General features: G+C 34.3%; 11 protein-coding genes across 15 annotated transcripts; 3 read left to right on the top strand and 8 right to left on the bottom strand.

The window, feature by feature from the left end:
• The first annotated feature begins 898 nt into the window (after positions 1-898).
• On the top strand, positions 899-2,149 carry LOC106371321 (small ubiquitin-related modifier 1). Its single transcript, XM_013811374.3, has 3 exons — positions 899-1,103; positions 1,687-1,836; positions 1,927-2,149. Exons 1-3 carry the CDS (start codon positions 1,026-1,028, stop codon positions 2,011-2,013), a joined length of 315 nt encoding a protein of 104 aa, XP_013666828.1. The 5' UTR covers positions 899-1,025; the 3' UTR covers positions 2,014-2,149.
• A 551-nt stretch (positions 2,150-2,700) lies between these two features.
• Positions 2,701-3,725, bottom strand: LOC106370251 (50S ribosomal protein L30). The gene is made up of 2 exons (XM_013810294.3): positions 3,566-3,725; positions 2,701-3,298 (listed from the first exon to the last, which is right to left on the bottom strand). Exon 2 carries the CDS (start codon positions 3,289-3,291, stop codon positions 2,962-2,964), a length of 330 nt encoding a protein of 109 aa, XP_013665748.1. The 5' UTR covers positions 3,292-3,298; positions 3,566-3,725; the 3' UTR covers positions 2,701-2,961.
• Positions 3,726-4,508: 783 nt separating this feature from the next.
• LOC106370252 lies at positions 4,509-5,711 on the bottom strand. Its single transcript, XM_013810295.3, has 2 exons — positions 5,126-5,711; positions 4,509-5,015 (listed from the first exon to the last, which is right to left on the bottom strand). The coding sequence occupies exons 1-2, from the start codon at positions 5,204-5,206 to the stop codon at positions 4,749-4,751; spliced, it is 348 nt and encodes a 115-aa protein (XP_013665749.1). The 5' UTR covers positions 5,207-5,711; the 3' UTR covers positions 4,509-4,748.
• Positions 5,712-5,925: 214 nt separating this feature from the next.
• Positions 5,926-8,869, top strand: LOC106371322 (adenylyltransferase and sulfurtransferase MOCS3). Its single transcript, XM_013811375.2, has 11 exons — positions 5,926-6,288; positions 6,734-6,826; positions 6,919-6,974; positions 7,108-7,172; positions 7,265-7,339; positions 7,410-7,488; positions 7,564-7,602; positions 7,696-7,804; positions 7,900-8,018; positions 8,097-8,213; positions 8,301-8,869. The coding sequence occupies exons 1-11, from the start codon at positions 6,030-6,032 to the stop codon at positions 8,688-8,690; spliced, it is 1,401 nt and encodes a 466-aa protein (XP_013666829.1). The 5' UTR covers positions 5,926-6,029; the 3' UTR covers positions 8,691-8,869.
• A 44-nt stretch (positions 8,870-8,913) lies between these two features.
• On the bottom strand, positions 8,914-10,140 carry LOC106371323. 3 transcript variants are annotated; one of them, XM_022693266.2, is made up of 2 exons: positions 9,728-10,140; positions 8,914-9,339 (listed from the first exon to the last, which is right to left on the bottom strand). In XM_022693266.2, the coding sequence occupies exon 2, from the start codon at positions 9,321-9,323 to the stop codon at positions 9,093-9,095; it is 231 nt and encodes a 76-aa protein (XP_022548987.1). In that variant the 5' UTR covers positions 9,324-9,339; positions 9,728-10,140; the 3' UTR covers positions 8,914-9,092. The 3 variants fall into 3 exon arrangements, with proteins under 3 accessions (XP_022548987.1, XP_013666830.1, XP_013666831.1); XM_013811376.3 differs by having other exon boundaries at positions 9,780-10,140; XM_013811377.3 differs by having other exon boundaries at positions 9,823-10,138.
• A 2,042-nt stretch (positions 10,141-12,182) lies between these two features.
• On the bottom strand, positions 12,183-15,947 carry LOC106370253 (stigma-specific STIG1-like protein 2). The gene has a single exon (XM_048742847.1). It carries the CDS (start codon positions 15,021-15,023, stop codon positions 14,538-14,540), a length of 486 nt encoding a protein of 161 aa, XP_048598804.1. The 5' UTR covers positions 15,024-15,947; the 3' UTR covers positions 12,183-14,537.
• Positions 15,948-29,310: 13,363 nt separating this feature from the next.
• Positions 29,311-31,376, top strand: LOC106369559 (mitogen-activated protein kinase kinase kinase 18-like). The gene has a single exon (XM_013809698.3). It carries the CDS (start codon positions 29,423-29,425, stop codon positions 30,746-30,748), a length of 1,326 nt encoding a protein of 441 aa, XP_013665152.1. The 5' UTR covers positions 29,311-29,422; the 3' UTR covers positions 30,749-31,376.
• A 3,846-nt stretch (positions 31,377-35,222) lies between these two features.
• LOC111201421 (dihydrolipoyllysine-residue succinyltransferase component of 2-oxoglutarate dehydrogenase complex 1, mitochondrial) lies at positions 35,223-38,799 on the bottom strand. Of its 3 annotated transcripts, none has more exons than XM_048742844.1 (15): positions 38,650-38,799; positions 38,339-38,414; positions 38,166-38,240; positions 37,973-38,030; positions 37,878-37,896; positions 37,731-37,798; positions 37,382-37,456; positions 37,203-37,258; positions 37,034-37,078; positions 36,692-36,952; positions 36,489-36,583; positions 36,283-36,373; positions 36,087-36,197; positions 35,785-35,979; positions 35,223-35,696 (listed from the first exon to the last, which is right to left on the bottom strand). In XM_048742844.1, the coding sequence occupies exons 2-15, from the start codon at positions 38,396-38,398 to the stop codon at positions 35,505-35,507; spliced, it is 1,401 nt and encodes a 466-aa protein (XP_048598801.1). In that variant the 5' UTR covers positions 38,399-38,414; positions 38,650-38,799; the 3' UTR covers positions 35,223-35,504. The 3 variants fall into 3 exon arrangements, with proteins under 3 accessions (XP_048598801.1, XP_048598802.1, XP_048598803.1); XM_048742845.1 differs by having other exon boundaries at positions 37,731-37,783; XM_048742846.1 differs by lacking the exon at positions 38,650-38,799 and adding an exon at positions 38,542-38,556 and having other exon boundaries at positions 37,731-37,783.
• A 207-nt stretch (positions 38,800-39,006) lies between these two features.
• LOC111201422 lies at positions 39,007-43,805 on the bottom strand. The gene is made up of 14 exons (XM_022693264.2): positions 43,525-43,805; positions 43,186-43,226; positions 42,715-42,915; positions 42,517-42,614; positions 42,094-42,287; positions 41,816-41,997; positions 41,281-41,625; positions 41,102-41,166; positions 40,814-40,862; positions 40,568-40,703; positions 40,352-40,436; positions 40,182-40,251; positions 39,682-39,822; positions 39,007-39,464 (listed from the first exon to the last, which is right to left on the bottom strand). The coding sequence occupies exons 1-14, from the start codon at positions 43,625-43,627 to the stop codon at positions 39,177-39,179; spliced, it is 1,998 nt and encodes a 665-aa protein (XP_022548985.1). The 5' UTR covers positions 43,628-43,805; the 3' UTR covers positions 39,007-39,176.
• Positions 43,806-47,889: 4,084 nt separating this feature from the next.
• Positions 47,890-54,670, bottom strand: LOC111201301 (GDSL esterase/lipase At5g55050-like). Its single transcript, XM_013810298.3, has 5 exons — positions 53,149-54,670; positions 49,653-49,798; positions 49,307-49,540; positions 48,943-49,198; positions 47,890-48,781 (listed from the first exon to the last, which is right to left on the bottom strand). The coding sequence occupies exons 1-5, from the start codon at positions 53,420-53,422 to the stop codon at positions 48,558-48,560; spliced, it is 1,134 nt and encodes a 377-aa protein (XP_013665752.1). The 5' UTR covers positions 53,423-54,670; the 3' UTR covers positions 47,890-48,557.
• A 1,150-nt stretch (positions 54,671-55,820) lies between these two features.
• Positions 55,821-58,272, bottom strand: LOC106371329 (GDSL esterase/lipase At5g55050-like). The gene is made up of 5 exons (XM_013811385.3): positions 57,922-58,272; positions 57,013-57,158; positions 56,659-56,892; positions 56,298-56,553; positions 55,821-56,110 (listed from the first exon to the last, which is right to left on the bottom strand). Exons 1-5 carry the CDS (start codon positions 58,193-58,195, stop codon positions 55,887-55,889), a joined length of 1,134 nt encoding a protein of 377 aa, XP_013666839.1. The 5' UTR covers positions 58,196-58,272; the 3' UTR covers positions 55,821-55,886.
• Positions 58,273-68,247: the final 9,975 nt, after the last annotated feature.

Raw genomic sequence — 68,247 nt, 5'->3', positions numbered from 1 at the left:
TCACTTTTCAAATAATAGTATAGATATTATGTAATACTTTTATTTTGTAATACTTTGTGACTAACTCTGCTGAAACATCTTCTTAAGTATCCAACTGCGGTATTCTTGATTGTCACAACATATTTATGTTGGTTATGACTGAAAAGTCATTTTAGTGTAACTTATTACTCCAGTTTTAATATTATTCTGAATTTAGCTGATTGTTTACCAATCTGGAAATTAACTTTTTCATTTTTACTCCATTTATTACTATTCAAATAGTGAAATACACACTCTCAATTTTACTCTCGGTTATGTTAGTTAGAGTTAACATCATTTATTACTATTTTTTTTCTCTCTTCCGTGTTTTCCACCAATTATTGTCTCAGCATCTCTGCAAATATGTCTAATGTCATTGTCAGAATTGCCACAACATTATATCAATTATGTCTGATCCTGTCATATACTGATACTATCCTAGAGATTATATCAGTTTTACGTTTTCACCTGTCACAATTCTCAAACATCTGTATGGCATCATACTCTAATTTTAAAACTAAGTCTTCATAGCACTAACACAAACCTTTAAAAAATGTAGTAGTCTTTTTTTTTTAGTTATAGTGATAGTTGTATTTTCGAATTAATTAGATTACGGTGATATTTTCAAAACTTTCCAAAATAACATACTATGATAGGTCTCTACAAAATTATATCCTTCAACGCAAGTGGTTTCACGCTCTGATCAGAAGAGTAACAAACCCAGATGAAAGCCCGTATACTCAAAAGTGAGCCCATTAAGAATGCTAGATTCCAAACGACAGCGTTTCGGTTTGGATTCGACGTTCTCTCAGCCGTCAGATGATGTGCGACCAATGATCATCAACCGTTCGATAAAGCCAACAAGAATCCGATGCGACCAAGAAGTAAAGTGGTTTAAAGTCTTTTATTTATTCTCTCTCAGTCTCTCAATTCTGCAATAGCGGCGAATCTCTCTCAGGACTTGATCGTGGTTTCTAGCTTTTCGGGAGAATCTGATTAAAAGTAAGATGTCTGCTACTCAGGAAGAAGACAAGAAGCCCGGAGAACAAGGAGGAGTTCACATCAATCTCAAAGTCAAGGGCCAGGTAGCGTCGATTGTGTCTTGTCTGTTTTCTGTTCTAGGGTTTTAGGTTTTGTCTCGAAATTCAGTGTAGTGGATGTAGATTCGGGCTTTGTGAATATTTTATAGGCATATGTCTAAAGGAATCTCTTTTTGTATGAGTTTAATGTTTGCAGAGGCAGATGTTTATTTGAAAGTTGTGAATAATGTTTTGTCATAGATTGTAGCAATCAAGAACTTGTTTGGTACTGTACATACCGATCGTTTATGGAGATGGTACTTATCTGTTTATAATTTATCAGTCTGTGTCTGTTGTAGGGTTGTGCTTTATGCAAATTATGTATTTTGAAGTCTTATGAAAGCTTTTCGTCCTTAGGCATTTGAGAATAGAGCATATTATGAGTATTCGATTCATAAAGTTTTTCGCTTTTTATGCAAATTGGCCTGTTGTGATCACTCTTTTTCCTTTTTATTTGAGTTTCACTTGTTTGGCATTTTCTGAACTTGTTGCTTGCTTGGTAGTCTTAAGATAAACGTTAATGGTGATGATTTGGAGTAAAGAATCATTAATCTTTTCTTTTGTTTGGTTATTGAATGGTGATACATAGGATGGAAATGAAGTCTTCTTTAAGATCAAGAGGAGCACTCAGCTGAAGAAGCTGATGAACGCTTACTGCGACCGTCAATCTGTGGATCTCAACGCGATTGCTTTCTTGTTTGATGGGCGTCGTCTCCGTGCTGAACAGACTCCAGACGAGGTCTGATTACACACACACTATCTAGCTTCTTTTTTTTCGTTTTGCGAATTGTTTTCATTTCCTAAACCATGAATCTTACTCTTTTATCAGCTTGATATGGAAGATGGAGATGAGATCGACGCAATGCTCCATCAGACCGGTGGTGTTGCAAATGGCATGTATCTGTTCTGCTTCTAATGATGTTTTATGGCTTTTCGCTAAGACGGTGTGACATAAATATATTAATGGACAGTTTTTTCGATAAGACGTTGTGATATCAAATATATTATTATTGGATGGATCCTACAGTACTAATGGAACGGGCTTTGCTTTATGGATTTTCTATTGATTCAAGAACTAGTAGCTTAAACAACTAAAAGCTACTCTCGCCGAGTCTCGTAGTTGAATAATGTTTATCCCCATGTTTGATTGAGGTCTAAGTTTCCCATGGCTTTATAAAGAATTTCCTTTTCGAGTTTTTCAATTCAATTAAGAGACGAACGAGTGGAGTATGGTGAGAAGCTTGAGAGGAAATTGTTTGTTCCTGAACTTACTTCCCCAATGGATCTCTAAGATCCGGGCCGCTGAATCAGAGCGTTTCTGAATAGGAGAGTAAGCAAACCAAGAAGCTTTACCGGTTAAGATTTTATGTTTTGTATGTTTCGGGTAACACCTCAAGATGTTCTTCAAAGACGAAAGGACTCGCGCATCTTAGGTTTTATAGTTTTCGTATTGCATAGTAAAGATTTTATGATTTTGTTAAAAGTTTTGATTCTTTGATTACATCTCACCCTGACAAAACAGAATCCTTTTTGTTTTGTAACCAAAATAAAGCTATGAGATTATTGTCAACGTGCTCACAATTCTTACTAACCAATCTGAGGGTAAAAGAGAAACAAGTTTGCCCATTCCAAACACTGAAACACACAAAAAGTAACCAAACAGATGGATTTGACAAAATGAGATCAAACATAGACAAGTATCCAGCGTATAAGAGGCACCAAACCCATTGACACCCACATTTCTTATTGCGTCTAGACTACTTATGGCTTCCTTCTTACCGGGACCTTAAATAAAAGGCCACTACAGATGCAAATGGAACTTAAAAAGGTGACGGTTGGAGAGCTTTACCATCCTCTGAAATTCTCAAGACATGTTGGATGAGCCTGTTGCAGGGATTGAATGACTGACAACAAGCGGAGGGCGGAGAGCTTTGTGGTTGGCTTCAGCTTCTTTGCGAGCTTTGAACATCTCCTCTGTTTCAACAACAACCATCCTTTTAACCTGTTGAATCATTCCTCTAATGGAAGAAGTGTTAGAGTGCAAAACAGTGCGATGGCATCTGCGGAGTCCCATAGCCTCGAGGGTACGCCTGTGAAGCTTCCTGGTTCCAGGGAGACCTCTCACTAAGGTTATGTACAAGCTCTCGCTCCATTGAATGGGCACCTGTGCTTTGAATGCTCTAAACCCACTCATCGTCTCTCTGTTAACCAATGAGAAAATCATCACAACACACAAAAAGAATGAGTCAAAACTTCTCCACAATCTTAGCCAAATCAAACAGTCAGCTTCAATTTCAAAAAGCAAAGACTAAATCAAATTTGGAGTCTTGAAGGATGCTCAGTATGAATCTATCAGAATTAAGAATTCAGAGACGGGATTCTCGATGTGAATCTCATAAAATGAGATATGAACGAGGCAATCAAAGACTTGTGGTACGAGTCGGGGTAGGAGAGGGAGATATATATACCTTATGTGAGAGTTCCGGTGAAAGAGATCGGTGAGGAGGATTATTAACTCAAGACGGCGAACAGAGGTCGGAGATGTTTGAGCTTCGTGTTTGGCAAAGGGTTTTAGGCTAACTAACGTCTACAATAGATTCCAACTTTGGGCTTCTCATTTAGGCCCATTAATTAGTAATCTCTCTATATTATAACTGACTCCCCCTACCAATTCAATTAAACAGAATCCTCCTTAGTTTTTATATAGATCTTTCGATTTTTTTATTTATCAATCTTGAAAGAGAAAAAGACTAGGATAGCACCAAACCAAGTTTTTGTTTCCAAAGTAGCACTCAAGGCTCAAAGTCACAAAAATAGGTTTCATTAAAGAGGTAAATATACACTTATACCCCTTGGGTTAATTAATCCAAACCTTAGGGTTTAGAGTTAAGGGGGTGGGGTTTTGGAATTAGGGTTTAAAATTTTATAAAAAATAAATACTAAAATAAAAATAAAAAATTTTAAAAACAGTTTCAAAAAGTATTTTTAAATTATAAAAAGAAAATTTGAAAAAAAAATAAAAAAAAATTTCGAAAAAAAATTTCAAAAAAAAATTATAAAAATTTCGAATCTGAAAAATATAATCTGAAACTATAAAAAAAATTTCTTTTTTTCATTTTTCTTTTTTTTTTTATTTTTATTTTATTTATTTTTATTTATTTTTGTTTGTTTATTTAATTTTAAACCAAGGGTATTAGGGATATTTTACCTTTAATGAATGTTATTTTTGTGACTTTCTCCTTCTAGTGTTATTTTTGTGACATAAACTTCAAAAGGTGCTATTATTGACAATTGCCCATCTTGAAATATTCGATGAAACAGTCAAATTCCATTTGCTTTTTTTTTTTTTATTTGGAAGTGACTTTTATTTTTACTAAAAAAAATAACATAATTTTCTTAAAAGGAAAACTGTAAACCTCAGTTTATTTAAAACAGGGTGATCAGAACATACATTTTGAACTGCAAAATAAAAACTATTTTAGAAACAAAACTAGAAGATAAATTAATGAACTTAACAAGCAATGCTAACTGACAAAAAAACACACACAACATTGCTTCTATACATGACTCCACAGATATATACAAAAAAAAACACATGACTATTTTTATTACATACAAACATCGATTATCATCTCCATCATATCATCTTCATCATGTTCCCTTAGACGTGTTGATAGGCAAATCATCATCATCATCATCACTTCCCTTCTTGAGATGGTCTCTACTCTCTTTCTTCTCTTGATACTCCTTTCTCACTTTCTCCATCTCGGCCTCAGAATTACTGGATACGTTGGTCGTCGCCTCTGCTCGGTCGTACGTCGTCTTCTCCACAGTCTGGCTAGCAACACCTTGTCTCGTGAACTCCTCCGCTGTAGAAGGAGCTCTTCCTTCTTCCCTCCCTCCACTCGCACTTCCTCTCTACATGTAGAGATATTTTTAAAAATCCTCCCCTCAGTTTTATATATATGTAGTTAATTATTTTATGAAAATAAATATAGCATTTATACATCGAGGATATATATTTATACCTTAAGGTAAAGAGAGTAAAGACATGCTGATGTTATATTAGGCCTGGAGATTAGTTTTGGATTCACATAAGTTCTCAACATTTTGATTTTCTTCGGAGAGGTCACTTTTAAACTGCAAAGTTAGATCAGATCAAACCATAGATGGAGTTTTATCTGATCAGTATGAGTTGGGTTCTCTCCCACTAAAAAAATTATGCATGATGGTGTCTCACCAACGGGGTTTATGGTTATGATGCCACGTGTGTGTCATACGTGTTAGTTTGATGGGCCGTAGTGGTCTAAATTTAAATGGGCTTCGGGATCGACCCCATACATGATCTGAGTAAATCATAAAACACACTGACTATGGTTTTTGCCTTGGATATAGACCAAAGCAGTCAATGTTTCATGTCACAGCGCGGACCACATACAACTGTACAAGAACGTCCAGACATGTGACCGTGGTTTGGTACATTGACCATCCCGATTGTTATGTGTGGAAACAAATTTTTCTTTTTATTGCAAGAAATTCCGGACCGAAACCTATAACTTTCTTAAGACATGACAAGAACCGTTTGTTTTATCCATTTTCGTAGCTGCTAGACGCCAACTTTGCACCTCTGTGTGAGAACAAAATTGATGTTAAAAATATAGACGAAGCAAAGTACAATCAACATGAACAAGAATCTGCATCTGCAATGAGCATTTACAAATTTGAGAAGGCATTCTTGTATTTTTCTAGAAGCCTAACGAAAAAGCCGTACCTAAATGTATTTTGTCCGTATAGAAACAAAAACACGCCGTTATGTGACACGTGGACGCAGATTCAAAGCATGAATAAAAAGAGTCAACGTATTATCCCGTTGACTGGCGTCGTCTTCTTTACTCCTGCTCTAGGGTTCCTCTGTCTACTACCGTTACCGGGATGGCGGCGAACGGTGGAGATTCGTCGGAAATCGTCCGTGAACTGAAAGAGCTAAAGCTACAGAAAGCGAAAATCGAGCACCGTATCTCTGCTCTCGAAGCAAAGCTCCAAGAGACGGCGGCGGTTGAACACTGCAACGCCGTGTCCAACGGTTGCTCTGTTCCAACGGAGGTTAAATACGGGCTTGAACATGGGATGTCTCCTGATCAGATTTACCGTTACAGTCGCCAACTGTTACTCCCTTCGTTTGGTGTTGAAGGTACTTTGCTCTCAAATGCAACTCTTATTACATTAAAAGTCTCTGTTTTGAACTGTAATCAGCTAGTGATGATTGGAGCTGAAAGATGAAAACTTTGTATTGGGTTTCTTTTGTTTCCCTTTGATTGATTAGATTCCACTTGTAATTTTAGATCTTTCAGAGATAAACTTACTGATGCTTGAATGATATAATATACTATGAAGCCTAGTTTTAAGTAAAAATTGAATAGTATTTGTTGCTTCTTTTGATAGCCTTTTGGGATTTGTAAGGAAGAAAGGTCGATATGATATATCTCATGTTGAATATAGTGTTAAGGTGGACTGATATGCTGTGTATGTATATCTGCATTTGGTCAATACCTAGTTTGCTTGTTTACTCTGCTAATGCCTTTCTCAAACCAATCTTTACTGACTAGTTTCTGTTCTATGTGTTTGTATGAATCTAGGGCAGTCAAATCTATTGAAGTCTTCGGTACTAGTCATTGGAGCCGGAGGGCTTGGTTCACCTGCGTTATTGTATCTCGCAGCTTGTGGTGTTGGTATGTTTTTAGTCTCGTACCTCCAATCTATCTAACTGACATTCTCCCTGAATTATGATTTGCTGATCATCTTTTCGATTGTATTCTTCTAGGTCGATTGGGTATCATCGATCATGATGTTGTAGAACTCAACAATATGCATAGGCAGGTAACGAGACTTGAGAAAATTCTCCTCTGGCAGCTCTTTCTTTTTCTTGGCACACTCTCTGGTCCGTGAAATGAACAAAAGATACTAACCTTATGCTGATTGTTATCTTTTTTTTTATTTGTTTATCCTCCAGGTTATACACACGGAAGCATTCATTGGTCACCCCAAAGTGAAATCTGCTGCTACTGCTTGTCGTTCGTAAGTTTAAACTCCCTGAGGATTAATATACTTTTGAGAACTATGCTCACCTCTACTATCTTGGTCTAATCACTGTGCTTTTTTACATCCAGAATAAACTCGACGATCAAGATTGATGAATATGTGGAAGCTCTTCGCACATCCAATGCTTTGGAAATCCTCAGCCAGTATCCTTAGATCTGTACACATGCCATAGAGTGTTGAATGGTTATCTGTTTCCTTAACTGTGTAAACTAGATATGATATTATAGTAGATGCAACCGACAATCCTCCAAGCCGTTACATGATCAGCGATTGTTGTGTTCTCTTAGGAAAGGTGAAGCCGTCTGATGATTTCTCCATTTTTATACATAGTCATAGTCACAAGTATTGATGTGTGACTTGTATACAGCCTCTGGTGTCAGGTGCTGCGCTTGGAATGGAGGGGCAGGTATCTTAAATATGACAAACTAAGTTGTTGTGTTGTGTTAGTCATTGTCTAGGTGTTAAGCTACAATTTTGATTTCCTTTTCTTGTATGCAAGCTTACGGTCTATAATCATAAAGGAGGCCCTTGTTACCGTTGTCTATTTCCAACTCCTCCACCGACAACAGCGTGCCAAAGATGTTCTGATAGTGGAGTTCTTGGAGTAGGTACATGAATGGCTGTTTTTATTTCTTGTTTTTCTAACGCAAAACAAGTCTCTACAGTTCCTTCATTCTTGAATTGTGTTTTTTGGTTCTCTCAGTTCCGGGTGCTATTGGTTGTCTACAAGCGTTAGAGACTATTAAACTTGCAAGCATGGTGGGCGAACCACTCTCTGAACGGATGCTTCTTTTTGACGCTTTATCTGCAAGGATCCGCATTGTAAAGTTTTAACACTTTGTATTTTCTTCTTCTTCATTAAACTCAATCAAAGGTTAAGAAACTAACCAAGTCTCACAGGTCAAGATCAGAGGCAGGTCAGCGCAGTGCACAGTTTGTGGAGACAATTCATCTTTCAATAAGCAGCAGTTCAAGGATTTTGACTACGAGGAGTTCACTCAGTTTCCTTTATCTGCGGTATTGTTCTCTCTTTCTTTCTTTCTTTCTTTTTCTCGCACCCATTTTCAACAACATTTCTTTTAACGTGCACTGGTTTGATCACAGGGCCCGTTGAACCTACTTCCTGCAGAATCAAGAATCAGTAGCAAAGAGTTCAAAGAAATCCTTCAAAAGAAGGAAAGACATGTTCTTCTAGATGTTCGACCTTCTCATCACTATAAGATTGTCTCTCTCCCGGATTCACTCAACATCCCCTTTGCAAACTTAGAGGCTCGGTTAAACGAGCTTACTTCAGCTCTGAAAGATAAGGAAGATGACCATGTTAACTCAGGGTCTTGTGCAAATCCGAGCCTCTACGTTGTTTGCAGGCGCGGGAATGACTCACAGAGAGCTGTTCAGTATCTTCGTGATTCTGGTTTTAGCTCAGCTAAGGATATAATTGGAGGACTTGAGGCTTGGGCAGCTGATGTCAACCCCAACTTCCCCAGTTACTAGATAAAATGTATCACTAGTTATGTCATGTTACCCTGTCTGAATTACATTGTCACTGTTTTGATCTCGTAGTTTGATTCTGTCGTAAGAAAAGTTCTTATTGATGTTACGTAACCTTATTAAACCCATGTTGAAACCCTGTTTGATTTACATGCTATAAGATACCTTGTTGTTTGGTTTGATTTGATCATATGAAACAAAGAATAATGTGAATAATTCAGTCTTCTCAAAGAACAATAATAATTTTTTTATTGATGAAACAGTGCGACTCAAGAACTGTGAAAATCAATCAGAAGAAACAAAAGCAAGGTTCATAGTGCCTTGAGCAAAAGTGCAAAGTCTTCAGCCTTGTTCAAATTTGGTTTTTGAGGAAAGGAAAGAGAGAAGAAGAGTTGGAGTAGGCAGTTACTTGTTCTGGTTGTCGATGTTATTGTCATGGGAAGGTTCTTCCTCTTGCTCGTTAAACCTACGCTTGAACTTGGCAATCTGGCCAATGCTTTGAGCCAACTGACGCTTAGCGCCAAAGTGATAGACTTTGCCAACATGGTGGATCCTTGTCATCATGACGTGCATCAATCTACCGCTCTGTGTCACATAAGAGATCCATTGCATCTGTGGATGTATTCCCTTCTTCATTGTCCAACCAACAACTCTACAATACCAAAAAAAAACACTATTTCTTCAGTTTCTGTTTCCAATCATATAAGCCCTTAAAGCATTAGTCACTAGCTATTCACCTCTATGATGACATCCCTAACTTATAGCTACAGAAGGCAAACCAAAAAAAAACATGAATTTGGATACAAATCTCCAGAGTAGTAAACGTCTGATTTCTGAAAGGCATTTTATCGAACACCTACAACGCATGTACTTAGTGGGTGAAATAGCTACACATTATCGACGGTTTTAAAACCCAGAATCAGTGCCCTTTTTGCAATTGAGATGGGTAGGTTTAGCTCAAGTGATAGGGGCAAAAAAGCCAGAAAAACATAAACTTGAGGAGAACATCTAAAGAATTGAAAAATGAAAATTTAACCCACCGAGGGTGAAGACGACTGAGAAAGAGACAGAGAGAGGTGAGGAAGCACTTACGTAAGTAAAGGTCTAAGCTTTGTGAGTGATGGAGTTGTTCTACCTGCGTCAAAGGAGGAAAGTGTACTATGCTCTTGCTTGCTTCTTTGCTTCACTACTCCAATATGTCCGACTAGGGCCTAAAACAAAAGCCTCAAAGACCCTCTTATTCACTTAGAGTGTTTAGCTCAAGTCGAACGGGCCAAATAATAATATTTTATCAACTCTTGGTAGCAATTCTAGAGTCAGTCAGTCCCTCCTGATCAATTCTCACAAAGAACTTGTGTTACGGTCGCCTGATTCTTCTTTTCATTAACAATAGCTGCTAGCCTGCTACCAGCATTCAGCAGATCATCTTCCCTGGACCTCTTGGTAACTACTTCTTACTCACCACTCTCATCTTTTTTTTTTTCTCTCTTAGTAACAACTGTTTGATGGAACATTCGGTTTTAATGTTTTCTAGAGATCCAATCATAAAAAAAACAGTTTGAGGACAATAAACATAATAATCTCAGGATATTTTTTGGCTCTTTGGAACCACATGTTAACTATGTTCGTTTGTCCATTTGTCATCGTCCACTCAAATGATTCATTTAAATGATCCAGTCAAATGATTCATCTGGATATTATTCGGACTGTTCATTTTTTAATTCAAATAATTCATCTAGATGGATCATCTAAATGAATTTATGTTGGTTTGTTCATCTCTATTTTCATCTATATGAGTTTAGTAAGCAAATGACTTATATACCATTGTTTTGTTTTAATCATATTTTATAGGTGTGGGCATTTAAGTTATTTTCTCGGTTCGGTTTGGATTCGGTTCGGTTTGGTTAGTTCGGTTCTAGTATTTTTTCAACTGAAATAAACCATAGTTAGTTTGGTTTGGTTTGGTTCGATTCGATTTGTGTTCGGTTCAGTTTTTATTTGGTTCGGTTCAGTTTGTTTTTTTGGATCAGTTTAATTAGGTTCTTCTTAGTTTAATTTTTTAAAGAGAAATTATTCTTTAAAACATAAATTATGTAAACATAAACTACGTAAACTAAATTTAAAAACTGAAACAAAAACTTTTAAAAAGTCACAAAAAATATAAGAATTAAAACAAATGAAAGTTAACTACAATAAAAAAACAACATCATTAGTAATGTCTCTTATCTTCATTATTAAAAAGACTGCAATGAATCTTCTTCCATGTGACGCTTTAGAGATTTTTTTTTTGTTTTAATAAAATTTGCTTTAGACTTAGATTTAACATTCACGTTTACATATATAAGAATATAAAAATAAATTTTCTATCTTTTTTTAATCAATTTAATTTATGATTACATATTAGGTTAGAAGACCATATGTTAATGAATGAAAAATGGAAAATATGTGGTTTGGTATTAGAATTTTAGTATATTGGTATTACTAATATTTTAAATTTAAATAATTACAAAAATACATCGGTTTTTCGGTTTGGTTAGGTTTAAAACCAAACCGAACCGAACCATTCGGTTTGGGAAAATATTCAACCGAATGGTTTGAAATAAACTTTGGTTCGGTTGAAATTGGTTTCCGTTTGGTTGGTTCGGTTTTTTTGCCCACTTCTAATATTTTATCTTTATTAAACTAGATTAATTTTTATTAATTAATCAAAATATAATTATTTTAAAATATGGATTTGGCGGGAAATAAATTTGGATTTAGAAAAAAATGTTATTTTGGTGAGAACATAAATTTTGTAGTTTTGCCAAAAATGTGGGTTTTGCATTTTTGGTGAGAAATACGTTTTTGCGGGGTTTGAGGGAAAATGTGTTGTTGCAGTTTTGGCAAAAAATACATTTTATGGTTATGGCGGGAAAATGCGTTTTTGAAAAAAATACATTTTGCAGTTTTGCAGAAAAATATTATTCGCGGTTTTGACAGAAAAAAGAGTTTTTGCGTTTTTGCGGAAAAATATATTTTTGGGAGAAAATACATTTAGCAGTTTTTGTGGGAAAAAGGTTTTCGCGGTTTTAGGTTGTAGATGATTGATTATTTACTAATTCTCACCAAAAACATAAAACAAATATCAAACTTGAAAAAGTAATTGTTAACCTTTTCTATTATTTTCTTAACTGTTTTTTTTTTCTGAAAAAGGTAAAACACTTTATATATTCATGTTGGATTTCTTAAAAATTGTTTAATCTAATAATCACCCTTTAACAATTTTAGATGCCATTTTAGATTTTATTAAATTATGAGAAAATGTTTATTAATTGATTCATTTCATGAATTTGATTAATAAGATTTTTAAACTGACTGATTTTTATCATGAATTGTTTTTGTTTTGAAAATTATAGTAATTTTAAAGTTAATTTTATTTATATATCGCTATTAAAATATTTTAATTTATAAGTTTTCTGGAAAATTATTTTATGTTACAAAATATATTAAGTTAGAAAATATTTTATAAAAATAAATTAAGCCGTAGAAAAATATTTTAAAATGAAAAATTAGTATATAGAAATATTTTTGGTAATTACTAAACAATATTTTGATCCCGGTAAGAAAAGATTCGGCTCCGCCACTGCATACAGAGGACACAAAAGATTAACCAAAGAAAAAACAGACTGAATCCAAACACATCTGCAGAGACCCCCGTCGAGCAAAGCGTCTTAACTTCTGAAAATTCAATGAAAAATACTTATTGAAAATGTCCACGGCCAAACCACCAGTAAACCATTTTCTCCTTGAATGGAAACACCTCAGAAACCCAAGCAACCAAAACTTCATATTGTGGCAAGAAAGGATCTAAGAAAACCCTAACCAAACATATTGTAATTGTAACATCCCGGACCCGGCCCAAAAGGGAACTCAAGTGCAGGAGGCCCAAGAAGAAGAAACCCTAGACATAACCCCTCCCATTGCTTATAAAAGGAGAAGTTCCCCTAGGGTTCAGCCACAAGAGAGACAGCAAGCGAAGCCCTGCCCGAGCAGAACCCCGCCGCCGCCTCCGCCTCAAGCGGCCGCCGCTCCGTCTCCGGCGAAGCCAGCCGCCAGCCGCCCGCGAAGCCCTAGCCGCCGCGACCGAGCCCCTAGCCGCCGCCTCCGTGATTCAGTTTCGTGCAAGCAACTGAGATCTGAACCCTAAAGGTAAAACTAAGATCTCTAGCTCTAAGTCATTGGGGAATGACAGATCCTAAACCATCTCTCTCTTGTGTGAATCCGATTCTCAAACCAGATCTCGAGAAGTGACTGTTTCCCCAAACCTAGATCCAGATCTACTTCTGCAAAAAGCCAAGGTGAGGACTTGCTGTGAACTTGCCTCATGTTGAGTAACCAATGGGACTTAGTCCTTTGTTAATCAGATCTAGATCTTGTGTGTATGCGTGATATGTTATGTGATTGATCTTGTTTAGACGATAGTATGTGTTGAAGTGATAAGAACGTAGGCATGTTAGGGTGGTCAAGAATATGATGATAAGATGATGAGACGTGTTGTGAATGATAAGTGAAAGATGTAAATATAAGTACGAATAAAGGATCATATAGAGAGTCTAAGGAAAGTAGGTGGGGTAAGTAGTCCACGCTAGGTATCCATAGGAGATGTGGCGAATCCACATGAATATGGAAGCACCCATAGGAGATGTGGCCAATCCACATGAATATGGGGTAGAAGCCTAGTGAGGGGCTACCCACTGAGGAAAAGATGAAAAGATGAAAAGATGAAAAGATGAAAAGGATGTGCATTGTAGGGTCTTTAGTTCATGTCGGGTAGCATGGGATTCTGTGTAATAGATCTTATTAGCTCATGACTTGTGATTGTTTGCTCTTCCTGAGCTGAGTTCGTGGGTTCCTAGAACCTGCCCTCACTGAGTATTGTGTACTCACCTCTCTTTTTACAGGTACGGCCGAGAGGGAGCGGGAGTAGATGTCCGTATGGTGCAAGTGTTTTCTCGAGTCTTTCATTTTGGGACTCTTTTCTTTCAACCATTTCTTCTTAAGTTTTATTCGACATTCAGTTTTTAGTTGAGTTCGGTTTTATGTAAGACAGTTTGAGTTTTAATAAGAGCTTTTGAACGAAAAGGTTTGGGTTAGAGTGTTTGATAAGGTTCATCGGGCCAAGGCCGTTACACATATACTCTCGAAAGCGACTGGGTCAAAAACGACCGTTGAATGCCTAGGTAGAGAGCTTTACGAAGAGACCAAGTCACGCCTAGATCAGACAGAGAATCAATGAGCAAAGTCTAACCGAACCTCTGAAACACCAAACACAGCAACTTCCATAAGAAGAAGACAAATTGCTAATGTCAGTATGTCACTCGAAGCCCGTCAAAGACTCAATAGGAGAAGCAATGGAGTCTTCTATATTTTCTTATGTCAATTTTTTTCTTTAGAACTATGTCATCTATCAGTTTGTACTAATCATATATACTTTTATGTACATCTGTAAATGTCGAGATGTGCTGAGAGGAAAGAGATTTTATTTTATGTATAAGTATAATAACATTATTGATGATTTACGAGTGTATATAATATAATACACACTCTTATATAAACTTACTAAAAACAGCAATAGGACTGGACACGAGATGTTCCATTTTATTCGAAGACATTAAAAGTAGAAAAAGTTCTCTTTTTATATACCCCTCAAAACATTATGGGAATCCAAAAATACACACAACACTTAATCAATTATGAAGTAAATAATTAATTGGAACGACCTTTTCTTTAATTAGCGTCCAAGTAAATAAATCATCCGTATATTTTACTTAAATTTGTTTTTTCTTCTTACGGTAATGAATGATTGATTCATCACGCGTAGTTACAGAGACCGTAGACGCAGAGCTCGCCAAGATTGCATCTATGGTTACACTCACCGCAATGGCGCTTATCGTAAGCCACGTAAACGCACTGACCGCGACAGCACGTTTGCCCGAATTTGCATTTGTTCTTACATGCACCGCAGTTTTTGTCGTCGGCTGATAGATCCATACACTTGTTGTTGCAACAAGCCATTGTAGAGTTTGCTCCGGTGCTGTAATAGCTGCTGCTGCAGATCTCTGGCTCCTTGTTGCAATGGTCAGCTGCATTAGGGTTTCGGGCTTTAGGTCCTTGGCCCTCGTTGACCTTTTGGGCCAAGAAGCGACTCGGTCTGATCTTTACCGCGCCTGGCTGTGTAAGATCCTTAACAGGGTCTTGGAGTGAAAGTGTTGCGGTCGTGGTCGTGGTACTAATGACGCCGACCGTGATTGCGATTGTGAATGCCATTGCCACGAATATCTTCATGAATTGAGCCATTTTCTCTTGATGTATGAGTGTGTTTTGTGAGTTAGTTAGAGCTCAAGAGATAGAGAGATATAGTTCTTCGTTTCTTCTTTGTCTCTTTCTTCGTCTTCTTCTTTTGCTGTTTATGTGAATGTGAAGAGGAAGAGAGCGAAATTGTGTTGTGAGAAATTGAGGAGAGGGTGGACTTAGTGTTTATAGTTGTGATCGAGACGAGTTGACGCGTGAAATGTGGTTAAAAAGGCAAAGAAAGGTTTCAAGCGATCTTTTTTTTATCGGGGAGAGGGGCGTATCATTCTTTAATTCTCATTTCAGTTGTATACCATTTTATGGGCATGTACATGCACATGCTTATTTGCTTACGTTGAGGTACATATAGGCGTTTATAAAAGAAATTAAAATGCGATTACTTGGAGTAAAAACTTGCGTGGTGTTTGAAATAAAAACGAGTTAATCTTAGGTACTAATGATTAACGTAGTACTTCCAGCACCACTTGTATATACTAAAGAATTTGCATCATCTATCATTTACTAAGCATGATGGGCTTGTGTAATTTTGTTTCTTTCTCTTGCTTTATATTGAATGAATTTTGAATATTTGATTTTGTGGTGGAGTATTTGAATTCATCGAAATCATTGTGTTTCAGCATTACAATTTAGAATACATTGTTTTTTGAAAGCCATTTTAGAATACATTGTTGTAGTGAACGGTTTTAACATTGTTGTAGTGATACTATGATGAACATGTGGATTTTACATCTATAGAAAATGGCTATCCGATTAGAAGTTCTACATTTTTCTTGTCTTTTTTTTTTTTTTGAATTATACAGAGGTATCCTGGCCCCACAGAAGTGATCCAGACTAGTCACGTGTTGCCACGTGTCGGTCCTCTGTCCCTGGCGATACCGAAATGTTAATTCTCCAGTGACCGGGATTCGAACCCAGGTGGTGGCACTCACAGCTGTAAACCCTTTACCACTAGAGCTAGAAGCTCTGGTTGACATTTTTCTTGTCAAAGAGAATAAATAAACTATATAAATATGAACACACAAAATAAGAAAAAAATCATATAAATTTTACGTTTATATGGGTGAGGGTGACGAACCATGAGTGAATCCCTCGCATCGCCTCCTGGGCCGGTCCGAGCTGATTAAGGCGAGATGCAAGGCGAAGCAAAGGCGTTCGTCTTAGTTATATTTATCTGTAATTTTAAGTTACTTATAATGATTTTACATTTGTTGTGAAATACCGCAAACCACTGATTTATATTTCTAAATTAAGCAAATGGCAGCTATACATCCTCTAATAGACACTTGCTTTAACTTGAATTCTAGAATTCGACCCTTATACGCCCAATCAAACACGATTATATATTTTAGTATAAATGAAAGGCCATTGTACATTGTAGTTTGTAGCAATAAAATATTAAGACGAAGGTTAAGTCAAAAACTTTAAAATATGACACATTTCAAACAAACAAATTTTTAATTTCGAGAAATATGAGCGAGCTCGTTAAAATTAAAGTGCATTTCTTCATTACCACAAACCCTATGTTCATATCAGAAAACATGCTTGGTCTGAAAAATAAATCTAATCTTAAAAATAAAAATAAAAATATAAATTTAATATATGGAACCATCTAATATGGTCATATGAAACTCGTGAAATAGAAAAATACCGAACCGAATCAAATAATGATAGATGTAGGTAGTAAATTGTGAATAGAGCTAAAGTGAACGTCCAAGAGATTCATGGGTAACCGAACTAGTGAGTTGTGAAATATATCGAAGGAAAATCTTGACTAAATTAACTGGTCAAAATACGTCCACAAATCTTAGGATCAGTGTTTGTTTATAGTTCAAGAAACCATGGCGAGAGGTCAACGCTTTGCTCCAATTTGCTAAACTATGTACAAACTTTACGTCACAAAGGTCAACACCATTCCCTTGCTGTCTATTGGTTATTTCCTGACCTATACGATAATCTACTGTTTCTCTACGATATCTTTCTGTTGCATAACTATCAAGCCACACGCATACTTCCTTTTGCATTAATAACATACTAGTATCTATTGATTGAGAGTTTAATACACACTAATTTAGTAGTACTAATACTATATGTTATAAAGTATATGCTATTGAAACTCGTGAAAACAATGTGTGATGTAGGTAGGCTGTTCACACAAGAGCTTGCATATTCCTACTAGCCTCATTAATTTACACAAAAGGAGCTTCCATTATTTTACCAAACGGTCGGTGTCCATTGGTCATGTTTCAACCGCATTTAGCCAGTCAGGACGTTCTATGGTTTGCTTCAGTTGCACCCTTAAAATACAACTGACTCTTGCTTCTTCCTTCATAACTATGTACACCACTACACAACTAAATGTTAAATGTTAAATCAACCAAGCGCTCGTAGCTTGGTGGTAAAGGAGGTACAGCTGTACTGCCCGCCACCCGGGTTCGAGTCTTGGCCACAACGGATTTAACATCCCTTCCGTTGGGGCGCTGGACCCCTTTCGGGGGGATAGTTGAGAATGTGGCTGCCCAGATACCAGAGTTATCAAAAAAAAAAAAAAAAAAAAAAACTAAATGTTAAATCTTATAGAGATTCTCCTAATAAACTATGCAAATAAAAAGTTTCTCTCCCGGGTTAGAGTATTATATCCAACACAATTGCATCGTCACTTTAGAACTCAAATAACCTTTATACAATTAATACCAATAGTCTATGATGGATTCTAACTCATTCAAATAGTAACAATTAATTTAGATAGTGACAAGGTCTCACATGTTTAAAGAAGAGGAAAAGGACTAATAGATCGTTACTAGATGTACTAGATAAAGAAATCATTTTATAAAAATAAATAAATCATATTTTATTTTAAAAACTTTAATATTTTTTACAAAATATTTAATATATATATTTATATGAACCTTAATGTTCTGATTATATTTTTTTTTTAAATATTGCATACAAGTGTTTTTATCTTTTTTAATTTCCTTTTGGAATTGTGACAGGATATTTAGTTCCAATTATTTTTTGAAACAATTTCAGTTATTTGTGCATGACATTTAAATACTTTTTCCTAATAAAAAGGCAAAATTAAAATTAGTAGTTTGTGCTCTTTTCAAACAATTACTATTTTCATGTGGCAAAAAAATATTATTTTTAATACATGTATGTACATGCTCTGTTTCATGAGAAATAATATCAAATAGATTGGATCGTAATATATATATATATATGTCGACATGACTTTATTTATTTATATTATTGCCTTAAACGTTTGGAAAATTCTTATAAACTTCTGAAAATTATTATATTAAACTAATATAATGATTAAATAAATTAACTAAGTTGATAAATTATGGATTTACAGGTAAAAAAAATTACTGATGTTGTTTATTGGATCTTTAATACAACTGATATTCTTTTCATCATTCATCAACTAGAGCTATATGTTTATGTTAATCCACTACCATTATATAAATTTAAGCATATAAATGGTGACATACTCCTTACACATCAAAAAAGTTGTATGTCATCCTTATTTTGTTGCCATTCCAATTACTTCGATCCAACCAGTGAATAATATCTAATGGATTATGGTATATAGATAGATGATGATTTTGAAATCCTAATGAAGAGAGTCTAACTTTTCCTTGGGTTAATAACAATCTATATGGATAAAGAAGGAGGAAGACGACCTATTTCCACATCAGAACTATCATATAGTAACAAATGTATACAATCTTTCAACATCGTCATAATTGCACACCATTTAAGTATAACAACCTATTTTTACACGCGATAAAAGTTTAAAACTTATTTCTCCCTAAACTTTAAAAGATGAACCAATACTAACAAATAACGGTTTTAAGTTGGTTGGTGTTCCTTAAACCCGAAACTTAACCACTGACTAACTTAACTAAACCAAAACGACCCGATTTTGACCCAAGTAGAGAATATAAACCAGATTAAATCAACCCAATACAATTGGATCTAATAAACCAACCTAATACCCAAGTTAAGCAATTGAATCCTCTTTCTCTTTCGTGTCGTTGCTTCTCCATGTTGTTTTCTTTTTTAAAACTCTCCTCCTCCACGTTGTTGCTCCTCTGCTTGGCTTCAATCAGGTAATTTCGCAATTATCTGCCTCTATCTCTCTCTCTCATTAGTGTGTTGTCTCTCTATCTCTCTCTACTATTGACTATATCTCTCTCTGTTTTGCAGAAACGATAATGAAGTCATGGACTGATGTGAATGTAGAGTGAAACAGAAATCAAAGAGGAAGAAGATGAAGGCGTTAATGCGGACTGAACAGAAGAAGAACCGTGTTGGGACCCTCACGATCAGACCTTCAATCAAAGTTTGGGAGCCTCACAACGTCTTCGATTCACCTATGTTTCTCTTTGCCTCTGGATCGATCTAGATCCATGGCTGTTTCTCATTAGTTTTGTGTATTTTAGTATATATATTATTATATGAAGGGTAAACACAAGAATCAAGCATAGTCCACTGGTTTATGTGCTCCTGTAACCGCTTAACAATCCGAGTTCGAATCCAGGATGGAGCAACTTTTTTTCCTTTTGTCTTTAATTAATGTAAAATGACGTAAACGCCCTCATCTTCTTCCTCCCCAATATTACCAGGAATCCCTAACCTTCGCTTCAGTTTTTTTCTTTTCACGATTCTTGACCAAATCTACTTCTTTTTCTTATGTATTTACTCAATTATATGAGATCCCCAATTATATTAAGTCAAATATGATTTTGAACCAACAAACTAACACATACATACAAATAAACTTTTTGAATTTTTAGATTTTAGGGTTTTAAAGGATTGAAATCGATTTTGGAGCTTTTAAAATGGTTTCGGGTCGGGTTTAAATGGATCCCTAGTTGGATCTTCGTTTGGGTCAGGTTATACCAATATCAATCGATGCGAACTGGTTTACTATCGATTCATGTCATAAACCATTAAAACCAAACCAAATTTGAGTGTGTGTGGAAACGAGTTTCGAACTTTTATCGTGTGTGGAAATAGGTTGTCTTCCCCCTTCTTTATATGTGTAATTACGACGATATTGAAAGATTGTGTACATTTGTTACTATATGATAGTTTTGGTGTGGAAATAGGTCGTCTTCCCTAAAGAAGGAGAAACAGACCAGATACATTGTTAATATGTAGTGGAGAGAGAGACCTGAAAGTTAAGATTATGGGGTAAAAACAACGTTTATTTAGTATGGGCCGAAAATACAAATCTCTAATTTCTCAAAAACAATGCGCGCCGTTTTAAGTTTCCATTTTAACAGAATGCAGATTATTTTATGTTTACGGTATTGTTAACGTTTTCAGTTTTTTTGATCCATTGTTGAAACAAAAGTTTTCCTTCTCCTCGAAACGGCAATCAAAAAAGAAAGTCCATGAAACGACGACGTCATTTTGGTGAAGAGACGTCCCTCTCTTTTCAATGACCGGTACGATGTTCGTCACCTCCTCTCTTCTCTTCTCTTCCTCCTCCCCGACTTGGAATTGGACCTCTATCATGAGCGTTATCTTGATTTACCGGCGGTAAGGATGATGATGAACTTGGTAGAAATCTCCGTTGATCTTAGATTGGCAGATAGAATCGAACATAACGTTCTACTATAGGATGATGACAATGAATATTTGTTTTTGTTTGCTTATTGAAAGTGGTTTGTTTTGAGTAATCATTCTCATTCGTGTTGACTATACAAAGCTGAATTGGCTTGGCACACGTGTTAGTGTTACTATGAAATCAATCCACATTCTCTTGTATGTATATACAACTTTCTTGAACATTAGCACCTTGATTTGTATGTTCAGTGCTACGACAGATTTTACTTTTTTTGTGGGCGTGATGTATATAACGTTTCATCTGGTTGTGCGTCAAATTTTAATGTTTTGTTTTCTGTTAGGTGATTGCGTTAGAACCCCCTTTTATGTGCAAGTTGGAATGTGTATTTCTGATATAATATGAGCACCGTCTCATATCCCATTAGAGTCGTGTATGTTTTAGTCAGAGAGGTACTTGGACACCGTTTATATGTTCCATCCTTGATTCTAAGCACATTGATTTATTAATTTCTTTGTCTTCAATGCTTGCTTGGTCTCCCTTACTAAGTCCTTGGTTGCACGTTGATGTTTTCTGGTTCTTCTTCTGATTATCACAATCAAATTGCTGAATTGATGTTTGCTGAAACCGTAAATAGCATGAAACTCTGTTTACGGAATAATGTTTTCATAACCTAAAAATGAGTGCACATCCGATGATACATTTCTATACAGTTCTGACTTCTGATGTTTGCAATTTGTGGTTCTCCGTACTTATGTGAGATTTCAGTATGTCAAATCATGGCAAGAAACTTCGAGTTTTGTAAGCAAAAATGGCGGGCAATCTGAGATTGTCTTGAGAGCCAAGCAAAGAGTCAACCCAACATTTGGGTTCTTGATACCAGAGACCCACCAGCTTCACCCTTACTTTAGGTTTCTTGTTGAACATCACGGGCTTTTGACAGGAACGTCTTCTGTAGAAGATAAAAAAAATTGAAGATGGGAAGAATGGTGGAGCTTTGTCCTTGCTTGGTTCGGTTTATGGAACTGTATAAGATGAAGTTACTAAAAAGAAGAGTCAGCAAGGGGCTGTAAAAAAACGAGTCTGCTGAAGATGATGATGATGATGGTAAGGTAGCTGATTCCAATGGACCTGAAGGGTCAAGAGAAGCTGCAAATATTGCCGCAGTGAGAGAGATGTAGCCGCTAAGCATTTTCTTCCGTCAAACGATCACACACATTTTATAGAAAGAAACCCTTCTGTCAGCGCACTAAAATGTTGTTGAGAGGAAGCAGATCAATACAGTAGATAATGCAGCAGATAAACTTCTGTCTTCTGAAAAATTGCAATCTTTTACTATGCTGGCAATGATGAATATCAGAGCCGTCATAGACCAAACACAGCAAATCTTCAGACATGAATGAGCTATATGATTCTTTTGACAGTGAGCGTGAGCACAGACACAGATCTATTAAGCACAACAAAAATGTATTGGTTGATAATGGTTATAGGGTCTGTGACGTCTGTCTGATCGTTTTTCAGGTGAATTGGTCGGTGAGCATCTATCTATCTAGAAGGCATTAAAGGTCATGAAAAGCGATGGCTTTATGTAAAGGACCGTCTCTTGAGATGCTTGGAAGTAGGGATGAAGTTAAGAGTGTATAGTGTCTCACTTTTGTTGACGTAAGAAAGGAACTCTTACAAAGAGAACGTTTTTTTTAATGTATAATTCTTGTCTACTTGAAGCTTACCCTTGTTGGACGGACCTTACTTTACTTAGCCCCTCTTCTCGATTGAAAAAGGCATCTTTTTGGGTTCGAATATCTCTTTTATAAACTGTATATTTCATTTCTTGAATTTCATTGGTTGGTGCTTTGTTGGAGGCGCCTTTTATTTTGTTTTTCAACGCCGACCCTTCACATAGTTCTCAACTTCTCATGAGTGCTAAAGAATCTTTGGATTGATAAGGGGTTTACCTTTAAATTGATCAAAAAGAAGGATCTCTGAAATATCTCGGGTGTTTTTTTTGTGTGGAGCAAATCGGGGTAAAGTAAGAAGAAATAGTTAGAAAACAATCATGAAAAAGAACAAAGAAAAAAAAAATTGCGCTAAGTAGTAATTAGAGTTGAGATTTAGTGGGATAATCAATATGCTTATCATGCTTCCTGGATAAACACATCATTAGCAGATCTGTTTGTAGTAGGGTTTAAACTTTGTATTATTCCATGGAAAAACGTAGGGCTTAATTTTAAAAAATAAATAAAGAACTGTGTTCTCACGTTATTTCCATCATTAGCAGATCTGTTTGTAGTAGGGTTTAAACTTTAAAGTTTAAACACATGACAGTAACAAAAGTAGTTCAATTCTGCAAAATTTATACAAAAATTAGTGCATGCATCAGACATATTTTTAGAGCGTGTTTAACATTTTTACCAAAAAAAATATATATATATTTTTAGAGCGTGCATGATAATTCCAAACCCATACGAAAATATTTTCCTTGCGTCTATAATTTTTTTTTTTTTGAAAACGTGAAATTTTTTTCAAGAGACCCTAGCACCATTTGATCCATCCTCCAGGTTGTTGCCACTAAAGCTTGTAAATTTTTGGGTTAATTTTTTTTTTTTTTGAGAAATAATTTTTGGGTTAAAATTGGCTCCTATTTTTTATTAAATCTCCTCTGGCCCCAAGTTCATGTTTCATTGACTTCTATCCAGGGAAACTGCCCACCATGGATTTTGAAAATTAGAGTATTTTTGTACTAATTTTAATAATGTCCCCGTTAATAACCCAAAATTTATAAATGTATATAACAAAAAATATTCGTAACCAAAGTTTTTACATTGTTAGATTTACGACATTCTAATACTTTCCCCTTTTTACATTTCCAAAAAAATCTGCAGCAGAAAAACACGCATCAAGCTAATAATAGAAGTGGGATTAGCAGAAGAAACGGTAAGAGCATAACAAACGAACGTCTCTTCAAGAAAGAAACCTTGCTAATAACGCTAATAGAAACATAGCGTGATTTCACTTCTCACTTTTCACTTCACGCTTTGAAAACCTTTTTATTTCTTTAGATCTCAGTCACATGTATGAAGGCGCGTTCAGAGCCGGCTTAGGGCATGGGGCAAAGGGGCGTGGGCCCCAGGGCCCAAACAGTTTTTAACAAAAATAGTATGAAAAAGGGGCCCAATTTTTTAAAAAATAATTAGGAATAGGGGCCCAAAAATTTTAAATTGTCCATATATACATGTAAAAAAAAACCTAATTTTTTTTTGAACAAATTAGCTCAATATACTAAAAGAAGTAGGATACCATAGAATGTGGAGAAAATAGTAATGATGGGGGAAGCAAATTGGGGGGAAATAGAGTATGAAGTGCAAATTAGTAAAGATCTCAATTTAGATTTCAAATATTTAATTTTTATCACTTTTTAAAAAACGATTTGAATTCAGTTGTATCACTAAGCAAATTAAAGTAGAGATGCGAATAATGTTCCCAGCACATTTCTTCTTCCTTTTGAAACCTTTCTCCAAGTAGAGTCTTCTTACATAACCCCAGCAGCTTGCAATCCAATTGAAGACATTTCACATAATGAATCCGCACATTCGTATTTCAGTGTTATTGCCAATTTATTACTTTAGCACATAAATCTATATACTATACTAAAAGGGGATATAACCTCCTCTTAGAGTGTCCACGTAGGCATAAAAAATCGTCCAATCAGATAGTCCGAAGGTGCCACGTCATCTCAATCATTTTTTCGTAAAAAATAAAAAAAAACAATGCAAAGGAAAGGATCGAACCCGGGTTAATATGACATAAATATAAGACAGACACCACTAAGCCATTGAAACTTTCTTGAATACATATACAAGAATCACTAAATATGTAAATCACAAACTCTTATGTACATTTACAATAATATGGATTCAACTTTCAAGACTCCGATATTTTGTTTTGTACAAAAAAATAAGTAAGTGACTAAGCTAATATATTATTTGAAAGTGTGAGAACATTGACAAATATGAAAACATAGATTTTTGTTTTCGTGACAAAGTTAAGAATTTTGTAAAACAAAATTTAACATATAAATTTTCGTGACAAATATGAAAAAGCATAGATTTTTGTACAATTTTGACAAAACAACTCAAAACACAGTTCTCTAATGTTTTAATATAATATTATTTAAGGATGCAATAATTAAATATATCAATTCAATAAATTTTGTAATTTGTAGACAAAACATTAACACAACAAATTTTGAAACATTTGTTTAACCTATCGATTTCTTTTCATGAGAATCAAACTAAACAAGATAAAAAAAATAATTATATTTATTTAATTACCATTTTATTCAATTTTGAATAATTTAAAATTGTAATAATGTATCTTTTTGAAGTTACAAAAAAAATAATGTTATTTCTTTATTACACTAGCATTATATATAGATTCCATATACACAAATAAATATAATATAACAACATAAGCTTGCTTTCCCCGATTCATATGAAAACTTTTTAAGTTATCCACCAAAGCAAATTAATTAAATCAATCAAATTGTTAGAATACAACAAATTAATATATAATTTTATTTTAAATTAAATTATTTAAAAAGTGTATTTTCATTAAACACAAAATAATAAATAAGTAAAACTGATTTGATGGTAATTTTTATGACATATATATATTATGTGAAAGAAATATAAGCTTAATATGGAAAAAAATCTTAAATACAAAAAAACTCTAAAATTAACAAAAAAACTAATAAAAATTAAACTATGATATCAATGGAAAGTTTCTTAGACAATATTAATAAAATATTTAAGCAATAATTAGACAAATTTGATTTTTTTTTCCAGCCAAAAGTTTATTATTAATTAGCATCAGTTATTTCAAGATGTTTAAGAAATGATAGACTTAAATGATATATGAACTATGAATAATATTACTTTGTAAAGCTGACTTAGATAACACATCTGCACATCATTTCCAGTCCTTTTTGATGCCTAAATTCAATTTTTTCAGAGTAGTTATTCCACAAAGAGATCGTATGAGATATTGTTTTGATATTCAGATTTGTTTCTTGATTGTTAAGAAGATTGATAACTGTAAAAATATCTCATTCGAATATTATATGTCTATAACCGAATCCCCAACATGAGGCAACTTTGTTTAAAAAATAAATAATTTCATTTTTCTTATATTATATAATAAATATATATTATTTACTGATAATAAAAATATAGTTATTCATCTATCACAAATATCTATGCAAATATGTGAATCAAGTACAACAATCAAACAACTAATGATTTTCACAAAGAAAATTAAAAAAAAATATTTATGTTAGGTAGTCTTATTTTATATTTTTTAAATAATGTAATACAATATTATACAATATTTTTTTAGAATTGAGAAATACATATATATCAGTTAGACAAATTAAGTGATAATTAAACAAAATTGATTTTTTTTGCCAGCCAAAAGTTTATTATTAATTAGCATCAGTTATTTCAAGATGTTTAAGAAATAATGGACAAAAAAATAGGATGGACATAAATGATATATGAACTATGAATAGTATTTTGTAAAACTGACTTAGATAAAACATCTGCACATCCATTTCCAGTCATTTTTTATGCTTAAATTGAATTTTCTTCAGAGCAGTTATTCCACAAAGAGATCGTATGACATATTGTTTTGATATTCAGATTTGTTTTTTGACTGTTAAGAAGATTAATAACTGTAAAAATGTCTCTTTCGAATATGATATGTCTATAACCGAGTCCCCAACATGAGACAAGTTTGTTTTAAAAGTAAATAATTTTATTTTTCTTATATTATATAATAAATATATATTATTTACTGATAATAAAAATATAGTTATTCATCTATCACAAATAACTATGCAAATATGTGAATTAAGTACAAAAATCAAACAACATAATGATTTCCATAAAAAAAATTTTAAAAATATATTTATGTTATGTAGTCTTATTTTATATTCTTTAAATAATATAATACAATATTATACATTATTTTTTTTAGAATTGAGAAATACATATAATATCTTATCCGCGCGTAGCGCGGTTAAAAAATCTAGTTAAATCTAAAAATGGATTACTTACGATTGTTAATAAGTGTATTCATTAATTGTGCTAGAAAATTTTCAAAAAATATGCAGAACAATTTTATCGTTGCTAGAAGAATCGAATAATTCTTTTATTTTCTAAAGTACCATCCAAATATCTCTCTCCTTTAAATTTACTAAAACAAGTTTTTTTAAAAAATGATGAAACAAAAATATTGATGTGAATGTTTGTTGACTTCAGAATATTTGATTGACAATATGTCTCTAACCTTTATTATCAAGTTTCAGTATTGTTGTTAGTTATAAAAAAAAATTTCCTCAACAAATGTCTAATCCCCCATGCTAATCCCGCAATTAGATTGTGCTTCCGCCACGTGACAGCAGCTTGTTTTAGGCTTATTGGTGGATCAAAGTTACGGCGCCGTCCACTCAGGCAGTCATGCCGTCAAAGCTGTCATCCTCCAATCTTTTTCCGCCACGTTTCTTGATTCACACAATACGCATCAAATTGCCTGGCCTCTACCACACAAAATGTTTGAGAAATAAATAAAAAGTAAGATTTCCGCCCTATTTATGTTCCTCTCATGTATATATGTATGTATGTATGTATACATTCGTAATTCTGTTAGAAGTTGAAAACTAGATGAACAGAGCTACTAGTGATTTAGTTTAATTGTTCATTTGGATATACAATGCATCTAAGTCTTGAGAGAAATCACCATATATTTTTATAATGACAGGTAATATACATAGTTATGGTTGAATCAATCAAACAGCTAAAGCATGGTTATTGATTTTTCTTATGAAATACAACCTTACGAAAGAGATTATCTATATTTAAATGAATATGTCATAATTAGTACTAGGATAATACATGCGCCTTGCACATGGTGATTATTTGTATATATTATTGATAATTTTTTTTATATATTTGATCATTTTATTTATACATATAAAATATTTTTTTTGTTGTTATTATATAATTTCTTTCAGATAGACCGGATCAATTTTTATTAAAAGTTGTGGAGCTAAACTATAATTAAAATATCATGGATTGATCGGATTGAACATTAAACAAATTATAACACAAAAACTTTTTTTTTTCACCGAACACATTTTTGAAAAAAAGTGAAAAGTACAGTTTCCACAGTTAAATTATTTTGACATTTATCTTCCATATGATTTTGAAAGGTTTCAGATCAACTATTGAATTGATACATGTCATTTTAATGCTTTTAGTTGTATGCTTAAGGAAAACTTACATTTTTGTAATTTAAAGTCGTTGTAAAAAATCAAAATATAACATATAAGAAAAAATATAACATATAAGTTTCCTCATTTTTGCAATTTAAAATCGTTTAAAAAATTTAAAGTATAGCATATAAGGTTTTCTCATTTTTGTAATTTAAAGTTATTTTTAAAAATTCAAAATATAACATATAAGTTAAAATCTATTTTTTTATTATATGGTTAATGTGATTGTTTATTTTTGAATAATATAAAATTAAACAAAAATGAAGAAGGATGCAAAAATTATTATCAAATTTTTATTATTTATAGTCATATATATGTTAATCATATTAGGTAATTCTGTAACTTTTATCTAAGTAAAGAATACACGCTTATTATATTTTGGGTTAATATAATAATTTCTAGTAATTAGATTTGGACTAACATTTTTTAATTAATTCTTAAGCGGTCACGTAAGCTAAATTGTCGTCTTAATTAAGTGACACTTAAATAAGTTCTTTTTTTTAATTAGTACAAACTTAAAGTTACAATTTCTTAAATGATCTTCAATTAATATATAGAAGATTATAAAAATTTACTAAAAGACTAGTTCCTAAAATTACAACGGTAGCCTATTAAGCTCTCGAAGATGAGTATATACTGCAATGAAATGATTAATACATCACATATGTATCACAACAAGAATCTTGTTATCTTTTTCGTACTTTTCACAATACCATATTTATAAACTTACCAGTCATAATTTCTCTATCACAAACTTTACATAACTAGAACATTATGTTTGTATTTATTTGTATATCTGATGGATAATAACTGATTTGATGGGCAGTTATCCATTTAATTTTGTACAGTTGTGCTTGAACTATGTGCCATTCTACCAACCAAAACCTTTTAAGAACCATTTCTTCATGACCTTTCTTTGACGTCAAAATAAATAACTAGTTACCAAACTTTCCTTTTTTTTGTTATATTCTTCGTAGATCTAATGTGATTTCGCATATTTGTTATATAATTTACACTAATATATATCCAGAAGATGATTAAGTCATGGTTCCTTAATTTGTTTAATGGAAGAAACGTACCAATGATCAAAGTCATATTCTATTTCCTTTTTAACGACTCGCATTTGAATTCGAACTTAAACGGCTGTATTAGATCTAAGAAGACAATAATCAAAAATTAAATTAAAGTTGGAAGATAAGGTAAAGTTTTGGTGCATAATAATTGGAGGAAGAGAAGAATATATAAATTAAAAGAATGTCATAATCTCTGTTCAGACCCAAAGACACCATAACCTCATGCCAAAGTCACACATACACATATACTGATATACATATACTGGTACCACATAGTTGTGTTTGTGCGAGTGTATATATACACAAACCACATCATATCTCTTAACCTAAACATTTAAAACCTCTCTCTCTCTCTTTACAAGTTTCTCTCTCTACCTATCTCCTCTGTTTTTTTTCTTGCTCTGTTTCAATGGAGGAACAAAACTGGATAAGAGGACCAACCATAGGCCGAGGCTCAACCGCCACTGTCTCGCTAGCAATCACGAACTCAGGTGAACTCTTCGCCGTCAAATCCGCTGAGCTTTCTTCATCGGCGGTTTTGCAGAGAGAACAATCGGTTTTGTCGAAATTGAGCTCTCCTTACGTAGTCAAGTACATTGGGTCTAATGTGACGACGGAGAACGGCCAACCGATGTACAATCTCCTCATGGAATATGTTTCCGGCGGGAGTATTCACGATTTGATCAAAAAATCCGGCGGGAAGTTACCGGAGCCGGAGATTAGATTCTACACACGTCAGATATTGAAAGGTTTGATGTATCTTCACGGACAAGGAATCGTTCACTGCGATTTGAAGAGCCAAAATGTTATGGTCGGAGGAGAAACCGCAAAGATCGCCGATCTGGGATGTGCTAAAATGGCGGGAAACGAAAGTTTAGAATTTTCCGGTACACCGGCGTTTATGTCACCGGAGGTGGCGCGTGGTGAAGAGCAGAGTTTCCCGGCTGATGTGTGGGCTTTGGGGTGTATGGTGATAGAGATGGCTACAGGTTTAAGTCCTTGGCCGGAGCTAAACGACGTCGTGGGTGCTATTTACAAGATTGGTTTCACCGGCGAGTCGCCGGAGATTCCGGAGTGTTTGTCGGAGAAAGGCAAAGACTTTTTGACGAATTGTCTGAGAAGAGATCCGAAACAGAGATGGGCTGTTGAAGAGTTGCTTCAACACCCGTTTCTTGATGAAGAAGACAAAACTCAAATTTTGTCTTGTTGCTGTCTGAATTCTTCTTCTCCCAGTACTGTGTTGGATCAAGGTTTCTGGGATTCATGTGAAACCTCGAGAAGTCGATTAATTCAAGACCCATTTGCAAATTCTTTTAATATGTGGGATTCTTCAGCTGCTGATCGGATCAAGAAACTCGTCGGAGATGAGAATTCCGGCGTGCCGGAGTGGTTAACGGCGGAGGATGGTTGGATTGAAGTTAGAGGCAACGAGGAGATAGAGAAACGTAACGAAGACGAAGAGGAAGATGAGAATTGCGTTGAAGCAACGTCATCGGAGGAAGACGATGATGGAGGATTTGAGAATTGGATCTTGGATCAAGAAGACAGCTTATTATTTGAATATTCTTTCATTGAGAATAACCTTTTTTATTTTTACCCTAGTAACCTCTTTGAAGAGGATAACATTATTCTATACTATGATCATCTTGAATATGGTTTTGTACAAAAAGATGATGGAAACAATAATAAGAATAATTTCTTTAGCCACGTTACAGTTTTATTTTACAAGTTCTAGTTTCCTTTTATCAGAATCGACACCGTTTTGACAATCACACCTAAAATTATAGCGGCAATTTTATAGTACATTAAAAAAAATTGTAGTAGTACTTGATTAGCTGAGGTTTGACGATGGTTAATGTTGACAAGAATATACGACTATGTCATCACTCATGACTTGTCATCGCTTATTCACTACTCCTATATTGCAGAATTTGGTTCCACAATGAGCTCATCACCTTACATAGTCAAGTAGATTCTATTTAAAACAATGTCAACTAGATGATGCTTTCATATATACTACTTCAGTTACATTTTTGTTTAATTGCAATTTAGTAGTAATCTTGAGTTTAGATAGTTAAACGTTGAAAGGTGATAACTAGTATACGGGCAAGTCGTCCTCCGTTGATGTGTTTCTGGTAAGGAAGTTAAGTTCGGAAACCAAACCGCTCTACGTACCGAGAGTTGACTTTATACGAAGTCTAATTATTTTAGTTTGGTCTTACATTTATGTATTATTTTCCTTATAATTTAATATTCTTTTCGTGTTTACCAAAACCACCAAGGGAGGTTCATTCAAATGTGAAAGCATAAGACTTTTTTGGGGTCTACAACCAAAGTTGGCGTTTACTTTGTACACACTAAGCAAAGTTTGGTATTACTTGGCCAAGTTCATTCACGTTGACTTTTATCTCAATTCTCTATGTCGATGCTTCTCCTTTAGTTATATATAGTTTTTTTGTCAACTAGTTTACTTATACATAGTTTAAGACAACAAAACTCGCCTCAAGTAGCTTTTTCTTACTTCATTTATACACGTTAAGAAACAAATGTTTCTTAGTCCGCCTGTTTAAAAGATCAATGTTTTAGAATTTTCACACTTTTTAATAAAAATATATTAAAATTTAGCTATAAATGCATAATTTTTTTATAATTTTATATTTCCTATATTTTAAAATCAATAAGATTTTAAGAAATGCAATTAATGTATCTTTTTGAAGCAAAAGTTTTCTATAGAATATGGATTTTTTAGGAACAGAGAGAGTATTTTATAACTTGTTTTTAGTTACATGAGGTAGACATTGTTCTTAAAACCAATCTTTTTCAACTATAATAATTTATTGAATAACCAAAAAACTTTAAAATCAAACTTGTTAATCTGATTTAAAATCATATTTGCGTTAAAAGATCAAGACCTAGATGTAACTATGTAACTCTATTTTAGGCAGAAATATTCTGCTATCTTAATTTTCAAATCAAAAGATGTTAACTAGAAAGTAATCACGCATTTGATGCGTAACTATCTTAACCAAACACCGTATAAACAAATAAACTATCTAAAGAAAAGTAGGTTTAAGTGTCCACTTAACGTCCAAAAGGTTGTTGATGGTGAATCGGTGACGAAAGGATGACTCTATGTAGATGTCAAAAAAACATCATACATCTGAGTCCAAACATCTTATTTATAAATAAGAGAACAAAGTCAAAACGTTGTAGATCATTTCTAAGATTAATGATTGGTTTAGATTTTGATCCAACAAATCTGATCCAAGTTAAAAGAGCATCATCAATTGCTTTCATCACAGAAACACTTGTAATTTTCAACGTCTCTTTGAAGCTTTTGGGAAATATAGTTTTACAAGTTACAAACAAGTAAAAACGAAGACATATCCCCTGATTTTGTATGACTGATTAATTTTTCCAAAATTCATTTACAGAAAATGACTATAGCACGAAACACCAATCATTTTGTTCAGAACAATTTAGAGCAATTGTAAAAGACTATATATATATAAATTAAAAAGGTTGACTTTAGAAAAGGTGGAAGTGTTGTCGTTGGCTCACACTCACTACACTATGAAGCATCTCGGGTCATTTTTAAAATAAAATAGTTGTGCTCATTTTTCATGCATTCCACTGGGATTGCATGAGTGGGGATGTCTAATTGCCTATAGACCCTAAGCCCTTATCCATTTCAACAAATTGTATTATTTTTTCTTGTTGCATACTATTATATGAACAAAGATAATACTTCCAAAATAGGATGGCAATTTTCTTTCCCGATACTTTTATATAGTTATTATATTTAATTTCATGTATGTCATTGGCTCACACGCAAGACTCCAAAGTATCATTATCGGTATAAGTGTGGTTGGTTAACTAAATATTCTAATATTGATGGCTAAGGCTTTTATGACTATATTGTTTTTTTCTTGCATACAAAAGATGACAATAATACAATCCAATAGACTAGATATTACTATGATCTATTTTAAGAATTCAAGTCTATAGAATATAGATTTGACATGCATAAAAAATCGCTGAGGAGTCACACTTCACGCACTGCGAAGTGAATGTAAAGAAGCAAGTTATGTTGGAGGTTGGACTTGGTTTATACTATTTAATCGTTTTTCATAAAGAGGTTATAGTTCCCCTTAATGCTAAATTATTATGATACAAAAAATGCTAAATTATCTTTTACTTATTAAGAAAAAGAGCATGATACTTGAATACATTAGTGACGTTCATAGAAGCATCTCATATAAAATATAGTTTTACAAATCTAGGATCTTTGTCAGTGATATTATTCTTCCCACAATCAATTACCAAAATATTGTGCTGGCGCTGCACAGCCTGCACTATCAGATCCACCACCACCACAATTATATGACCTTGAAAACCTTTTAATGTTGTACAAAAAAAAACTATTTAAAATATTGGACTAACTTTAAGCATAGGCCCATTTACTAGAATAAAATTGATAATAACGCATTTTAGTGACCGCTGCAGCAAGTACAGTGGAGCAAGAACTCCTAAACACACCTGTGATGTCTTCCGGAAGGCAAACCTTTCTGCTAACAGACGGCATATAAGTCGGGATATGAAGACATTATATACTCTAATCTTTTCTCTTGTTTAATCATGTTCAAATTTAGATCCGGCAAAAAATCCAAATCTAAATAACCGAACCTAATCTAAGAAAATAGTACTAAACCTAAAATTAAATATTTGAATGCGTTCGAAACTTTACTTTGGTATCCGAAGAACCAAAACCAAATGTAATCTTAACCAAAATATTTTGAATATCTGAATATATCCAAATCAATTTTGGAAAATTTTCATGTTTACCGCTTTGTTGATACCATTATTTATGTTTACTATCACTAAAGAGGCAAAAACTCTTATACCCTTACTATATATATGATAAATAATTATTTAAATAATTTAATATTTTAAAAAATTTTAAAATAATTTTTTCATGTCTTCGAATTATACTTTTTGAAATTTTGAACTTTTTAATATATATTTTTTGAACTTTTCTTTCAAAAATTATTTTTGAAACTATTTTTCAAATTTTAAAGTATTTATTTATATATTTATTATAACCTTAAACTCCACATTCCAAAAATCCTACCCTACCTACCCCTCAACTCTAAACCCTAAATTTACATTAGTTAACCATAGGGTTGTAAATGTATTTTTTTTCTTTAAATTGAGGATAAAAATAGTTAAAGTAAATATGAAAATTAGTATTATAAATGTGGCATTTTTGACAATTCTCTTAAATTTTATATACTTAATTATATTAGTTATTTTTAGATTTAATATCCAAAATATATAAAATATTTTAAAGTTATCCAAAATAATAAAAAATATATACAAATATTCAAAAATAAATATTTCAAATATCTAAACAATATTCAAAAAACCAAAATACTTAAAATATCTTTTGAATCTTTATCCAAATATCCCAGCCAAACAATTTTTATATTAAGTAGGTATTTTGGCTTACATTATTCAAATTTATATGTTATATATTATTTTCATTTTTAGATTTTGAAATTTTTTAAGTATATATAAATTTTAATTTTTTAAAAATAATTTAAACGAGTTATCAAAACCCGAACCAAAATTTATATATCCATATAGGGCTAAAATCTTTTGTTCCAAAACCCAATTATATCTGAAAATGGCAAAAATAAAACTCAAATAGATCCAAATCAAATTTGAATGAATACCCGAACGCCCATCCCTAGTTCAAAAACTAGAAGAAAAAATTTCAATTCTACAACAAGTTTGATACTACTTTTCAAATTTACCATTAATGAATGATTATTTTCATAAATACCATAAATTGTTATATAATAACACTAAGCTAATTTTTTAATATTTATAAGACATTTATAAACCTAACCCTAACCCCTTGGTACTAAACTTTAAAAAATAATTCTAAATCATAAATCTAAATTGTTAGTATATTTTTGAAAAATGATACCTGACTTGTGGTATTTTCAAATTGTTGGTATATTTTTAAAAAGTGGTACCTAACTTGTGGTATTTTAGATAATTTCTCAAACTAGAATCTATCTTGGGCTTGAGTGATTCCTAAGACTAAAGAAGCTAAAACACAGATTTGTTTTTGTTTCCGATTTGTTAGGTCGTCAGAGTTACCGAACGAAAAGTGCTTATTCTTTGAATCACATCATGAACAATTTCGATGGAAATGATTTATCTTTTTACCCAAGATAAAAATCAGTGGCATTATTTTTAAGTAAAAATCGTAACATTTTTTTTAAACTGTATATTAAATAACAAAACTCAATGCACCGATGCTTTCCCTGCACGGCAATAACTCTTGGAACTATTAAGAAACTCCTCTTCAAAAGTATCATTCACAGATTGCAATATCTGTAACGGTTTACCTGAAAGGAAACTGGTAAAAAGGGACAAAGAGACTTATCATCTCTTGAGGTCTCTGATCTTTTTATTCTTCATCATATATCGAGAAGAAGCCTCTGAGGATCTTCCACAACATCCTTGATACGGCGCAAGAAATACACAGCCTCTCTTCCATCAATAAGCCTATGATCATACGTCAGTGCGACATACATCATTGGCCTTGGTACTACGCTTCCTCCCACAACCATTGGACGTTGCACGATTGAATGCATTCCAAGTATAGCAGACTACAAATGATAGATTTGGTTTGCGTTAGTAAGGGGAACAAAAATCGTTCCTTATTCAGGTTTTAATATGGTGAAGATCGAACCGAACCTGAGGAGGGTTGATGATAGGAGTGCTTATGAGACTTCCATAGACACCACCATTAGATACTGTGAATGATCCTCCAGCCATCTCGTCGATTGAAATGGTTCCTTCATTAGCCTTCTTAGCAAGAGAGTTTATCGTTTTCTCAATGTCCGCAAAGTTCATCTGGTCAGCACCTCTGATTACTGGAACCACAAGACCCTGGACACAGAAAAAAAAAAAGGATCAATCACTTCTACCTCTCAACCCTAGATGGTATAATCATGCAATGTTTGGATCTCTCTATCAAGAGAATAGCGGAAACAAACCTTAGAGGTACCAACAGCAATACTGATATCTACGTAGTCTCTGTAAATGATATCATCTCCATCGATAACTGCATTTACTACTGGTTGGGCCTGGAGGGCACTAACAGCAGCCTGAAATAAAGGGTTAAAGAATATACTTTATTTTATCTGTAGAATTCTGAAACGTTAATTAGTTCAGGAAACTTTTCAAGCGTACTTTAATGAAACCAGACATAAGCCCCAACTTCACTCCGTGCTTTTCAAAAAATGCATCCTTGTATTGAGATCGGAGCTTCATCAGATTGGTCCTACGTGAGAAAGCAATATCATGTTGGTGAGCTAAGAGTTGAGTAGTTATTAGAGCAATCTAAGAATTTCATATTGATAAAAGACATCAACATGAGGGTTTTAGCTGTAACTCACATATCAACTTCATTGAATGTCGTAAGCAACGCAAAAGTGTTTTGAGAGTCCTTCAGCCTAGTTGCCACACGTTTGCGGAGTCTTGTCATAGGAACCTGCAACGTTGTTAAGATGCCATATCATCAATTCATGTGAACGTAAATAGATTTTTTCTGTCAAAGACATAGTATAGACGTATAGACTAAATGACACAGTTTGCATACCCGTCTTTCCCTATCCTTAGGAGGAAGCTGCGGTTCTTTCGCTGACTGTTTAGACGGCGGTGGTGGCGGTGGTGATGCCTTGGGTTTCTCCGCAGCTTTAGTACTTTCAACCTTGGGCTCCTCAGTAGGAGGAGAAGGCTTGGGAGTAGCTTTCTCAGGTATCTTTTCTGAGGGTGCCACATGAGACACAGCATCTGCAGACTTTGAAATAATAGCTACCTTATTTCCCGGTTCCACAGTATCTCCTTCCTTGACAAGAAACTGCATAAAAAGATAAAATCAATTAGGCATAGGAACCCAGGAGAAGAACCACAGGAACTAAAAAGAGCATAAATATTCTACCTCTTGGATGACACCACTTGCTGGGCTAGCAATATCTATTGTCACCTAAAGCACAGAGAAGAATCAAACCCAAGTTATAAAAACTACACCAGAAACATGAAAAACATTAAACATGTACAGGGAAGAAAAAAGAACATAAGAAAGAATAAAGCAGGTAATTGTTTGACACCTTGTCAGTTTCAATTTGTGCAATAGCCTCATCAGCCTCTACTCTGTCACCAGGTTCTGCAAACACAATATCAGAAGCACCAACAACAGAATATTATTAGATATATATATATATATATATATATATATATATATGCACTGAAAAGAAACGACAAGATGATAAAGCAAAGAAAAGCATACTCTTGAGAAAGTTGGCTAGGGTTCCATCGGTGATTGATTCACCCATGTGAGGCACAACAGCTTCAACGACATCTCCTTCAGTAACAAATACAAAAAGTGTATCAAAAAGGCTAGAAATATAAGGTACGGTGACAGGTTACAGTAGAGACCAAAAGACAATAGCCTCACACACTTCATAAAAGTATGAAGCAGAAATTAAATGAATATTGTCGGTTATCCAAAATATTGATAGTGCAGTTATGAAGGGTCATTTGGCTAAGCTACCTATGGGTTCCAGAGTATGTGAAACAAACATAAAAAAACTCGATTAAAGAACAAGAGAATTATCTTAGGCTAGAGTAAACCATACCACTATCAGATGAGAAAGGCCTGACCCATCTTTGCAGGGTTGTGCCTTGGAAGCTGGCAAGAACAGTCCTACGCAGATTAATATAAATAAAAGTACGTGGGGAGATTGAATTCTACGCATGAACAAAAAAAAACTGAGGTTCCTAACCTGGAGCACTCTGAACACCCTGAAAAAAAGCGAAGGATTGAGTGTTAGATTAAAGAACCTAAACTAAGCCAATAGATGACAACGTAATAAAAGACCTGGACAAGAACGATGATGGAAGCAGCTACGAGCATGGCTTCCACGAGGCACAAGAGTCTGTAATATTTAAATAAAACGCTAGTTCATTCATGGAATAGAGTATTATGAGTTCTCATGTAACAAAGATAATCAAGTGATAAAAGACATAATCTGGATATAAAGATATGCGACCGGATCAAGAAGAAACGTTACCTGTGTTGCTGAAAGAGAATGAAAGCTTTGTGAAGATGCTGCAACACGAGAAGATTGCAGTGATTTCCCCAATCCCTGAGAGAGAGAGAGCGAGATCAATCGAAACTGAGATCATATTTCGGAAAAATCAAATCACAAAAGATGGACGAATCTGAAAACAAAAGGAAACTAACCGAAGAAGCAGAAGAGCCTCCTCTAGTGGAAGCTCTCCTTATGACAGCACGCAACATCATCCCCCGCACCGAATCTCTGTAAATGTTTCCGAAAAGCAAAATCAATAGATGTCGCTGAGATTCAACACTTGTAATCGTACAAACAGAGAAAACAACACAAATGAAATGGATTCTATAATCCTATCCAATACTTTCTCAGAGACCTCCGATCATCATGCCATAGTCAGATTCGTAATCTTTCCGTTTACGACGCAAAATCCAAAAAACAACAAAAATGAATCAAGAGGGAGAGGGAGAGATAGGAATCTAACCAAAAGAGATAGAGAGAGAGAGAGAGAGAAACTTCAACGCGGAGTGAGAAAGCTAGGGTTTGCTGAATGGAATGACGACTGGGAAATGCATATGACTTTTCTGTGAGAGCTAGCTTTGAGCAAGTTACAAGAATATGGCAAGTTCGGAAGATTGTTACACGTGTCTACTTATGCTTCTTCCGATTACATGAATAATTTACAAAGCTTCAAAACGCTGCCGTTTTAGTAGCAACCGGCCCATGTGCCCAAAACCCCATCTTACGCAGACATGCTGCTAGGTCACGCGTTCAGAAGCTTCCGGCAACACGTACACAGAAAGACCAAAAGCTTTTCTCATTTTTTATTCATTCCAGTCCATCAACTTTAACTTCCCCTCTCACTGAGAAATGTTTTTGAATGATATAAATTTACAGTTATCAACCAACTGATTAACTTAACAACCTAAACCCAGACCAAACAAAAAATATATATTGAGAAATGACTCAAAACCAGATGTAACAAATTAAATAAAATAAATATCAAAGGAGTCAGACAAGAGTCCCATTTTCAGCAGGTCTAGGTGGTTTCTTTGCAAATAAAGACGACTTTCCATCAAAAAGACTCGAGAAAGACTGCCGCGGGCTCGGTTCCGTACTTTTCTGTTCTGTTTCTGTTGTAACTCTGTTCTTGTTTCCTTCTTTACCGCGGAAGATGAAGCTCAGCCGCCTGAACCGCCGTTTTGTTTCGTTCCCACCTGACGGCGACTCCTCTGTTTGCTTCATTGATCTCAACACTTTTTCTGGACGTACTAACATTGTTTCCACTGTTTCATACACCTATCAATATCAAAGAAAACGAAACCAAATCTATCAAGAAATTAAATGGAATTCGAATGTATGACTCAGTTGAATCATGTTAGTTCATATCCACATAACCTTTACTCTGTCATCTGTTAAATAAAACATTCTAAATTTTATTAAGGTGATAGCTACGTGAGACTTTCTAATATTTGTACAGGGTTGTAAGCATGTGCATATAGTTAATAGTACGTACCTGACAGAGATCATCAAGCTTATCGGTCCATGCGTCTCCCTGGCAGATCGCGACTACATAATCCTTGCACTCGAAGAAAAGCTTTGACAAGTCATCGTTTGTGGCTACTACTGGCTCCGCCATTACAAATCCCAGGGCAACCTGTAAATTTTACAACCAACCCCAATCATCAGAAGTGCTGTCTGTAGCAAATATACTTAATTGTAAGTTTTTTTTTCTTCTCAAAAGATTCTTTAATCTATATCACCATCTGTGTAACACAGCAACAAGTTTGAAGCATTTGAGACTACATTTTTTTTTCATTTTCCTGGAGTCCAGATTAAATACTATAAGACCTGAATTCAAGGATTCAAGCATAAACTGCATTTTCGACTCTTCTTATAAATATCGCTGACTGATTAAAGACTCTTCTTCTCGACAAGGGCCGCACAAAGACCTTAGGAATACAGGAAAATGAAAAAAAAAAAAAAAAAAAAGAAAGATAGTATGGGAAAACTTACAAGAGAAACAAAAAGCTGCCCGAAAAATTCAACAGGCGGAATGTCTTCCAAAGAATTCAAGATTCCTTCCCTGTTATATATTTATGGCAACAGGCAAGATCTTCATGAGCGATCAAACACATGATCTACTAACCACTATGCCTAAGGTGTGACATATAATTGACACTTACACAGCAAAATCTTCATCATAGAGAGGTGTTTGCTTAACCGCAGGCAGTGGTTTAGCTGTTTCCCACAGCTCGCGCCACAAATTACCTAAGAACACGTACGTAAAATTTGCAAAGGAAATGAGACTTGAAAGATTACTACTAGTATGTTTTTCACACGGGAAGAACTGAGATATGGGTGAATAGTGATCAACAGAAAAACAGGAGAAAAGGTCGAACCTTCTTTTTGCATCCGGATGCTTAATTGACCTCGTAGGGGAGAAGAGTCATCTCCGGAAGAAGTATCATTTCCAGTCCAGTCTGGAGGAGAATGCCATCTCACAAAATCTTCCAAAATACATCCAGGATTTGCTGCCTAAACGTGACACAAACAAATCAAAATTCATATCAGCAACAACTTTTTTTCCCTTACATGAACACTTATACTCCAAACATCACTAAGAACATCAACTTTGAAACAATCACCTTGAAAGCCTGCATGTCAGACAAGAGTTGAGAACACCCAGCCCCCATGCTGAACCATAAGAAAGACAACAATCTAATCTATTAAGGAATTGGATATCTGAAAAATATATGAAATATTAATAACTGAAATAGAGATTACTAGACCAGATAAAAACGTCCATTTTTAATCATCTAAAGTCTATCCCTGGTCTTTTAATCGTCAACTCATGATAGAGAAGCAGATTGATTAAGTTTTACATCCCATAGAAAAGATATTGCTAACTAAATGGAGTAATCATTTGCACTCACCTCCCTGTTCGCAATACTAGTTCCTCTGTTTCTTTAATCAGATCTTCTGTCAACAACGGACCCTCCTACATGGAAAAAAATAAACAGTAGCACTTAAGAGAGGTGAAAATTTTTTTTTTAAAAAAAGAGAGAGGTGAAGATAACAAAAGTATTTTTCAACTATGACGGAAGTGATGAACCTGAGTTATTGGGGCATAAACAGGTTCACCAGTTTCCAACATTGTTAAGTTTTCAACTTGGTGGTGGATGCCTAGGCGAAGTATGAGTTCTCCGGTGTTACTTTTAGCATACAAAAGAGAAACCGGAGAACCCATCGCTTCCGAAATATCTGACTTTTCATTGGCTGGACTGGCTTGTCTCATAACAGCATCTAATGCTTCAGAAGCAGCTATGCAACGTGCTTTCCTGCCAAGACAGCAGTTTATAACTTGTAACCATTGGTGAAGTAGGCAACTTTTCAAATCTGGATTCTCGTCTAGGGGTATCCATGGTATGTGTTTCTTTTCATTCCAAAATCTCCTCAGCTGCACATATAGATAATTTGAGAGAGGTCATCAAATAGCTACAGTATATTACATTTGTTGCAGTGACTTATCCAAGGAACATACACCAACAGAGTGAACTATCCATCTAATCTTAATACATACGCAAATTTCATACTAGAAGTGTGAAGAGGGATATTTAAAGCCAAACATATGCTACAGAGTAACTTACTTCATCAACAACCCTGCACCAGAACAAAGCCATTCTGCTTGGAGTTGTAAAACTTCCAATTACTTCAGCTAGCTTAACAACAAAGCTACTAGGCGGAGCAACATGAAGATCTTTTGCAAAAGATGCTCTGTTGGTAGGAGACTCCAAATCAGAGACAATCATTCTGACGAGGAAGTTACCATCTGTGAATAACTTGCCAAAATTAAAAAACAGCAGGAAAATAAATAGCAGTAACTGGTATATAGTTTGATAAATTTTCCCGTGTAGAGTAGACCTACCAACATTAAACATGGCATTTATAAGAGAAACAAGTTTTTCCTCGTCTCTTGAATCAAAACCAATTTTATCCTCTTTTTCACCAAGAACCATCGATTTCACCGCAGAGAGGCTTAACCCCCCTCTGTCCCTCCCTGGTGATGAACTTCCAGAAGATGCAGCAAACTCTTTCATAGTCTTAGCCATTTTTCCCGCTCTGGAAAAAAAAAACAAAAAGGAAATAAAACGAATGCAGAGCGGGACAAAGCAATATGCTTTAGCCAGAGTACAGAAAATTTGTAAATACATATACTTCAGCCTTGTCGATTATTTACAATTCAAGCCTCAGTGAGTATAACTGACTCTTTTGAAAACTTTATAGCCAGAAACTACATGAAACAAAAAGAAAGGAATTAAAACTGTGTCAAACATATGTTTAGACTCACTCGATGGCTACAGCCAGCTGCTTCACAATGGATCCCCGAGGAATGCTGTTCACATCAACAGCATTTAGAACTTGTATCAAGTTACCAACATCAGATGCCTAAACATTCCCATTAGGAAAAAAAAGAAAAAATCAAAACTAAAGACAAATGGCATGCTTTGGCAACAAAAAGTGATCTGGAAAAGTAGACCGGTAGTACCTTGGCTTCTTGCTCTTGCGCTTTAAGAATAAGCGAATTTTGGTCATAGAAAGGTGCAAGCATGGTTGAATCTTCAGCCGTATCTTTATCTTCAACGACTTCTTTCCTTCCAATTCTCAAGTTTTTGAGTTTATTCTGCCACTCTTGCTTTTTCCTAATATGTGCAGTTCTCCATCCCTGAGGCTTCACTTCATTCTCCTCCTGAAATGTGAAAATGCCAAGAAATGCTGAAATATTGTTTTCCTATAACATTCTTTAACAGTCTCAGTAATGGTTCAAGTAAGCTGCTTTTCTCACACCATTCCAAAAGAAAACATATCTACTCTACATTCTGCATTTCTCTAACCAGGGTGACTAGATTACTTGTTACAAATCCTAATATCATTTGATATTCGTTTTCTGTTCATTTTCCACATATTGAAATTAAATCAATTATACCATAGCCCCAAGATGGTTCCATAACATTCTTACCTTAGAGTCATTCTCATTCCTCGTCGATGGCTGCTCCTCCTCTTCCAGTTATAGAGAAAAAAATAAACACTCGAGTTAATCAGATGAACATCACCAATTAAAACACACACACACCGAAATAGAATTGAATTAGACACGAGAGCGAGTCCAAAATAGAATTGGATTCAATCGAAACGAGGAAAAAGGATTTAAACAGGAGAGAAGGCACACAAATCAGAGGTCGAGAAATCAACGTCTACGCATCAGTCAAATTTTAGTAAATGGAAAATAAATTAAAAAAATTAAGTAAATTGAAGCGGAAGCTACGGGAAGAGGGAGAGAGAGAGAGAGAGATATAACCTCGATCGGATTTAAGATCAGTGAAGACGCGCTCCGCTTTAGCAGCGGCGGAATTGAAAGCGGTTCTAGCTTTGGAGACGAAAGACAGCGGCGGCGCATCCATTATCGTGCGCACCTGGAAGTTAAGCCTTGTCAACGAGACGGCATTGAAAGTGAGGAGAAGAAGAAATTGAGAATCAATCAACGAGGGGATAGAGATTCTATGGAAAGTCGCCGTTGAGAAAGCAGACGATTTTAGGAAGACACTTGTATTTATTTAAAATGTTTTTTAGTATGCAAAATAATGAGATAGATTAATGTTGTTGCAGTATACAATCCAGATGTAAAACCATTTTCATAAAATCTTATCCTCATAACTTTTTTTTGACTAGAATTATAATTTAGTTGGTTGCAAGAGATGATTTCTATTAGATACTTTTCTTACTGTAGCACATGATTTTTTACCCTCTGATTAATATAAACTTTCTTGTATTAGAATAATCATTTTCCTAATTGACATTTTGCATTTTTAATGGTTCTAGCTAATTATTGTTTACTTATCTTAGGTTGTTAATTTGCATTTAGATATTATTAAAAAAATACTGCATGCAGCATGCATATATTTGTGTATATAAAGATTTTAAATGGTTACTTTGAGAATTTTTGAAAGGAAATGAAGAAACAAGAAAGAAAAGTGGTACAATGTCCAATGGTTAGGGTGACCAACGAGTGATAGACTCTAAGGTGAGTGCACTGGCCCAGGGTCGGCTTAGATAGGGGGATAAGCACCCCGGCTCCAATCTGTTGTCCCTCTATTTTTTAATAGATAGGATTCGATCTAAAAAAAATACATATATTTCTTTATTAAAAACAAGAAAAGGTTCAAAAAATTTTGTATATGAAAGTATTTTTTATTTTTACAGATTTATTTTCAAAAATACTACTGGTATTTTGAAAAAAACACAAATATCTATCAATTTTTTTAAAATAATAGTATAGAATTTTTTTCTCCGGGATCCTTGACACCATTGAGCCGGTCCTGCACAGACCAAGACCAAACTGCTAGCGTCCTAGATGATCCATATGACATGATGCAGCAGTCTGCAAACCAGTGAACCATTAAATCAAATAAAGAAAACATGTATTTAATCAATCGTTGATCGACCAATCATTTCACCTATCTTTTCCTTGTTTTTTTTGAAACACAATTTCACCTATCTTTTCATATATTAACTTCTTTCAATAAAAATAAGCTCTAAACCTAATTTTCTGATTTTTAATCTTATTTGTTTTTTTTTTGTCTCTTGTAAATCAAAACTCATGTTTTAAGATGTCTTTGAAAAATTATATAGTTTTTTTCTTGTTAATCCCACATTTTTATCTTAGTTATAAACAAAATTCAAAAGAAAAATGTTCTCTCTTTCTCTTCTCTCTAGAAACTTTATCGAAAAGTTGACTTTTTGATTTCCACCCCTCCGGTCCCTAGCTTTTCCGGCCAGCGGTGGGGGAAGGGCGCTCTGCTTTTCTTTGATTTTTTTTTCTGGTTTCTCTCCTCTCGATTATGTTTTAAAATCAGAGCCGATTTGGTGGCGACTGCATGCTTTGGTTGGTGGTTTCCCGGAGGCGGTGGCTCTTCTGCGGTTCCGACACTATGAGAATGGTTTCGGGTGCTCGCTTCCTCAGGGGTCTTCGTTTGCTGCCCTCTGTGGTGTCGTTTCTTCTTGTCATCGGTGGAAGTAGGGTGGTCTGCTCGTCAGCGTTGTTGTTGATTGAAGATGGTGGGGGTGATGCTTGAGGTGGAGTTTGTTTGACTCACCGGCCCTGTCTTGTAAGACCCCGCTTTGGGGATGACGGGGTACTTGAATGGAGGGCTACTGGTGGCCGTCTTAGGTTAAAGTTCTAGAATCGATATCCTTACTCTCATCTTCTCCTGTTGTTGTGCTTTTTCAGGCATTGCTCCCCCTCATAATGCTTTGTCAGTGGTCCTTTAACGCTCTTCGGTGGTGTATCTCCGGTGACGATCAATGTGGTGGCTTCTTCGCAGTCCAATTTCTCTGGCGCCATCGTGGCATCTCCAGTTTTGGTGAGGCGATGCTAAAGTTTCGTGTCTAAGGATGGACCGCTTGTGGGGGTTTTCAGCTATACTTTGTAAAACAATCGGACCCATTTTGTTGGGATTTTTGGTATGCTTATTTTTATTTTCCTTTAAAATTTGAATTTTTTTCTTTTGTAATTTTCAGAAACCCTAAATTTTTTAATATGAAAGTCCTTAAAAAATTATAAACAATATATATGATTATGATATTTGCATTGTCATGAAAATTAGTAAATAGTTTTTCTTTAAGATTTAGGATTAGGTAAATAAAAGTGATTAGAAGTTAATTGATTAATGATGCTTATGGCTTATAAATGTATAAATTAATTTATTTAATGTTCGAAGTATTAGATTAGTTTAGATCAAATTAATCTAGATGATAGGAAATTTTACGTATAAAAAATGTTCGGTGATTTGTGCAAATGAAGCTTACAAGTGTTATCTGGAAGGATCTCTAAAGTGTTTTCAAACCCATCCGATAACCTGTTTAGGTATATATCATTCTCCGTGAATCATAAGGCAGGAAAAGGGTGCATGAAAACCTCGCTCAAGCCTATCTCAACCTCTATTTCCGTGGATTTTATGGACGAGTAGAAACCAGTTGATCTTTGAAGATAGAAATTACTTTATCAAGTGTTTGGGTTTTGACTTTTGATCATATTGGGATCAATCAACATCACTTTCATCGTTTAAAACAGTGTGCACTTTAAACAGGTACGTGTTGCTCCATCGTTTTTTTGTTGGAAGACTTTTGCATTAAGGGGATGTATTCAATATAACATTTGAGGTGATTTGATTTTTAATGAAGTTTTAGATGATATCAATTAGTTGCAGAAATTTATGTGATTTTTGTTAAACTACTCTAGAATATAACCTAAAATCATGAGATTTGAGTTTTAATTTTTTTTTTAACTAAGAAACTCCAACCAAACACCATAAAATCACGTGGAAACTTTAAAACTCCATAACTTAAAATATTTTCAATAACAGTGGATTTTAGAGTGCTAAACGAATTGTTAAGTTCAATAACAGTGGATTTTAAATGAGTTTTTAAAATTCATGTTTGAATAACAGTGGATTTGTCATTTTAATACAATCACCTAAAATTCTCAGTTGAATACACTCCCCTAAGTCCAAAAGATAAACGATTTAACTTATAGCAGGGCTTTAATACTATTAATGCGTGCCCTATATCACAATTCATCCGAATCCGACAAGATATTTTAGACTTGTCGAACGAACGATTTCTCCAATATCAAGCTGATAATCTGGCGTATAGAATGTAACAAAGCCATGAAGAAGTTGGCTCAGTTCTTCTTTTTTAAATAAGTTGGCTCATTATGTCTCTCTTTTTCAATCTTTTGATTTATGGAATAGTTACTTTATATTTCTGAACAAATGGTTATATTAAAATTAAACGTCCCACGGACTAAGATGATTATAACCGGAGATATAATAAGCTAACATAGCTAAAACATAACAAAAGATAAAAGTGGCTAAAGAGAGAAAAAACCCGTAGAAAATATTTCCTTGTAATCCGTGTTCGAAATAACACAAAGAAGTCAAAATCGATGTTGAGACCAGTGAGGTGCGAAGAGGCTACCAGAATAGGACTACACAAAAAGTCGTCGTCGGTACAACCTCTGAAGGATAGCAGTTGACAGAGTCGGGAAATGATGAGTTTAGGTGACGTTGCAGATATAAACCATCAAGAAAACGATTATGTGAGTCGGAGGTGACCGGAGGAACGGCGACAAAGGTGTGACTGTTAAGTGAAAGGTCGGAGCCCACGATGCAAGGGATAGGCCATCTGTAAGGGGACACAGATCTAGAATGCTTGGTATAGTAAATGTAAGCTTAAAAGACCAAGATATGTGAACATGCTTGGTAAATGGACCTTTGTAAACCCAACCATGTGCATGGCCTAATCTTAACCAAGGGAGAGTATATCTGTGAGGTGTATCGACACGACGGGACATGGCTTGCGGAGGGGTTTCAAAGCGCCAGTGGAGGAGCTACATCAAACACTATGATGTTGCGCGCTGGTGCAGAGGGAAGGGAGGCGCACAAGGAGGGTGGGTGAAATGTGTTGACTCTGATAAGGTGTTGCCGGGAAGACTACGATGAACAGCGTGAAGCCCAATCCCATCGAGAGAGGTCACTCGGTCCAACCACATATGAGAGCTCGTACGGATCTGGGATGTTGGTTGGACATGGACCCCCCCCCCCCCCCGACTGATAGAAACGGATTTCCACGAAGTGGATACGGTGAGGAGAAACGTTCAACGGAGCAGAGGCTTGGAGTGAAGAAGCCCACGGATCTGGAGCAAGGTCAGGGCATCGTTCGGAACAGAGTCGAACCGGTAAAAACAATGAAATGCAGCACTTGGTCACGGTGGCGGAGAGAGGCGAAAGGCAGAGGTATGGTGGGCTCGTACTCAAATGAAGTAGATCCGGTGCTACTTGTTTGAGTGAAGGCGTATAGAGAGTCCATACTGCAAAGGTCGGTGACGATGACGATGACGAAGACAAAAAGAAAGCGCGAAACGGTAGCAGAAGGAGCCGGGAAGAAGGAGACGCCAACGGCCAGAGACACCGCTGGCATCAAGATCCATGGAGATCGGAATTGTCTCGATTTTTGGGAGAAGAGCAGCTATGGACTAGTTACTGATGTACAAATTTAGTGACAACCCAATTGTTGAGGCTGATAAACCAGGGTGTAAAGTTACATTTGTTTAAAATTTCAATATTTTTTTGAAACAGTGAGAAATTAGCAACTTTAATAACAAAAATAGACAAGTAAAATATTGAGAGAAACACTAGTAAACTAATAAAATTTATTACATTGCTAACAAATTTAGTATGTATATATACTTTGATTTGTATTTAAGTCTCCACTCTCAGAGTCCATTTTCTATATGATGATCTAATCTTTGGAAAACGAAGCCCCATATTAACATCATGAAGAGGCCAGTTGAGTGAGAGTTAGAGGAGATGAGTATTGTGAATCATTAGATAACATAAGGTCTACGAAGGTTCGAGATGCAGCTTCCGTGGGATGACCAAAGCGATCCCAGAAGAGATATTTGGTTCTGTCTGGACAAAACTTAGAAATTGGTTGACAATGACTAGCCGCGTTTAATTTTCCACTTCCACAACACGCTGATGTCACCTCAGTAAAACCTAAAATCACAAACAGAAAAAGACACGGTTTGGTTTCTTATATAATCTCATAACATGCGATAGGAACAGCTTGATTTGGTTTAAGGCTCATGATTGCTGTATGAATCCGTCCTAGTTTTCTTAGTGGTGATAGTAAAATTTAATACTTCTGTTTTACGTACCGAAACGGGCAGGGTTGGAGTTAATGTCCTGCAACGACTTGAAGTTGTCAAAGTAAGAGTAACTCATTGAGTTTTGCAATTCTTGTTTGAGTTGTTGCAACATCTTAACTAGAGCTTCGTTATACAAAGAGCACGACCTGTTTGCCTCTTCGTCGCATTCGTGGAGGTCCGAGTCCGTGTCTCTATTCCCCGGTATGCAACCAATCTGTGCAACTCCGGCTACTAGGAATCTACGTGCTCCAGTTTCATGAATTCTCTATTAATTAATATAATTTTTTCAGTTAGTAAAACAACTCGATTTCTAGGAGTTCATATATGTAACCATTAGTATTTAGATTTTAGATATTCAAACGTTTGTGCTTACCTTCAATTGTTCTTTGAGTTTATCAGCCATTGATTGGGTATATTGTTGAGGATTGTTCTGTTCTCGCGTTTTGAACGATCCATAATAGTCGAAAAGATCGTTGCTGCCTATGACCACAATGAATAGAGATTTGGATAGATGAACCTGTGCTTCGGCTGGTCTAAGCTTACCCGTCACTTCGTTATGAATAGATAGCCAATCGTCTACTTGGTGTGACAAAGGAATCGATTGTCCCTAAAACAGTTAAAATAATGTCAACCATGCAATCAATACTCTTTTTCATTCTTTTACAGAATTTTTAAAATAATATTAATATATCATGGAAGGAAATATATGAATGACTTACAAGTTTTTTGTCAGAACTGTTGAAGATCCCGGCTCCGCCTGAAGCAAAATTCAAACTGGTCAAGGCCGCGGATTCTCTCTTTTTGACTTTTAGTGCGCCTTTAAGTGAGCGATACGGCGGCGGTAATGGCAAACCAAATTTCTCAGCTAATTATTAACCAACCAACAAAATAAACAGATTTAGAATCTTATATATTAAAATAGAAGTCATGACTTCTCCTTCATGTGTGATATTTAAAAAAATGGACCATAACTAAAAATCACAACTCATTTATTTATTACGTACTTAAGAAATGTCACCATTTTTAATCCTTAATACATTTAAATATTAAACCAACTCCTACAAATCAGTTAGGTTATTTATTTGGGCTTACAATTTTCATATATTTGGTTAAAGATAATTTAGAATGCATAGTTTCTTTGGGCTAAGTGTATTATTTTGATTTAAAAATTGTCACATTAAATGGTAAAATCTATTAATACGAAATAATATATACTATATTTAAAATATCTATGATTTAACTTTTTTTCAAATACATTTTATTTTTAATCTTTAGATTAAACCTAGACTTTTAATATATGTTTAATAGTATACATTGTATGTAATTTATTTAAGTATTTGTCAATGTTATTTGTTTGATATTAGATAGTTCACTTTTAAAAATAAAAAAAAATACTAATTGTTTAATCAATTAATTTTTAATTATAATCAAAGAAGATATAAGTTAAATTTTTGTTAACTTTATAATTTTGAACTCAGTTACCATGTTTTTAGTAATGAAAATTATTTTCTATTTTACCAAACTACATATTTTAAATATTTATAAAAATGAAACACTTATTCAACAATATAGAAACAAAGATAGATAAACATGTTACATTTTTATATAATTGATTTGATGGAAAAAAGTATCTTGAAAACTATAATATATACCATTCTTGACGTAAAAACTATATATTATGTAAATAAAAAGAAATTAACACCCGCGCGGTTGTGCGGATTCAAATCTAGTGAATCCCTTAAAAGTCAAAATAATAATCTCAATATGAAATTTTGAATGTCATAAAAATAGTTAGAGGATTACATGTAATAAATTTTCTTTCCATTTATTTTTTAACCACTCATTTTATGATTACTAGTAAATATATATAGAAAAATATTCTCTAAGAAGAATAAAACAAATTTCTATCTCAAAGAACGGTTTAAATCATACCAATATCATTAAAAGCAATGTTAAAACAATCGTTAAGCGGTAGTTAAGCATTTCATAAAAGACTAGGTTTTTTCTTGCACCATATGCAAAAACAAAAGTTTTTAAAATTTAAATTATATTTAAAATATTTTTTTTATTATTTGATTACAATATTTAAGTTTAAATTTTAAATGCAATTATATGTAAAACTTAATATAAAATAATACTTTTTAGCAAAAATTATATTTAATAATACATATGTATATATTTAAAATTATAATCTTAGGAATATTTTTTATCTATTTATTTTGGTTAAAATATATTAAATAAAATTCTGTAAAATTAAGAGAAAAATTTGTTATATATAATTATTAAAACATAAAACTAAATAATATTTCTAAAATTTGTAGATACTAAAAAAATGGTATTTGGATAAGAAAATTACAATTTTTAAGATACTGCATAAAAGTTTGAAGAAATGTTTTAGTAATAAAGATTATATAATAATGAAAATATAACTAAATAATAATTCTATTTTTTTTACAAATATTATGTTTCTGTTTCTACTATTATATTGTTTATAGCTATATTACTGATGATTTATGAGTTATTACAATATTTTAAAAACTTAGCAAAATAGAAATTAATATTAAATGTAAATGTCCATGTCACAATTAATATGCTGTCATCATTTTTCTTTCAAAATTAATGTGGTGATTACATATGACAAATCTATTCTCAAATAATGTATAGGAGATTACTGTATAAACAAATTACTCGAAATTTAAACGTTAACAAAATACTTATTTTTATTTATTATACATCATGAAATATTAATAACTGATAATAAATTAATTAAATTTGAGAATGATTTGTAGTTAACTTTAAGGTTACTTGATTTAACCGAGTCAGATCGATTTAGATTGCTTTACTTTTTTAGAATGATCTGAATCAGTTTAAAACAATTTAAACTTACTTGAACTGCTTAATTCAAATTCAAAAATAATGGTTTTGGTTATAAATGATTTACCGCATTCATTCTACTTATATAAATTAATCTTTAGACCATTATAAAAATTATAGAGACAAATATATCACTATACATAACTATATCATTAATTATATATGTTATGAATAAATAAACATAAAACTGGAAATTAAATATTTTACAAATAAATTATATAAAACATATTATATTTAATTTTAAATTTAGGGTTTGTAAGATTTATGGTTCAGTAATATAGATTATGATAAATGATTAACATTTCTAGTATTATTTTTGTATGAGTATTATTTCTGATTTTTAATAAATAGTAGTATTTTTGGTGTATTGTTTTTTTTATAGCACATCCATGTATCTAATTCTAACAAAATGTGGCCTACATAAGAGCATCTCCAAAAAGATTTTATATTTTGAAGTTTGCAAAACTCATGTTCTTCTATTGACAAAAAAAATGTTCTTCTGCAAAAGAAAAATTTCAAATATAGCTTCAAAATTATTTATATTTTATATTATGATCTTTATATTTTTCATAATTAATTAAATTTATAAACATTTTATAAATAAATAGCACATATGTAATAATATTGCATTAATAATAATTAATAAAATATAACACTAATATATCCAATTATAAGTAAATAAATACATTATTAAATATTAAAATAGAAGCAAAATACCACGTTATTTCATAAAATTATTCCCATAATGTTTCCATATACGATCAACTAGTGCATTTCGAAATAAGAAGTGACTCTCTTGATTTATAATTTGTAGATTCGAGCTAAAAATAGTTGAGATTGAGTATCCTCATTTTTTGTCATATGATCAATTATGTCTTCATAACCTTTTTAAAAACTTTTAATTAAGTTTCTTTAGTAATTTTTTATTGTTAAAATATAGTTTTAAAATATTTGTAATCTTATTTTAAAGTTTTTATTTAATTTATGTGTAAAACTTAAATTTAGAAGTTGAAATACTTATGAGGTATAAAAATCTTAAGGATTAAAACGGTAAACAAAAAAAACTTTAGAATCATTAAAATATAATTGATGTGTAATTGCAAGGACTAAAATGCAAATAAAAGTATGAAAGTTCAAATTCGAAGTTTTGAATGGTGAAACTTTAAATATATATATAGTTTTACTCTACGAAACTTCGTATTTGAAGTTTTGAAGTTCCTTTTTAATAAAAAAATATTATACATTTAAAGTTATAGAGTTTCTTTTGCGGATGCCTTAAATATATCAAACATTATTAATTTCATTTCATACCGAACATAAAAATAATAATGTGACACTTACCGATAAAATCGGCGGCATTTTTGCCGTTAGAGAATCTTCCGGTGGCTTTCTTTTTAGGAAAATCGACGCCGTTACGTGGATAATTAGCTTTGGCTATGGAAATTGGTAAGTAATTATTGTTTCCGGCATCAACTAATGAATCTCCAAACACGTATAATCCTGGTATCGATGCTAGTTTTCCGGTCGCTGCTTCTAAACCGGGAAATGAATCGAACCAAAGTAAACCGAGGTAGAGTAACCAAATGGCGAGGGAGGGCATTTTCTTCTTCGGCATGTTCTACTTTTCCCGACAAAACTATTTAATTTGGGTTTTGTTTTCCCCTTGGAGTTGTAAGAGAGTTATAGGCCGTCTTCTTTTTTTTTCTTTTTTTTTATAGCAAGCCTAGATTTTAGTCGGCAAAAATAGCAAACCTAGATTCTGTGTCCGTCATATATTTTTTAATAGAAAAATAGAAATTAAATTTTGCGGTCATGATTGTTTATGCAACCATCCTATCATCATTGTTTTCCTTCCATTCGTGTGGAGTGTTTCAAATCAATCAAATAAACATGAGTATATTCTTTCCCAAAAATTCATAGACTCTCATAACGCTTCCCATCAAAAATTTCAGTCAATATATCTACAAATCGAAAAGTACATTTCTAAACGCCAGTGAAGAGAAGTATCATTTACAAGACCTAAAATCGTTTCATTTAGAAAGTCATGATTTTTGTTCATATATTTTTCCCAAGTTGTTTTAGTTTCCTGAATAGTTTCCAGAGCATAAGTGTACAGCCAGTTCAGGGTATAAAAGGATGATCGTTAGTCCCCAAACTTTTATTTTAAATTGATTAAACAAATTTTATAAATTAATCGAATGTTGTTTAGTGTTAAATAGACATTTTATTTGTATAATATTTATCTTATGTGGCTTAATTAATATTATTATAATTGTTTGTGCAATTTATCTTCTTAGTAATTTGGTTCATATTATAATTAGTTTAGAAACAAAAATAGTAGTATAATATTGTTTTCATAATTACTTTATAATAGATGGTGTATTTTATTTAAATTCTTTTTTAAAAAAATTGGGTCTAATGTTTCTGTTTCAATAAGAGAAATAAGTGGTGTGACTTCTAAATTATCAAAATAAATTATTAAGATTAATAAAAAAATGTTTATGATCCCCGAAATTTCAAATCCAGCCCCGCTCAAGTGTTAAGTGCTAACCACAACATTCTCATCACAAACATACCCGTCAGCTCCCTCTTATACGGTTTCATTTATGCATCTATCTACAAAGCCAACGCAACCCCCCAAGACAAGATAGTCTTGTTTGACTCAGCCGAGTGTATGGAAGAGATTGCTACTTCAAAACATTTGTTTTTGGGGGTCTTGTTCTTTATTGGCCTCGTGTTTAGTCTTTTGCTATTCTAAGAACCTGCAGACCCGTTTATATTACTCGTTTAGCACCGTTTTAACTAAAATCATTGGTAATCTGAGAACAGAAGTTTAAATGTCATTCAAAACATTATCATTTAAATGAAGTCATTACATATTGACAAGTTTCCGGATTCCAACTTAAAACCAATTGGCGGTAAGTGCAGTGTCCGAAATCCCTTATATATTACTTAAGTCCTTTACATATTTCTAATGTAAGATCTTTTCTCTAACACTTTCCCTCGAGATAATGGTGCGTATAACCATTAATCTCGTAAAATCCACAATACCCCTCCGAGATAATGCTTCTTTTTTTAGTTTTTTCGAAAAAGTTGAATTTTCTTTGGGCTATCAATTCGTGGGAAGATCGGACCACTTTTCGGTCGGATTAATAGGTCAGTGCGTGGGTCCGCTCTGATACCATGACAAGTTTACTGGACTTCCAACTTAAAACCAATTGACCGTAAGTGTGTGGCAGAAGTCCTTTATATATTACTTAAATCCTCTACATATTTTCAATGTGGAATCTTCTCTTCAACAGATATATGTTTTTATGGACTAAATATTGGTGCAACATTGCATATATTGTTCTGGTCACTTTTTACTAAAATTATACTTACTATATGATTATGTATTTTTGATTTTGGCATACTGTGTATATGTATCTTCTATTTTTATTCGTACGTAACTTGTAAAATCAATATATAATTTATTAGCTAAAACTAATTTTTTTTGTCATGTGTAGTGAAGAACAATAATTCAGATACGATTTAATTATGCTGGTAAGGAAATCAGAAAAATCAAAGCTACATGAAAATAAATCAAACGCAATGGATACATAATTACCAACAGTCAGTACACTATAAAAACAAGGCCATTTCCGACGGAATTCATATTCATAAAGAAATCTTCGACAATTTTTTTACAGAATTAATTTTTAAAAATATTTATTTAATTTCTTTGGAAATTTGTTGGGAATTTTAGTGAACTATGAGAGTTTTAAATTGGTGTTATAGGCGGAGTTATTGAGAGTATATTAGCGTCATTTTACATTCATTCTTTGTTTCTTTGTTCCCTCTCATTCGTAACAACAGTAAGCTCTGATTCCCAAAAAAGAATTTTGAAGAACACAGCCAAATCGTGAACTGGAAAGATGTCAATTTTCTGCAAAAGAAGTAAATCCCATAGTGTTTGCATACTCATCTGATAACCTTATTAGGTTTATAAAAAAAACGAGAGAAACACTAGCAAATTAATAAAATTTATTTCATTGATATACTTAATTTGTAGTCTTTCTCAACGAATCCCCATATTGACATTATGAAGAAACTAGTTGACTGAGAGTTAAAGGAGATGAGTATTGTGAATCATCAGATAACATAAGGTCGATGAAGGTTCGAGCTGCAGCTTCCGTGGGATGACCGTAACGATCCCAGAAGAGATATTTGGTTCTGTCTGAACAATATCTCGTGACTGGAAGGCATGGAATATCCGCGTTTAATTTCCCATTTCCACAACAAGCTGATGTCACATCAGTAAAACCTAAAATCAAAAGGAAAAAAAAAAGACAACGATATATATATATATATCAACACAAAATTAAGCTAATATTTTATATCAATATCGTGACATGCAATGCGAACGGTCTGATTTGGTTTTCAGTCTCATGATCGTGGTATGAATTCGTCCAAGTTTTCATTAGAGGTGATAACAATTTGTTTTGACGTACCGTAACGGGCAGGGTTGGAGATAATGTCATGTAAGGACTTGAAGTTGTCAAAGTAAGAGTAAGTTATTGAGCTTTGCAACTCTTGTTTGAGTTGTTGCAACATCTTTACCAAAGCTTCGTTGTACAAAGAGCACCACGTGTTTGCCTCTTCGTCGCATTCATGGATTGCCGAGTTCTTCTCTCTTTTCCCCGGTGTGCAACCAATTTGTGCAACTCCGACTACTAGGAATCTGCGTGCTCCAGTATCGTGAATCCTCTATATTAATAACAGAATTTTTTAATTAGTAAATCCAATCAATTTTTCTAGGAGTTTCATATATTTAACCACATGTACTTAGGTGCTCAAAGGTGTGTGGTTTACCTTCAATTGCTCTTTGAGTTTATCTGCCATTAATTGTGTATACTGTTGAGGATTGTTTCTTCTTCGAAGTTTAAACGATCCAAAATAGTCAAAAAGATCGTTACTACCTATGACCACTGTGAATAGAGATTTGGATAGATGTATTTGTGTTTCGGCTGGTCCAAGCTGATTCGTCAGTTCACGATGAATAGAGAGCCAATGGTTTACTTGGTGTGATAAAGGAATAGCTTGTCCCTGAATTAATTAAAATAATGCCGGCTATTGAATCAATACTCCTTTTCACTCTTTTCCAGAATTTTTAAAATAAGTTTAGTATGTCATAGAATGGAATATTTATCTATATAAATAACTTACAAGCTTTTGGTCGGAGCTGTTGAAGATACCGGCTCCACCTGAAGCAAAATTCACACCGGTCACGGCGGCAGATTTTCTCCTTTTCTCTTTAAACAGGCCTCTTAGTGAGAGATACGGCGGTGGTAGCGGTAAACCAAATTTCTCAGCTAATTATGAATCAACATGGAAAGGTTAAAATGAATTCCCAGAAAGTTATACTCTATCGTAGCGTTGCAACAATTTCGAAATATATTGATAACTGGTAATTAGAATTTCATGCAATTTTTCGTTTCTGTTTATTTTATTTTAGTTTTTTTTTCTAACTTTTAACCATTCATTTTATGATTATAAGTGAATATATGATATATCTAAGCACAATGGCCATCACTTTACGGTACCTAAATCAATCCAATCGTAGCCTAACACAACATAAACATGCCAAGCATCCCTGTTCTAAAACACGTCCACCTGTATGATTCGACAGCCGAGAAAGCGTTCAACGGTGAGTGAGCATAACGATCTGGAGTGATTCGGTTGCATTATACGAAACAGTGATTTGTTAAGTTTTAATTTTTAAGAACGAAATCTGATATTTTCCGAAAAGGTAATAAAAGCTATCTTCTACAGATCCCTGGTTTTTCCAACCACACTGAGAAAGTATAGACTAGTACACCAAAATGCACTAATAATTATACTCCACATATTTAATATAAATGTTTAATAGCTACAATTCAGAAAAATGTATGAAAATGCTATGATTTATATCTTTCGGATAATTTGGTAGATTCTCACTGCATAGATAACGCGTAGCGAGCTTTTGACCAGGCCAAATATTAATAATATAATTTCATATGCAAACAATAAATTACTAATTTCATTTCATATGCAAACAACAAAATGACACAGAAAAAATGAAAAAAACACACTCACCGATAGCATCGGCGGCGTTTTTGCCGTTACTGAATCTTCCGGTGGGTCTCTTGCCAGGAAAATCAACGCCATTATGTGGATAGTTGGCTTTGGAAACGGAAAATGCTAAGTAGTTATTGTTTCCGGCATCAACCAACGAATCTCCAAACACGTATACTCCCGGAACCGAACCTAGTTTTCCGGTTGCTGCCTCTAAACCGGGAAAATAATCGAACCAAAGTAAACCAAGGAAGAGGGAATATATGGGGAGGGACGGTGTCTTGTTCGTCGGCATGTTTTTTTTCCCCGACGAACTCGTTGGTGTGGGTTTTGTAGCTCCGTGGCTCTTGGAGTTGTAAGAGAGATATAAACTTACTGTGGTTTATATAGAGAGAAAAGAAATGTGAATACTGACTGGAAAAAATCTACAAACTTAGAAAAATTTATCAATAATTCAATTATGATAATGTGAAAAAGAGGAAAAAATAAAAATGCAAGAAGAGTCAGCTTCTGTTTTTGTCCTTGTCAGACTGAGCATGGCTCTATGTGGTATGTCTTGCCACTCTTGTGCCAATTTCATATTTATTATATCTAATGACTTTATAAAATAAAATGCGACATTTTTACAATATGTTAAAAGCATATTTTCGCATCATACGATTAAATATATAAAATGAGATTGTTCCTGTTTTCTTTGTCAAAAAAAAACGAGTTAGTTTCCATGATTTGAGATTTTGAAGTGTAGTGGGAATGTGGGATTCATATTGCGTAAACGCGTGAGGAGTTCATGACTGTTTTTTACGTTATTGTTAGTAATGAAATAACACAAAGCTTTCTCAATTCTCTCTTAATCCATTATAACCACAAGGTCCACAATTCCATATCTAAAGCTACTTCAGTTCAATCTGAAGGACAAGTATTTTCACAAATAAAGACATACATTTCATTTGTTGCAATTCGAAGTTTGAGTTATCCACTTATAAATGGCACTTACTCGGAAGTCCTTTTTGTTATATTTCATTAATTCGAACATAACGAAAAAGTGATTAAGAGTCGGGTACACCAAAAATTTAGCCCAAATCTTTTACAGGAAAACAAAGCCGAGATAAAAACAATCGGAGCTAACACCCCAAAGAGAGGCTTATAGTTAGGCTAATGCTAGCATAAATTATAGAGGCTTATAATTCATGCAAACTTTAAGGCATCATAGCCTTACCTTGTCATTTATGTTTTTAATTCAAAGTCCTTAGTTAAAAAAAAAAAGCACTCCCTCTGTTTATAAATGATCCATGTTTTAAAATTTTCACAGTTATTAAAAAAAATTAAAATTTTTATAGTAAATGTATTATTTTCCGTGTTTAGCTATTTTCATTTTAACCAATCAAAATTCAGTAACACAGTTAATGTTTTTGAAATTTATAATTTGTCATTCTTACATACATGAAAATGTTAAATATAGATATTTTAAAAATAAAATATTTTTTTTTAAACAGGGATCACTTAGAAACGGAGAAAGTATGTAATAGTGTTATTTTATTCTTTTTTTGGTCAAACATTTTGTTTTTTCTTGTTAAACATAATCAGGTTAAATCCTACATCGACTTCCACAATAATCATTGGAATATGTAAAACGTATGATATCATTGTTGCCATTTTAAAATATATAGTGACCAGGTAGACATCTAACGATGGAAGTCGATAGCAGATCGATATTCGATCTGTGGCCTAGATTAAAGAAGAATTCTTCACCCTTCTAACTCTAGTTTGTAATATTTTCTTACTAGCTTAACTTTTCTTTTTATCATATTAATTTTTACAATTTTATGAAGCTACATAATGAAACTAAAACACGCAGGTCCATTATTTCTAAACATTGATTTGTCTAGTTTCGGCTTGAAATGATTGAAATCAAGTTACTGTCATGTAAGCTTAGAGCATGATTAATAGGTAATTTTTAGGATATAATTTTTAGCAGAATATAAGAAACCGTTTCTTAACTTTTAACTAAAAAATTAAGAACCGGCTCTTAAATATTTAAGAGCCGGTTCTTAATTTTTTAGTTAAAAGTTAAGAGATGGTTTCTTATATTTCCATAAAAACCTCATCACAAAAACTCTCTATTAATCATGTTTTTAGCTTGATTAACCTCCTTTTCTTAGTCGGAGTTTTTAATTCATGATTTAATTTTTTTAATATATATTTTTTGGCTAAAAAGGGTTTTTGTATCTTTTATTTAAGTGATGGTTTTTACTTTTTTTTAGTTAAAATCTATAAAAAAAAACTAAAAACCCCAATTAAAAATTTGGAATTAATTATGGTCTTCTTTCTCACTATGCAGAACTGCGGAGACTGCGGGAAAAAACCATAAATAGATGGTCTGAATTAGTTGAGCGCGTTCACACAAGGAAAACACAACAGACAATCAAATGCTTCTTTTTTTTATAAACCACAGACAATCAAAACATAACTCATTGCGCACATCGATACGATTAATACTACTGTACAATTCAATAACAATAGTAGTATTGAAATTTATTATAAAACTGCATTTTTGAAAGGAAAAAAAAACGGTAACCTCACAATTATGCATGCATGACACATTGTCCCGTTGATTGACACGAGTTTTTGTTTGTCACTTATGAAAACGTATATTCTTTTTTTTTTGCATAACTGTTAATATATAAATGAAAGTTTGATTTTATAAGATTTGTATATCAAAGAGACTGAGACACCTTGACAAAAAAAGGTAAAAACAAGGTGAAACAAAAAACATAGGCAATGGCATTATCTAAGCCATAAAGACATCAAATTTCCAAACTGCTTCCTATGCTTCCTAGCTGTAATTGAGTTCCTTACTTCCTTGTCGATGAGATTATAGAGAGTAACAGGCGGGAGCAAACCTTTGCTGTGGATGATGTTGTTCCTTTGTCTCCACAGATTGTATATTGTAGACTGGACCACCAACTTCTTTAGGATAGAGGGAGCTGCATTTGAGGAGATCCTAATCCAAGACAACAGTTCAGACCAAGAGGTAAGCTGAGAAGGGGGGGAAAGTCTAGCGATAGTCAGATTCCACACTTCCCTGCTGTAAGCGCATCTGAGAAACAAGTGATCACGTGTTTCTTCATCTCTGGCACAGAATGAGCATGTCGAGGGAACCTGCAGACCCCATGTAACCAACCTTGATCTCGTGGGGAGACGGTCTGCATTAGCCACCCAGAATGTAAAAGCATTTTTTGGAGTTGCTCTTTTGTACCAAATAAGATCTGCCCATTGCTTGACCTCATCTCTTGGTCTCAGCACGTCCCACATCTTAGCTGTTGGATATTTAGCGCCCAAGTTGATACTATTCCCTTCAACACACCAATCAAAAATATCTTCTGGGTCAGTCTGCTGCGGCAGGGGGATGGTTGAGAGAAAGATATGAAAACTGACAGCAACATCGGATCTCGGTGATGGGAGGGACCAGCCCGTTGAGGTATAAGCTTTGGAAACCTTAGCATGAAGTGGTATGCGAAACTGAGCCGGGCCAGTAGGTCCGATCACTTTAATAAGCTGCCCAAGAGGAGTCCAAATGTCAAACCAGAAGCTAATGGAGTTTCCATTACCCAGAATAGGTGTAGAGAACCTTAGTGCCTCATGCCTCAATTTTAGAATTTGCTTCCAAGCCCAAGAATCAAGTACATTTTCTTCTACTGCCCATATGCTTTTCTCCTTCAAATGGAATTCTTTATGCCATGCAACCCATAAGGATTGGCTATCCGATAGGAGGAGCCAGAGAAAACGCAGGCACAATACCCTGTTCCAATCGTAGAAGCTTCTTAGTCCTAGGCCCCCTTCACGTTTGGGAAGACACACTGTTGTCCAAGCAATTTTTGTTCTTCCTACAATGTCAGTGTTGCCGGACCATAAAAATCTAGAACAGAGAGATTCAATCTTTCTGATACATCCTTTTGGCAGAATAAAAGTTAAAATCCAGAAGGTAACTATGCCGTTGATGACTGAGGAGATCAGTTGTAACCTCCCTGCGAAAGAAAGAGACCTGACAGCCCACGATCGGAAGGTTAGACGCAGCTTTATGAGGAGCGGCTCATATTCTGATATTGTTAATTTCCTGCTCATCAGGGGCAACCTAAGGTATCTGATGGGGAGAGAACCAATGGGGAACCCGAAGGATGACATCTCTTCAGCCTCGTTGGGGCACAGGCCCGAGTGGAAGAGTTCAGTCCTTGAAGCATTGGTGTAAAGGCCTGACCAAGAAGCGAAATGATCCAAACAATCAGAGATCCCGTGTAGAGAGTTGCTGCTGCCGTCAAAGAAGACCATAACATCATCCGCAAACATGAGATGAGTGATTTTTAGCTGAGAAGTGCGCGGGTGGTATGAGATGATGTTGTCATCAAATCGACTTTGAAGCAGTCGAGAGAAAGTTTCCATTGCTAACACAAACAGATAGGGAGACATCGGGTCGCCCTGGCGAATGCCTCTAGAGCTAGCAAAGTGGCCTGATGAGACTCCATTCACAGCTATGGTAAACGTAGGCGTAGTGATACATTGAGATATCCAGTTTACAAAAGTCTCAGGAATGGAGAGGGCTCGGAGCGTGCCTAAGATGAAGTCCCAGCGAATGGAATCAAAAGCCTTGCTTAAGTCCACCTTTAGCATTCCTCTAGGCAGATCGGTATTAGTGTTATAACCCTTTACAAGGTCTGTTGCCATTAGGACATTCTCAGCAAGAAGGCAGCCATGGAGAAAAGCAGACTGAGCTTGAGAGATTACCTGAGGAAGCACTTCCTTTAATCTGGTAGCAAGCAGTTTTGAGATAACCTTATACACCGTGTTAAGGCAAGAGATAGGGCGAAACTGCTTGACTGTAGTTGCATTTACAATCTTGGGAATCAGGATAATTGTTGTAGAATTCCACTGCTTTAAAAGAGAGCCCGAGGTGAAAAACTCCAGGACTGCATCTGTCACTTCAGCACCAACCACATTCCACAAAGAAGTAAAGAATTCAGCACTAAACCCATATGGACCGCTTGTCTTATTCCGAGGCAGCGAGAAGAAAGCCTCTCTGACTTCCTCTCTCGAAAAAAGCCTAGAAAAATTATCTTGCTGGCTTGTTGAGCAGCTAAAGTTAAACAGCAAATTCAAGTCCTCCTGAATGAATTGTTGTGGAGACTGCTCACCTCCAAGGAAGCAAGTGAAATAATCCACACAATGACTTTCAATCTCTTCCTGCGTCTCATAAGTAATGCCGGCATCATCAACAAGAGACTGAATGTTGTTTATAGCCTTACGGGAGGCCACCATTCTGTGGAAATAAGCAGTGCACGCATCTCCCAACTGAAGCCAAAGCACTCTAGATCTTTGAAAGAGAAAAGCTTCCTCAGCTGCTAGGAGCTCTTGCCATCTCAGCGTAGCATTAAGTTCCATCTCGGCGTTGCTAACAGACGGGGAGGACAACATTATGTTCTGCTTCTCCAGAACTATGGCGTGAGCTTCCTGGACTCGTTTTTCAAGATCAGAGTAGTTGCTCCTGCTGAACTCTCGGATACTCTTCTTTAAAAGCTTTAGCTTTCTTGAAACTCTGAACATCGCCGAACCCACTACATTCAAGGAGAGCCATTCATGTGTCACCAGATCAACGAAGTCAAGATTCTGTAGTAGATAGTTGTAAAGTTTGAATGGCTTTCTCCTTTTTACAGTAAGAGGATCAAGGCTGACCGAAGCGCAGGCATGATCAGAGAAATCCGGGTTATCGAAGAACGCTGTCGAGTCGGGAAAGGTAGCACTCCACAGCTCATTCACTAAGACCCTATCTAGCTTCTTTGCAATTGGAGAACTTTTTTGCTTATTCCACCAAGTAAAAGAGCTACCATGAAACACCAAGTCTTCAAGTTCGGCTTCTACAAGACAGTCATTGAACTCTCTCATTCGGCTATCAAAATTCAATGAGGGAGGGTTTGAGTGCTCCTGCGGAGAAGCCGTTTGGTTGAAATCACCGAACACAATCCACGGTTTACCATTAATAGCACAGTCATTTGCTAAGACCATAAGCTCCATCCATAAAGTTGATCTTGTGTCTGCACAATTCGCTCCATAATTATTGAGGCCACAAAAGGTTGGTTTGCTTCCGGCAACTTTACCTCACAAGTGATTTGCTGTAACGATTTTGATAAAATCAGTACTTTCACACTAGGATGCCATAGGAGCCAAATCTTTCCTAACTCCAAAAAAGCATAATTTTCTTCAAAAGACCAGCCCGGAAGTAAATTATTTACAAACTTCCTCATCTTCGGCTGCCTTACGCGGGTTTCTACTATTCCGCCAAAAAGAGGGGCATTAGCCCTTAACCGTTTCCTAAATCTGGTGCGATGGCTATACTTATTAAATCCTCGCACATTCCAACAAAAAAGGTCGCTACACATTTAAAGATGAGATTTGGGGCCCTCGCCCCGATGTTCCTTCTTCTTCCTATGTCTCTGCTTATATTTTGGCTCCTGCCACTCCTCTTTCTCTGATATCTGACCCTCTTCTAGCTCAGAGTCCGTAGAAACAACATCAGAAGAATCCTCCTCTACTCCCGAGGATGGTAATGGTTGGCTATCCAGCTTCTTTCTCTTACCCTCTTCCTTATCTAAAGAGTCTTGGGGGTTGTCATTGGACTTACTCGACTCTCCGACTAGGACTTCGTTAGATTTGTTCAGCTTCTGGTACTGAGGGAGAGTAAGCGGCTTCTCCAGTGCTCTGTAGATAGGGGGATTATTTGTTCTCGGGATCGACTTTGATCTACCCCTACCCCTACCCCTTCTGGTTTTCCTTCCACCAACATCTTTCATCTTAAGCTTAGGGCAGTTTTCAGCCCCATGAGTTGTTGATTTGCAAGGCTTGCAGGTAACTGGAGCCACTTTGCAGCGCTTTAGGGAGTGACCGATTTCCTTGCAGAGCGTACACACTGGTGGCATCCACGGGCTAGAGACCAATACTCTACAAATATCCCCTGAATCAAACTGTGCGTTGACCGCTTCTAGAAGTGGCTTCCTAGGATCAATTAGAGTGAAAACCTTTGCTACCTCTAGGTTCGTCTTGTTCGCTGTAGATGGATGCAGGAACTTAGGTTCACCTACGAGACTTGCAATCCGCTCCAGACCCTCTTCATTGAAGAACTGAAAGGGCACTTTCCGAAGCTCGAGCCAGATAGGGGCCGAGGTAAGCTCTGGCTTCTCTGGGGTCACACCAGGTTCCCACTTAGCGACAAACATTGTTTGCCCTTCAATCTGCCACAGTCTTTGGGTCAGAACTCTGTTTCTTGTTGCAGCGTTTGGGATTCTGAACAGAAAAGCGTTACCTTCCATCTTAGAAACAGAAATGTCTCTGTAGTTCCTGCTCCAAATACCATTGACAATGTTGTGTATAGTTCCTTGGGATGGAGGTTCGATATAGAACTGACCCATCACAAAGCACTCCCACGATTTTTTGTTCTTCTCAATAACAGAGTTAAGTATCTTGATACAAGCTTCACCGGATGGTAGAGTGAAACCTTCGTTGCTCTTTTGCAAAAGTTTGGGTGTTCCTTTTACAGCCGAGAGATATTTATCAGCAACATGAGCGTTGGAACCTCCAAGCTTCACATGTGCTTTTTCCTCCTGCTGCAGCACTGGCAGGGCCCCTTGCAGGGACTTACTTGTTAATACAGCCACTGGAGGGGATGATTGAACCGGATCCGCCGCTAAAGCGATCACAGGGTCCACAGTACTCATTGACACTACTTCTGAGGAAAGCAAGCTCTCTTCAATCGCCTGCTGAGCAACCAAACCGACTGTGGCTTGGGCATCGGAAGCTGGCGTAGGAATCTCGAGGCTCATTGCCGGATCTACATAGATCGACGGCTTCAGAGGAGATTCTTACAAAGGGGACGAGCTATCGGAGGTAGCTGTAGCATCAGAGGGGTTCGACTTCGACGAAGGCGAACGAGATTTAGAGGGCTTTTTCTTCTTCATCGGCGAGGGGGTTGTGCAGCCTTGAAGGAGTCTCTGCCGGATGAGACGCCGGCGGTTAGCTGCGGTAGACGACACTTTCGGGGACAGACGGTTGGATCGCGATTGAAAATCGCCCTTTCTACCCTCGGCTGAGTGTTTCTTTCCGTAGGTTTGTAATTCATGCACAATTTTCTCAAAACGTATATTTTTTTTTTTTTTTTTTTTAAAAAAAAACGTATATTCTTTCTTGATGAAAAAAATATACCAAAAAAAAAAGAATATACGTTTTAAAAAAAAAAAAAACGTATATTCTTTTTTTTTTTTTTTTGGTAAAAGAAAACGTATATTCTTTCTTGATGACTTTGTAATACTCTATTTTTCTTAACACACTTTGTAGCATTTCTATTTATCTCACAAGTTCTTTTAGATTGAAATTATATTAATCAACCCGAATTGAGAATAATGGTTTCAATTACAAGTCTACTCGAACAAAACTTCGAAAGGCACTTAGCTAACTTTGCTCAATCATCACGCCGGTGCGTTCCACTACAAAGTAACCCAATTTTTCTAGACTTTGAAAAATTTCAAAATAAACTCGAAACATAATATAAAGATTCTATAAATGTACTTATACATTGATTAAAACTGATAAAAAAAACAAGGTATATCATATATCATATTCATATTCAAACAAACAAGACATACATACTACAATTTCTACCAATTATTACATGTACATAAATGTACACAAATATGCAAATAAATAAATCCCAACTTGTAGTTTTAATATATTTTTTCGGTTACATAAAGATAAAACTTTTGGACACAAATATTGAAATTTTGTGTGTTTTATAAGTTTTATACTATTTAAAAAAACAAACTATAATTTTAAGAAAACTAAATGAAATATTGAATTAACATTGATTTAATTTTATTGAAATTTAATAATTATTTAAATATAATATATATTTTAATATGTATAAAAACTGGAAAATTATCTTTTTAAAATGGAACGAGTATCCAACAATGACTAATTTAGCCGACACAACAAAATTAATACACCAATGAATCAACATATTAATTAACGAATTGATATATTTCTTATATATTAAAAGAGAAACATTACAACATTTGAGGTAAACATGTGGCATCACCACAATGATTCTTAAAATCATTAAAGAAATAAGTTGGTACATCTGAATATATATTAATGTTTTTATTAAACTAACCATAAATTAGTTATTAATATTTTTCATTCTTTCTTTAAATAAAAATTATAGAACTTCCTAATGTGGTTAAAGTATATATGACAATATTTTTAATAATAAAATTTTGATAAAAATTAATGTATCATCTATCAATTTTTTCTGTAATTTTAGCTTATTAAAATAAGAAGAATTTACCAAAAATAACATAAAACTTGATTTTCAATGCAAAAGTATACCACAACTTCAATCAAATGCAAATATAACCCAAAAGGCTAGTGAAATTTACAACCATCTATTTATGACCAAACAAAAAAAAACAGTATGCATTTTGACAAATATAAACCTGGAAAATCGTATGTGGTTTTGTAAGTCTTATGTGGAAGTCTTCTCACGTAGTAGATCTTAAAATTAATTTATTAATTTTATGCAAAATATTTTTATGGAATAAAAATTGAAATCATGTAACTATAAACATTTGTAAATGAAACAATTAAGATCTAGTAAGCTTGAATAATTTTCAACATAGATGAATGAATATAAATCGAGTATTCCTTGGTTTAGGGTTTGGTAACATCTGCTATAGTATTATTTGTATTTTTAGGGTTAGATTTTGGAATCTTAACTTTTTTTGAAAAATTAACTTGACCTATATGTGTTTAGTTTTGTGTATATTAATACTTTAAATGTTGATTTTATGTTTTTTTTTTGTCAACAAATGTTGATTTTATGTTTAATAAAATGATTGTTTATGTTTACTTAGTTTTTTTTATTTTAAGTTTTATGTTACTTAAGTTTTCTAACAAATAATACACTAGAAGAATTCTAGGAATGCCTTCTTGGCGAATAGTAAATTTTAAATTTCCAGAAAATCTTCTTAATCGAAAATATTTAACCTTATTAGAATTTTTGTTTCGTTATATAAAGAAAATTTACACATTCTCTCTCTTTTTCCCAAATGACTCCAACAAAAATGTAATGTTTATCACTCAAAAACTCTCCAACCTCTTTTTAGTCTCTTTGAACTTGAAATCACCAAACTTTATATCAATTTCTCATTTTTATTTCATGTCTTTCTTACAGATTTATCTTGTTTTTCATTTCATGGTTCTCATTAAATTAAATATTTAACCTTTAATTGTTAATTGTAAAGCTAACATACG

The sequence above is a fragment of the Brassica napus genome, chromosome A10, assembly GCF_020379485.1.
Source record: "Brassica napus cultivar Da-Ae chromosome A10, Da-Ae, whole genome shotgun sequence".
Lineage (NCBI taxonomy): Eukaryota > Viridiplantae > Streptophyta > Magnoliopsida > Brassicales > Brassicaceae > Brassica > Brassica napus.
The sequence above is the reverse complement of the archived record's forward strand: the minus strand, read 5'-3'. Positions and strand labels throughout refer to the sequence as shown.

What these genes read in the sequence shown, in the direction of transcription:
- LOC106371321 (XM_013811374.3), top strand. Translation starts at nt 1,026, where the DNA reads ATGTCTGCTACTCAGGAAGAAGACAAGAAGCCCGGAGAACAAGGAGGA. An exon ending in ATCTCAAAGTCAAGGGCCAG is followed by an intron (nt 1,104 to 1,686) that starts GTAGCGTCGATT and finishes GGTGATACATAG; the next exon opens with GATGGAAATGAAGTCTTCTT. An exon ending in CTGAACAGACTCCAGACGAG is followed by an intron (nt 1,837 to 1,926) that starts GTCTGATTACAC and finishes CTCTTTTATCAG; the next exon opens with CTTGATATGGAAGATGGAGA.
- LOC106370251 (XM_013810294.3), bottom strand. Translation starts at nt 3,291, where the DNA reads ATGAGTGGGTTTAGAGCATTCAAAGCACAGGTGCCCATTCAATGGAGC.
- LOC106370252 (XM_013810295.3), bottom strand. Translation starts at nt 5,206, where the DNA reads ATGTTGAGAACTTATGTGAATCCAAAACTAATCTCCAGGCCTAATATA. An exon ending in TTTACTCTCTTTACCTTAAG is followed by an intron (nt 5,016 to 5,125) that starts GTATAAATATAT and finishes CTCTACATGTAG; the next exon opens with AGAGGAAGTGCGAGTGGAGG.
- LOC106371322 (XM_013811375.2), top strand. Translation starts at nt 6,030, where the DNA reads ATGGCGGCGAACGGTGGAGATTCGTCGGAAATCGTCCGTGAACTGAAA. An exon ending in GTTGTGTTCTCTTAGGAAAG is followed by an intron (nt 7,489 to 7,563) that starts GTGAAGCCGTCT and finishes ACTTGTATACAG; the next exon opens with CCTCTGGTGTCAGGTGCTGC. An exon ending in TATCTGCAAGGATCCGCATT is followed by an intron (nt 8,019 to 8,096) that starts GTAAAGTTTTAA and finishes CAAGTCTCACAG; the next exon opens with GTCAAGATCAGAGGCAGGTC.
- LOC106371323 (XM_022693266.2), bottom strand. Translation starts at nt 9,323, where the DNA reads ATGAAGAAGGGAATACATCCACAGATGCAATGGATCTCTTATGTGACA.
- LOC106370253 (XM_048742847.1), bottom strand. Translation starts at nt 15,023, where the DNA reads ATGGCTCAATTCATGAAGATATTCGTGGCAATGGCATTCACAATCGCA.
- LOC106369559 (XM_013809698.3), top strand. Translation starts at nt 29,423, where the DNA reads ATGGAGGAACAAAACTGGATAAGAGGACCAACCATAGGCCGAGGCTCA.
- LOC111201421 (XM_048742844.1), bottom strand. Translation starts at nt 38,398, where the DNA reads ATGATGTTGCGTGCTGTCATAAGGAGAGCTTCCACTAGAGGAGGCTCT. An exon ending in GCCTTTCTCATCTGATAGTG is followed by an intron (nt 37,457 to 37,730) that starts GTATGGTTTACT and finishes TTGTTACTGAAG; the next exon opens with GAGATGTCGTTGAAGCTGTT. An exon ending in TTATGTCTGGTTTCATTAAA is followed by an intron (nt 36,198 to 36,282) that starts GTACGCTTGAAA and finishes CCTTTATTTCAG; the next exon opens with GCTGCTGTTAGTGCCCTCCA.
- LOC111201422 (XM_022693264.2), bottom strand. Translation starts at nt 43,627, where the DNA reads ATGGATGCGCCGCCGCTGTCTTTCGTCTCCAAAGCTAGAACCGCTTTC. An exon ending in CGCAAGAGCAAGAAGCCAAG is followed by an intron (nt 42,615 to 42,714) that starts GTACTACCGGTC and finishes GGGAATGTTTAG; the next exon opens with GCATCTGATGTTGGTAACTT. An exon ending in TATGATGAAGATTTTGCTGT is followed by an intron (nt 40,252 to 40,351) that starts GTAAGTGTCAAT and finishes AATATATAACAG; the next exon opens with GGAAGGAATCTTGAATTCTT.
- LOC111201301 (XM_013810298.3), bottom strand. Translation starts at nt 53,422, where the DNA reads ATGCCGAAGAAGAAAATGCCCTCCCTCGCCATTTGGTTACTCTACCTC. An exon ending in ACAGTTCTGACAAAAAACTT is followed by an intron (nt 49,541 to 49,652) that starts GTAAGTCATTCA and finishes TAACTGTTTTAG; the next exon opens with GGACAATCGATTCCTTTGTC. An exon ending in CTCCAACCCTGCCCGTTTCG is followed by an intron (nt 48,782 to 48,942) that starts GTACGTAAAACA and finishes TTGTGATTTTAG; the next exon opens with GTTTTACTGAGGTGACATCA.
- LOC106371329 (XM_013811385.3), bottom strand. Translation starts at nt 58,195, where the DNA reads ATGCCGACGAACAAGACACCGTCCCTCCCCATATATTCCCTCTTCCTT. An exon ending in AAACGCCGCCGATGCTATCG is followed by an intron (nt 57,159 to 57,921) that starts GTGAGTGTGTTT and finishes ATTCATAATTAG; the next exon opens with CTGAGAAATTTGGTTTACCG. An exon ending in ACAGCTCCGACCAAAAGCTT is followed by an intron (nt 56,893 to 57,012) that starts GTAAGTTATTTA and finishes TAATTAATTCAG; the next exon opens with GGACAAGCTATTCCTTTATC.